General features: G+C 53.3%; 3 protein-coding genes across 3 annotated transcripts; 1 reads left to right on the top strand and 2 right to left on the bottom strand.

Moving 5' to 3' along the window:
• Positions 1–2,780: 2,780 nt before the first annotated feature.
• MIND_01008300 (HATPase-c domain-containing protein) lies at positions 2,781–5,897 on the bottom strand (the record flags this gene model as incomplete). Its single annotated transcript, XM_037366679.1, has 9 exons — positions 2,781–2,892; positions 2,947–3,127; positions 3,166–3,588; positions 3,636–4,032; positions 4,078–4,321; positions 4,376–4,653; positions 4,688–4,883; positions 4,945–5,201; positions 5,571–5,897. The coding sequence occupies 9 exons, from the start codon at positions 5,895–5,897 to the stop codon at positions 2,781–2,783; spliced, it is 2,415 nt and encodes an 804-aa protein (XP_037216073.1).
• A 14,929-nt stretch (positions 5,898–20,826) lies between these two features.
• Positions 20,827–23,320, bottom strand: MIND_01008200 (uncharacterized protein; the record flags this gene model as incomplete). Its single annotated transcript, XM_037366678.1, has 9 exons — positions 20,827–21,160; positions 21,207–21,790; positions 21,836–21,871; positions 21,917–22,264; positions 22,303–22,830; positions 22,877–22,983; positions 23,033–23,048; positions 23,089–23,196; positions 23,243–23,320. The coding sequence occupies 9 exons, from the start codon at positions 23,318–23,320 to the stop codon at positions 20,827–20,829; spliced, it is 2,139 nt and encodes a 712-aa protein (XP_037216072.1).
• An 8,008-nt stretch (positions 23,321–31,328) lies between these two features.
• MIND_01008000 (HATPase-c domain-containing protein) lies at positions 31,329–35,594 on the top strand (the record flags this gene model as incomplete). Its single annotated transcript, XM_037366677.1, has 15 exons — positions 31,329–31,581; positions 31,645–31,693; positions 31,738–31,892; positions 32,222–32,284; positions 32,337–32,438; positions 32,484–32,707; positions 32,742–33,328; positions 33,367–33,764; positions 33,812–33,927; positions 33,980–34,235; positions 34,274–34,454; positions 34,509–34,596; positions 34,805–34,950; positions 34,995–35,235; positions 35,289–35,594. 15 exons carry the CDS (start codon positions 31,329–31,331, stop codon positions 35,592–35,594), a joined length of 3,165 nt encoding a protein of 1,054 aa, XP_037216071.1.
• Positions 35,595–57,062: the final 21,468 nt, after the last annotated feature.

Below are 57,062 nucleotides of genomic sequence, written 5' to 3'. Positions count from 1 at the left end.
TACTTGATGTTCTTGACTAATCCCAGCGAACGGCTCAAAAGTTGTGGACCTTGAACGGTATCCTTCATCATCTTCTTGACGTCGCCGAGGATGCGATGATACACTGGACGAGCGTTGGAAACAGTCCATCGGCTCTTCTGGCGCCAATGACAAATCACATAATCCATCTATGAAATGTGAGGACGGAAGCGAGGAAAAAAGACACCAGACATACGAGGGTTCCCACATATGCATAGACAGCAAACGGAATCTGATATTCGAATAGAGTGGGCTGAAGAAATGCGCCATAGCTTTCATGATTGAGAAACCACATGATAATCTCAGTCGTCGCAGGGTGGGCCAAAAAGGACTCGTCCGCAGTCAATCGCTGCGATGAGATCAGAGGTCAGATAACAAAGCGAGAAAGAGCGCACAGTCCGATAATCCTCAAGAAAGGCGAACCGTTCGCTCCACTGTTCGACCTGATCATCGATGTATTGCTCGCATTCAGCTTGTGTCCACGGTGCCTTGGTGGTAGGATTCGCTGTCCCGACGGTAGGTACGTTCATGTTTCGCAGGATGATAGCCTTGATGGCCTTGCACTGGTGACCACGCTCTCTCGACGCTTGGTCAGAAATCTGAAAAGCGTCGTCAAATGATATCGTTGAGCGATACGAGAGATGCTCACGTAAGAGGTCAGTTTGGCATCGTAAAGCTCCAGGAAATCTGTCGATAGTGAGGTTGGTTGTGGTGTGGATGGATGTTAAAAACCTTCAGATAAATGGATGGACGACGTTGCGTTGATATTATTTCTTGCTTCTTCCAGAGCATCGGAAAAACGATTGAAGCTTCTTCGGGGATGACTGAAGCCAGAAGAAGTCCAAACATCGAACTCGGTGGTGAAGCGAGCTATCTGCACGCAGGGGACCCATTGAGGATGTTCTCGCCGGAACTGATCATAGAATTGCGCCTTCACGAGATCACTCTTGGCAAGATGCTCCGACCATTCGTGAGCTTCGTCGTCCAACTGATCCTCGTCGACGAATGGCTCGGAGTATAGCTGTAAGGGGGGTAAGAATAGGTATTGACGTTGCGCAAAACCCCTTACACTATTTGCACTAGATGGAAGCGACAGTCCCGAAAGAGAAACACTTGGTGGTGGGCTGTTCGGCGTCCCCCACGGTTGACTATGAGTCAAGATTCAGTGTGATTTATGCGCAATACAAGCATTGATTACCATGATGTCGTGTTCAATGCCGTTCACCGTTGACTGGGAGGGAAGCATTTTTCGGGGATCGTACAATGAATTGAGGACGTTAGGATCATATTGGAAGACAAGCGGTGGGCGTGGTGGCGGGGGGAAAGTAGGACAACGCCCCAGCTGGAAGTGTCGCTGCCTTCTCATTAGTGTTTGACTTGTTACCGTTGTTGGAGAATTGAGTGAGAAGAAGTTTCGTGAAGTTCGCGTGACATTGGATGACCTAGACAAATAGACAACATCAGTCAGTCGCAAGGAGAAACGGTGTATAAAGTTACCATCTGCAGTGTATTTGGATTGTTGAGAGTATTCTGGGACTGGGGCATAGTAGATGCATATTCTAGGCATAGATTGAGACAGATTAGTTGTAGGGAGAAAAACCGACCAGCAAGATCGGGCGCGGGGCCTGAAATTGGAGAGAAAGGTCGATTCTCCTCCATGAGGGAGGCAAGTTGGTCGTTGCCGATTGCGTTTGAAGACATGTGAGATCACAGTGGGTGGTGGAATGAGTCAAAGAGAGAGCCAGTGCGAGTCACACATTGATGGTTGATATATATGATTGCGTGACCGAATTGTCACAGGAACTGTCACGTTTTCACCTTAGCCTGAGATCCTTCAAGTTGCGAAGTCTCCTCCAACTCATTACGGTGAGCCTGTCGGCCACGGTATCGCCAGCAGCTGAAGGGGAATCATAGCAGTCCGGTCGACACAGTCGAACTAATTATCTATGGACTCAGTGTCCCATCCATCCGCCTCACCAGTGCCAGGCAACCCTGCAGACGCGTCAACTCCTCTTCTTCACTCTGTGTTATCGGAAGGAAGAAGCGTTATTGTAAGTGTTTGAATCTACTTCTATCTCAAAACCCAAGACATGCAGAAATTAAACTTGCGAAATACAACGTTATCTTTCCCCCACACCGAAGAAGGGGCCGACCGTATTCTTCATCTCCTCCAAGCCAAGAAACAACGGTGCATATCGGAGGAGAAAATGGTTGAAATACGAATTCACGAAGTCCTGCAATACCTCGACATTTTGCAGAGAGAATTGAAGGAAGTCAAGAGCGACCTTGTAACTGCCAAAGATGACATCGCTCGCGCTCGCCTGGCCATTCGCTCTTTGGGCCTTCCGGTTGGCGTAGCCGACGGGATATCTGAAACCTGCACGAACTGTATTTCGGAGGATTAACCTTCGCAAACACAGAGCACCCTCTGTAATTAGAGTTGTTTGTTCTCTCCCTCGTCTCTCTCATCTGTTTATTTCTCCCTCCTCCGAATCTTGTTGACTGCCAGTGTACCAGTATTTCATCTGTCGTAGTGTAACCGGCGATAACTCATATTTCATCCTTGTATCTCCCCTACGCTCGTGCCTACTGTAAGAGGTGTCGACACTAATTTGTTTGTTTTATCTTCCGAGACGCATTTCGGCGCGCCAGTGCGCGGTTCGTTGATACATTTCAGTTTGTGTGCAGAGGAATCAAAAACAAATGCAGCAGATGTAGTAGTAGTAGACGTAAGCTAAGCAAAGCACCCCCAAAGACCCTGTTTAGTCGATCTCCTCCACAGCAGACGTGGTTTCCGTGGCGGCAGCCGTTGGTTGGGCGGTCGAGGTTTCTGTTGTCTCTTCCTCCTCTTCCTCATCAACATCGAGACCAAGTCTGTTTGTAGCATGTTAGACCAGTAAAAACGAAAAAAAAAATAGGAAAACTAACGCAATCATTCGGTGGATACGCTTAGCGAAAGATGTCGGTTCATCGAGAGCAAAGCCAGAAGTGAGCAGCGCTGTCTCGAAGAGCAGATAGGTCAAGTCGCGAACAGACTTGTCGCCCTTGTCCTCCGCAACCTTACGCTTGAGCTCCTTGACGATGGGGTTGCTCGGGTTCAGTTCGAGGTCTTTTTCGAGGCCATATACGACGACATGGATGAGTCACGAAGTGCCTGCGCCTTCATGATACGCTCCATGTTGGATGACCAACCGAATTGGCCAGTGACAAGAACGCAAGGAGAGTCGGTGATGCGGTTGGAGATGACGACCTTCTCGACCTTGTCGCCAAGAGCATCCTTGACAGTGGTGCAAAGGTCGCTGAAGGCAGCAACCTCAGCCTCACGTGCCGCCTTCTCCTCTTCCGTCTCCTCAAGCTCCAGACCCTCTTTCGACACACAGATGAGCTTCTTGCCATCGAACTCCTTCAGTTGTGTGATGGCGTACTCGTCAATGGGGTCAACGAGCAGCAGAACTTCGAAGCCCTTCTTCTTGAGGACCTCAAGGAATGGTGAGTCGCGGGTGGCCGCCAAAGATTCGCCGGTGAGGTAGTAGATGGATTTTTGGATTTCGGGCATGCGGGTAATATAGTCTGCAAAGATTATTAGATGAGTTCATAAGCAAGAAAGGAAAATATACCTTTGAGCGAGGTCTGCTCCTCAGACGACTTGGTCGAGAAGAAACGCAGGAACTCGGCGAGTTTGCTTCGGTTTTGGGCATCTTCGTGGATACCAAGCTTGAGGTTCTTGCCGAAAGCCTCGTAGAATTTGGTGAAGTTGTCCTTGTCCTCCGCAATTTCAGCCAGAACCTCCATGCACTTCTTCACAATGTTCTTGCGAATGACCTTGAGGATCTTGTTCTGCTGCAACGTCTCACGGGAGATGTTGAGGGGCAGATCCTCTGAGTCGCAGATACCCTTGACGAAGTTGAGGTATTCGGGAATAAGCTCCTCCAGTCGTCCATGATGAAGACACGGCGGACGTAGAGCTTGATGTTGTTGCGCTTCTTCTTGGACTCGAAGAGATCGAAGGGTGCCCTGAACATGGTCAACAGGGAAGCAACAGATTGAATAACGACTTACCGCTTGGGAATGAAGAGGATGGCCTTGAATTGAGTTGACCTTCAACGAGAAGTGCTTGACAGCAAGATGATCCTCCCAATCGTTGGTTAAGCTCTTGTAGAACGACCCGTACTCTTCAGTCGTGATTTCTGACGGGTTGCGAGTCCAGATGGGCTTGGTTTTGTTGAGCTCCTCGGTAGTGATCTTTTGCTCCTTAACCTTCTTCTTCTTATTGTCTTTCGGCATCATCTTCATCCTCGACCGCCTCGATCGGCATCAGCCTCCTCCTCCTCGTCATCCTCAACTTCCTATAGATCACGTTAGAACAGATGTAGGAGAGGGGAAAAGACTACTAACCTTCTCGACCTCCTTCGTGACAGCGAGTTTGATTGAGTAAAAAATGAACTCGGACTTTTTCGCGACAATCTCCTTGATCTTCTTCTCCTCGAGGTACTGGAGTTGGTCCTCCTTCGGGTACAAACGGATTTCAGAACCACGTCCGATTGGGGGGTTGACGGTGTCGAGGGTAATAGTGAAGGTCCCACCAGCGGCAGACTCCCAAATGTATGGCTCGTCATCGTTGTGTTTGGAAACAACCTGAACAGACGAGGTAGGCAGAGTAGAAACCGACACCGAATTGACCAATCATGGAGATGTCGGCGCTAGAAGAGAGGGCCTTGATGAAGCCTCTTGTGCCAGAGTTGGCGATGGTACCGAGATTGTTCACCACATCAGCCTTGGTCTGGCCAATACCCGTGTCGTGAATGACCAGCAGCGTTTCTCCTTCCCACTCACTCTCCATCGCGTTGTTGAGCTTGCGCCAGACTCTGTTTAGTAGCCGAAACAGCTTTATTACTGCTTGCGATCTTGGTCCCTTGGTCCCTGAACCGCTTGAGCAGGGTAGCATGTTCGCCCTCAAGCACCTTGCTGCGATCCCGAATCACCCGAACCTCCTTCAACTCCTCGTTGTCCGCTTGCCCAACAAAATGAGACTTGTGAGCATTCTGATCTGGGCAGACGTATGTGGAGATCATCCCAATGCCTGCTGAGACGCAAGCTGGTCGTGTTGTTTTTGCAGCGACACAACCGATTGTAATGCAGTTTCCTTGTCCCGTGCCGCAAATTTGAAGCTCCAACGCATCAACCTGTATGAATAAAGTCAACCTAGCGAAACAATGCGAAGGAAAAACCCACCTTGGCTTTCAAAGTCGCTCTCTCGCTTGAAACCTCCCTCGCCCCTTTCTCCAGTTCTTGGATTCTCTCTTGGTTGGCTTGATGTGTCGCGTCGCAGGGCTTGCAGCCTTGCCAATGCTTTTGCCAGCGCATCTTCCAATTCCACGTTTCGTGCCGACCACACTCAACGTTGCAGCCTTCTCGCGGCCTCCACTTGAGCCCCATTGAGTTTCGCCCGCATCCGGTCTCGTCCCCCTTCCACAATCGACAGCTTCTCCACGAGCACCTCCTTCTCCACACGCACTTGTCCATGGGCACCCCCTCGCTTTGGCCATCTGTACCTGGAACTCGGTGTTGTTCCGCCTCAGCTCGTCCATCTCCGAGTCGCGCTTGTTCGCATCTCTCGTCAACGCAAATTCCGCATGGGCTCCGTGTAAGATGTTGGGAGCAGCGGCAAATGTTTCGGGTAACGCAGCGACCTGTTCAAGGACTTCATTTCGCAAGGCGAGAACCTCGCGAGCATTCGAGCCAAGGGACTTCTGTCCGCCAGCAAGGTTATTAACGGCTGTCTTGATAGCGAGGACATGCTCGTTGGAAGGTCTGGGTGTGAGGGCACGTGACCATTGGCAGGTGGCTGCTGTGGCTCTGCTGGTGATCAACAGGGGCATTGTCTTCTTCCGAATCAGAAGCGATACTGAGACGTTGTCGCTTTTCTCGGCCTTGTGTTTTGAACGGTGTTGATTCCGCTGTTGGCTGCTCTTGGATGAGAGGTTGGGGCTCGGGGAAGTCAATAGTGGCACTCCTGCTGGTGGCTTGAATGTGAATGCGCCAGGTTTGAACTCGGGGCCACTGTCAGGGGAACCTCCCTTTCGGCCCGTAATCGACCCGATTCCGACTCCGGTGATCGCATCACCGCCATCAATCGCATCACCGCCCCCGCCTGGCGATCCCCCTGGGACCTGGCCTGCGACATGGCGCAGGCATACTGCACGGAGCAACGATCAACCTTGGCGCGTCAAGAGCGCAGTATATAGTTCAGCTACCTAGCAGGCGGACCCTTAGAGTTTCTTCTCTTTGGATCCTCCCCTGCTAGGTCAGCTTCCTTTGTATTTGCTTACTGTTATTCACTCTTTGGATCCTCCCCTGCTAGGACCTTGATCTCAGGCCTCCAGGGTTGCCCTTACAGCAGAAGAAACTCTCTACGGGATCAACCGGACAAGATTGCTAGGTTCGGCGCTGACTCAGGCTCGGAATACGAGTCCGTTCCGCCCTCGTCACCGCCCCTACCACTTGTCCCCTCCTCCTCTGTCACTCCTGTCGTCCCCCGACCTGTCATGCCTTCCGGAGCTACTCCTGACGCTGACACTCGGCTGGATGCACTCGAGGCGAAAATCGACCGCCTAACTGAGGCCCTTACTCTTCTCACCACCCAGGCTTCCGCTGCCGCTGCCGCCGCTAACACTGCTGGCGGACCCCAAACAACACCACCCCCGGAGACGTCGATTCCGACTCCGACTCCGGTTCAGGGCGATTCCGAGGCCCTCTTTGGCGACATCAACCTCGCCTCAAAATTGGTCTTACGACCAAACCCTCCGTTCACCTTCAACGGCGATCGGAAACGCGGCCGCGTTCCTCTATGCGGTCCGCACCTCGCCCGCCTTGCCCCTGAGGCCTTTGTGGTCAACGGAGAGGCGAGTGAGGAAAAGGCCGTCCGCTATGCCATGTCGTTTATGGCAGAAGGACCCGCTCAGCAATGGGCGGAGCGCCACGGAAGCAAAGCCCCGTTTCCGTTTCCGTCCTGGGGCTCGTTCGTTTCCGAGTTTCGACTCCGGTTCGTCGAGGAGAACGAGCAAGATCATGCTCTCTCCAAACTGGAGACTTCCGCCTATCACATGGGCACAAAGGATGTCTACCAGTACACCGACGACTTCGAGGACCTGATGGACCTCGCCGGATTCGAAGACGCGTTGGTCAAGGTGACCAAGTTCCGCCACGGACTTGACCCCCTGATCAACAACGGAATCACGTCCTCGAACGACCCCCCGGACCTCCGGGACTACCTTAGCTGGCGCACCCGGGCCTTCCGTCAATACGAGGCCCTGGTCCGGGCCAAGCTGATCAAGTCAGCCGCCCCCAAGACGCCTGGCGGTTTGATTCGGACTCCGTTTCCGGTCAACCGCATCCCGGCTCCGGCCCCTTTCCGCCCGGTGGCTCCGGTCGTGCCACCCGCGGCCCGCGCCCCCGCTCCGGTGCCTCCAGCTCCCGTCCCCATGGAGTTGGATCGCACTAGGGCTCGGGGTGCCCCTCGTCGCGCCTGCTTCAGGTGCGGCGACCCAAACCATCTCGCCCGGGATTGCCCCCTCCCCGCGGACGTCCGCTCAATGGACATCCTCGATGAGGTGATCCAACAACTCGGTGACGAGATGTTAGCGGAGTTGATCGCCCGCTACTCCGACACAGCTGCCCTGCCGGAATCAACAGCGGAGTTGATGGCTGGGGAGGATTTTGTCCCCCGCGACGAGTGACCGGTGTGCCCTCGTTCGCGTCCATAAATCGTTTCGCCCCCTTGTATGATGAATGCACTCATTTGCCCTACAACGAGCCAGAAACGAAAGACATACCCTCCCCATCAATTTCCGATAAGGCCCCATCAATTTCCGATAAGGCTGCATCAATTTCCGATAAAGCCCATCAATTTCCGATAAGGCCTGTCACCCACCTCCGTCGCCTCACTGCCTGGGAAAAGAAATTACCCAAGCAGTACACTGTTGCTGCTGCCCCTGGAGTGAACTCCCTCCACCTCCCGTTGGAGCTAGAGTCCACTACCAGCGCACTCAAGCTCTCGCTTTCCGGTCTGGTTGACTGTGGTGCCACCTCTGATTTCATCGACACAAACTATGTCACTAGGAATGGCATTCCAGTCCGCACTCTGGCGCAACCGATTCCGGTCTTCAACGTCGATGGCACTCCAAATGATGCCGGCTCTATCAACCAGATCGCGGACTTGGTCCTACGCTACAAAGGCCATTCCGAGCGTGTTCAACTCGCCGTCACTCATCTTGGTAAACAAGACCTCATCCTGGGGTACTCCTGGCTGCGGAAGCACAACCCAGAGATCGATTGGGAAACCAAGGAGGTCAAGATGACACGGTGCCCCCGTGGTTGCTCCACCTGCCGCGAGGAAGAACGCGTTGAACGGACCGAGTTGCGGCGACTCCGGTCGCTTCAGAAGCGTCTCCGCTCCGGCCCGTTCCCCTCGGTCTGCGCCATGGACCTTTCTGGGTCTGATGACGGAGACGATTCCGTCTCCGGTGACGACTCCGGCCTGCCTGATCTGACGCCGGACTCCGGCGACGACGATGACGATGGTCAGCTTGAAGATGGTGACCGCATCTTCTACACCTCGTTCCGCCCCTCGGAGGAGATACGCGCTGGCAGTACTGTCTCGCAACGCCTGGCCGAAGCCTTCGCCAGGAACTCCGCCCCTCCGCCCTCCGAGATCCCGGACTGGGCTAAGGAGTTCCAGGACGTCTTCAACAAGGAGTCCTTCGACACGCTACCGGGCGGAGAGCCTGGGACCACGCCATTGAACTCGTCCCCGACGCTAAGCCCACCAACTGCAAGGTGTACCCCATCTCGCCCCTCGAGCAACGCGAGCTCGACGCGTTCATCGAGGAAGGGCTTTCGACGGGCCGGATTCGCCCCTCCAAGTCTCCGATGGCGTCTCCGGTCTTCTTCGTCAAGAAGAAGGACGGAGGACTCCGCTTCGTCCAGGACTACCGTGCTCTCAACGCGATGACTGTCAAAAACCGGTACCCCCTTCCGCTGATCAACGACCTCATCAACCGGCTCAAAGGCGCTCGTTACTTCACCAAACTCGGCGTCCGTTGGGGCTTCAACAACGTCCGGATCAAGGAAGGTGACGAGTGGAAAGCGGCTTTCCGGACTAACCGAGGCCTGTTCGAGCCCTTGGTGATGTATTTCGGCCTGACAAACTCTCCCGCGACGTTCCAAACGATGATGAAATGACATTTTCCAGGATCTCATCCTCTCCGGAGACGTCATGATCTACCTTGACGACATCCTGATCGCCCATTCCGACCTCCGGAAACACCGGCAGATTGTCCAGGAGGTCTTACGGCGACTCCGGGAGCACAAGTTGTACCTTCGAGCGGAGAAGTGCGACTTTGAAAAATCGTCGATCGAGTACCTCGGAGTCATCATCTCCCACAACCACGTCGAAATGGACCCCGTCAAGGTCGCAGGCGTCTCCGCTTGGCCGACTCCGGAAAACAAGAAGGACATTCAGCAGTTCCTTGGGTTCGCTAACTTCTACCGCAGGTTCATTCGGGACTTCTCGACCCTTGCGCGCCCTCTTTTCGTGCTCACCAAGAAGGACCAGCAATGGACTTGGGGCGACGCGGAGGCCTCCGCGTTCCAAGCGATCAAGGACGCGGTCACCTCGGACCGGTCCTGGCGATTCCGGACGACGCACGGCCTTTCCGACTCGAGGCGGACAGCTCTGATTATGCGACGGGGGGTGCTTCTTTCACAATCCGCCCCGGACGGGAAGTGGCACCCTGTAGCATTCTATTCCAAAAGCTTAAATGATGTCCAGCGCAACTACGAAATCCACGACAAGGAGATGCTCGCGATCATCCGTGCACTCGAGGAGTATAGACACTTCCTCGAGGGCGCCGCGCACCCTGTCGAGATTTGGACTGACCATAAGAATTTGGAGTACTTCAGGAAGACGCAGCACCTCAACCGGAGACAGGCCCGGTGGTCTCTGTACCTCTCCCGGTTCGACTTCACGCTGCACCACAAGCCTGGCCGCGATATGGGTCGGCCTGACGCCCTCTCCCGGAGACCCGACCACGGAGTCGATTCCGACAACTCCGATGTCGTCCTTCTGCGGCCTGAACTCTTCCACGTCCGCGCACTCGAGGCGTTTCCGTTTCCGGTCCCGGCTCTGAACTCCTCCGCGACATCCGTGATGCCCTCTCCGGTGAGCCTGACCTGGAGGAGCCCGTCGCACTAGCGGCCCGGCAACTTCTTAAGGTTCAAGGTCAAGCTCGAGGCCCCCGCTCCTCACGTTCTGACGAGTGGGCCGTCTCCGGCGGTCTTCTCCATTTCCGAGGAAAGATCGTCGTACCAAAGGACAAGGACCTCCGGAGACGCATCATCGAGCTCTGCCATGACACTCGAGTCGCCGGACACGCAGGTCGCTTCAAGACCTTGGAGTTGGTCTCCCGGAACTACTGGTGGCCCCAGATGTCTCGCCATATCGGCCGGTATGTCGCGACCTGTGACTTGTGCTGTCGCACCAAGGCACTCCGGAGACTTCCCCACGGAGAGCTGCACCCGACGGAAACACCCCCAGAGCGTTGGCACACCGTCTCCGTCGACTTCATCGTCGAGCTTCCGGAGGCCCATGGGTACGACGCGATCATGGTCGTCGTCGACACCCTCGGAAAGCGAGCCCACTTCTCGGAGTGCCACACCACGGTCGACGCAGTAGGAGCAGCTCGCCTCTACTACCGGACGTCTGGCGGCACCATGGGACTCCGGGAAATATGCGTCTCCGACCGCGGCTCGCAGTTCATCGCGGACTTCACCCGAGAACTATGGCGTCTAATCGGCATCAAGCCTGCCACATCCACTGCGTACCACCCGCAGACGGATGGCCAGACGGAGCGCGCGTCAACCAGGAATTGGAACAGTACCTGCGGATCTTCACCAACTATCAGCAGGACGACTGGGATGAGCTGATTCCGGCCGCGGAGTTCGCTTACAACAACCACGTTCACTCCTCCACCCAACAAGTTCCTTTCATGACGGACACGGGACGACTCCCGCATGGGCTTTGAACCCGGAGTCCGTTCCGCCATAGAGTCAGTGAACGAGTTCCGCGACCGAATCGCCACTGGGGTTGCCGAAGCCAAGGCCGCGCTTACTAAGGCCAAGGAGGAGTACAAACGCGAGCCGTAGTGGTAGTATTTAGCCTAAATCCAGTAGGTGTACCTAGGAAATGCATTGCCTAGAATACTAGGTACAGCCAGAGACTATGTACACCTAGAGCTTTAGCCTAGTAATCCTCCCTAGGCCAAAGCATTATTTTAATAGGAATACATATTATTACTCTTTATCTGGTATTCTATTACCTAAGCTAGTGCACCCATTTATATAATGTTTTTAATGTGGAACCATTTTTGATTGCCATCAGTACTTTTGATGGCTATATTACAATACATCATTTTTGTCCAAATTAGGATTGTTATTGACATAGGCCTTCCCAACTATATACCGGGTCATCGGCCTGAAGAAAAGGAGTTTAAAGTATTATATATGTATTAATATTAATATTATAGGTATTATATAACCATTTATTCCATCATTGATGCTATATTGATCCAGACACCTTGAGATGATTCTAGCCTAGATCACTGGGTACACCTAGGCTAGGTACATTTAGTATCCTAGGCAATGCATTTCCTAGGTGCACCTAAGCCAGGAGGCTAATTCTTACAGCTATGGGTGCAAACGCTACTACGACCGGAGACGCACTCCGTCTCCGGAGTTTAAGGTTGGCGACCGTGTCTGGCTGGATGCTTCTGACATCAGGACGACTCGCCCCTCGGAGAAGTTCTCCCACCGCCGTCTGGGACCATTCAAGATAGTCGCGGAGATCAGCAAAGGTGCCTACAAACTCGACCTCCCTCCACGCTACTCGAAGCTCCACCCGGTCTTCCCCGTCGTCAAGCTCGAGCTCGCTCAAGACGACCCCTTTGATGGACGCCCTGGCTACGACCAGCCCCCTCCGGACCTCGAGGACGGAGTCCCGGAGTGGGAAGTAGACGAAATCTTGGACGCTAGAATCAGGTATAGGCGGCTGAACTACTTCGTCAGGTGGAAAGGCTACGACGCGTCGCACCGACCAGTGGGTCCGCTTTGACCGCGTCTTCGCCCCAGACAAAATCGCGGAGTTCTATCGTAGGTACCCCGGCAAACCACGGCACATCGCCTCCGCGACCTTCGACACAATTCCTTTCCGATCTATGCGTCGGGGCGCCGCATTCAAAGGGGGGGGTGATGTCAGGGGAACCTCCCTTTCGGCCCGTAATCGACCCGATTCCGACTCCGGTGATCGCATCACCGCCATCAATCGCATCACCGCCCCCGCCTGGCGATCCCCCTGGGACCTGGCCTGCGACATGGCGCAGGCATACTGCACGGAGCAACGATCAACCTTGGCGCGTCAAGAGCGCAGTATATAGTTCAGCTACCTAGCAGGCGGACCCTTAGAGTTTCTTCTCTTTGGATCCTCCCCTGCTAGGTCAGCTTCCTTTGTATTTGCTTACTGTTATTCACTCTTTGGATCCTCCCCTGCTAGGACCTTGATCTCAGGCCTCCAGGGTTGCCCTTACAGCCACGGTATTCAAGCCAAATGAAGGCTTGGACTCCATCGCAGCAGGATTTAGCGGAGTCCCCAATGAAGGCAGGCGAGAGTGTGTGATCAACGGCGCTTTCGGAGGAGGGGGCGCGCCAAAGACAAATGGCGGAACAGGATCAGCGAAGACAAACGGCTTTGCATGCAGGTTTGAGGCGTAGGACTGCAGGTTGTCGGAAGGAAAGACAAGAATGCGCTTGAGCGGGATTATGTGTTGTGAAGTTGCCCGAAGTCGCTCGAGAATGTGGCGGGAGAGAAAGACCTTGAGGGTGAGCTGGTGTAGTATTGATGCATCGCCTCTTCCTCGCTTGGATTGGAAATCATGTCGTCGTCGAGACGTGATTGTATTGTCGGGCGGACGAGGGAAGTGAGGAACCCGTCTCGGTTGGTCAGCCAACCTCATGTCCATCGTTGTAAACGTCGTTCAGCCCGCTCTTGCCGAGCCCGCTCCTAATCTGAGGGGTTCGAAAAGTCGCACAAACTCTAGAAGAATGGTCAGAAAAAGATTCAGGTTCAATCGGGCACTGACCTCGTCCTCAGAAGACTCTGCAACCCGATACTGATGACCACCGTCGTCAGAACCCGTCCATTCGTCCCACGTCAACCTGGTCTAATTCCATATCCTGTGACTCATCTCCAGATGCAATTGGCTCTGCATCAATCCGCTCATGTATCCGTCCACCATTTGTCACGGATAAGACCCGGCCCGTCCGCTCCGGCGCTGGTGTCGGGCCATTGCGGGCCCGCAACACGCAGCACGTGACGACGGGGAACATGCGCCCCAGTAGGAGGAACGCACACGTGGGAAGCACGTGACCGAGAACGACGCGTCGAGCCGTCGCCGAGCCCAACTCGACACCAGGGGAATGGGGAGGAGTGCTAGGAGGTCAGGAGTAGCGCCTGGCCCGCAAGGGATGTGCGATCGTCCCCTCTGCGGCCAGGAACGGGAGCGAGGGAGGAGGAGGAAAGGCCAGGGTGTCCGATCACCCCCTTTGCGGGCCAGCGTATATAATGCGCGATAGTGTACCCTGTACTCTATCGCTTAGATCGTCTGAAGAACTACCTTACTCCGTGCGAGGAGACGCTATCGACTCATCGGGCCCGACACGACCCGATTCGAACCTTCGACCACCGACTACGGCAAGGGACCGAGTTCACGGGCCCTTTCGGTTTCGATCTACCCCGCCCGCCATACTTGCGGGCCCGACTATTCGTCTGTTCTGTTCCCGGGCGCGTTCTTAGGAGAAGTCCTTGCACGGCCCGACCCGCAGTCTGACAGAATCTAAGCGATCCCCCTACACCCGCAACAGAATGGGACGCTACCACCGTTATCGCACTCCCGGCGTGGGCTACGATCGTGGCTATCGTCATCGCCTCCCTTGCCTACCTATACGGGCGCACTCTCGAAGCCCAACCCGTGGTCTTTAACTGCGTCCTCTACGGGAGAAAGGAGCCCGCCCTGAAGTGGGGTACCCCTAGGCGGGTCTCCCTGGACGAGCACCATCGGCACATGGAACACGCTTGCCCGGCCCATGGCGCCGGGCCCGCCGCAAAGCGCCGACGCCTCAACAACTCACCGCCCCTCCCCGCGTACGGCCGAACCCCGGTCCGAATCGTCTCGGACCGCCCCGCCCCGGCACACTCTGCCTGATGAAATGGGGCACACCTCCCTCCTCCACACGAGCCCTGGGGGCCGCTCTTATCTCTTTCGTAATCTGCTCTACTTAATCTGTGGCGGGGCCTCTGTCCCCAGTAATAAATCTCTTTCTTCCTCCATCACAACAACGAACGAGCGCAAGATGAATCGATCGATTGCAAGACAGCGAAAAGGAATACAAAAAAGTCAAATACATAGACAAAAAAAAAAAAAAAACACGATACGGTCCGAACCACCACGGGGGCGCCCTACGAGAGAAGGCCGATTTGACAGGGCGCGCGAACGACGACAGCAGACGAGAGGATGAGGATACCCGAACGCCGAGACCCGAGTAGACGGGGAACTCCGGCCGAGGTCGCCGAAAGACGACCAACGACCCGCCGAAGCCTAATCCAGATCCATCATGTCGAAGCTCAGGCCGTCCTGACGGCACACATTCGCATATACCTCTCGTTCAGCGGCCCGACGCTCTAAACCCTCCGGCGTTTCCCAGAATCCCGACCTCTCTCCTTCGGACCGGTGGATAGCCAGAAGAATGGCGCCCAGATAGCGGCACACGTCGGCGACGTCCTGCGAGGCAGTCAGGGACTCCAGCGAGTTTACCAACCGGAGGTCTGCGTCCAGGGAACGCATCGACGACAACTCCGCGAGTGCGCGGGTCCGAGCATCCGGGAAGCCCCCGTCGGCCGAATGAACCGCCGACTGTTGCAGCAACAGCACGCCCAACGGAGACAAGCGCTGATCGGCGGGTACCGACGGGTCCCCATGCAACCGGCGAGACTCGGCAATGGCCCGATCCAAGTCCCATCCCCTCCCGAACCACAGGGAGACTCGAGGGAACGAAGGCACCTGGAAACCCATGGTGGGATAAGAAAGAGGGTGGGTCTCACCGGCAGGAACGGATGACCGGGACGATGCCTCTCCTAATGAGCGATCCGCGACAGGGGAGGCCGGCCGGCGGAAAGTGGGGCGGGGCCTCGGCGGGGGCCGACTTGACGATGGTGGGGAGACGGCGGCGGGTGCGAACTCGTTTCGCACGGGGACGGGGAGGAGTCCCGAGAAGACGCTGACGAAAGGACGACCGGGCGGCGACGACGGCCCGAAGAAGGCCCGACCGTCGGGGTCGGGCTCCGCCCGAACCGATCCTCGTTTGATCGGGGCAAATAGGAGAACAAGAAGGACCGGATGCGGGACCGAAGCGGACAGCCCGACTAGATCAGCGAGCGGGGATCGGAACGTAGCAGCGCAAACTCGCCATCCTCGACTTGACGCTCCCAAAACTCGAAGGAAAAATCGTGCAGAGCCGCGGAGCGAGCCTTGTACGCATCTGCAAAAGACCGCCAACGCAGACAAGCACGATGGAGCGGGCTGCACGCGTCACAAGCCCGACGCACGGGACCAGGGAGTTTCTGGGGAGAACTATCTGGGACGCCCCACACGGTGCACAAACGATCGTGGGCGATGCAATACTCACAGCGAGGGGAAAGGGATCGGATCACTGTTCCCGGTTGACGAGGGGCTCCCCTCGAAAAAGCGCCAGCTGTCCAGTGGATTCAAGACGAGGGGCCAAGGGGGTGCCGAAATCCCGTTGCAACGGGGCAGGCGACACGGCCGGGAGAAGGAAGAAGGTCGAGGGCATCCGTAGCCGACTCGTGTTCAGAGGCGTCGATCCCCACCGAAGACAAACGACGAGGGCCGGCGATCACCTCCACATCCGAATCCGAACCCGAGTCGGAAGGTAGGAAAAGTAGGGTCGAAACCGGCGGGGCACCATCCCGTTCCACGTCGACCTCCATCGAAGACGAAGACCGCGCCCGAACCACCGGAGTAGGGGGAACGCGTTTCATAACCGGGGCCGTCGACTGGAATCCTCCGGATCACTCTCGGTGCTCGGGAATTGATCATCCAACCAGGCCGCCAACGGGAGAAAGCTGAACGAAACACCCGCTTCCGCCTCATCCAACGAGGGGCCGTCCGAGAAGGCAAACTCCTCCCGAGGATCGGGCAAAGAAACCACCCGGATGAAGGACGACCACCGGTCGGCATGAAGGAACGGCGGCACGAGAGATGGAGGGAGAGGACCCAGTAGTCGGGCCAGCGTATCGGGCCGAGCTACGTTCTCTTCGGGAAACACGCGAAAAGCGGCCACGTGGGCTAGGACGAGGAATCGATCTGAGACGAAGGAAGGGAGACCGACAGAAGCGGCGCAAGACAAGGCGTGAAGGATGAGGCGCTGAACGGAGCCAGTCAGCACGCGGCCGAAAGCGCACAGAGAGGGAGACATACCACCCAACGCCACAGACGGGGAAAAAACGAATCACTGGGCGAAGCAGCGTCGGCAGCGAGGAGGTGCGCAAGGAGGCCACGGCCCAGCTGTCCAAACAAAGGGCGAACATCCTGAAGAGAGCCGTCCTCGCGACGCCAGACGAAGGAGGAGGGGAACGATCGAACAGAACACCGAAATAGAGGTGATGGGGCCCGAAGACCAGCGGCTGCCACAAACCGGCCTTCATTAGGCGGTCGACCTGCACTGCCACAGGATTCGGCGGGAAAGACGACGGCCGCGGGGGGCGCTGCGGGGGGAACTGGGAGAGCGGGAGCTCGATGTGAACGGACTACGGGGGCCAGCAGAGGGAGTAGCTTGGAGGAATAGTCGACGGCTTGAGACGGGGGCAAGTCCTCCAACAGGCGCAGGGGCTCGAACAACTCCCGGTACGACGGGTCTCGCCCTTGCGCGATGGGCCAGGAAGCAGGAAACTCGACGAGGGACATAGAGGCGAAACGGACGAACAGACGACCCGGCTCTGAGGATGGGGGAACCATCTGAGAACTGAGAGGGGGCAATAACCCGGAGCGGTACAAGTTGGGGGACGACATAAAGAGGATTAGAAGGGGAAGCCCCGGCTTATATGGGGAAACGAACGCGTTCTATATCGAACTCGACCGAGGCGCGCAGCACAGCCTACTCGCAAGCAATACGAACAAAGGACGCGCAACTGAATTGAAAAGGACCTACGCTATACCGCACGTGACCGCGGTGAAACACTTGATGGACAGGAAGAATCGATCTGCGGACGCCACGAGGCGTCAGAAGCCGCGGGAGATTAAAATGCGCAGCCGAAGCTTAGCTTAAGCTTATGGGCTGGATGGAATTTGCGATTGGAAGGACGAGCTAGAGTCAAAATTAAAACCCGAGAAACCGGGGCGACCGAGCCACGCCGACTCGAGACGAGTCGTTCCTAGGGAGGGGGTGATGTCACGGATAAGACCCGGCCCGTCCGCTCCGGCGCTGGTGTCGGGCCATTGCGGGCCCGTAACACGCAGCACGTGACGACGGGGAACATGCGCCCCAGTAGGAGGAACGCACACGTGGGAAGCACGTGACCGAGAACGACGCGTCGAGCCGTCGCCGAGCCCAACTCGACACCAGGGGAATGGGGAGGAGTGCTAGGAGGTCAGGAGTAGCGCCTGGCCCGCAAGGGATGTGCGATCGTCCCCTGCGGCCAGGAACGGGAGCGAGGAGGAGGAGGAGAGGCCAGGGTGTCCAATCACCCCCTTTGCGGGCCCGCGTATATAATGCGCGATAGTGTACCCTGTACTCTATCGCTTAGATCGTCTGAAGAACTACCTTACTCCGTGCGAGGAGACGCTATCGACTCATCGGGCCCGACACGACCCGATTCGAACCTTCGACCACCGACTACGGCAAGGGACCGAGTTCACGGGCCCTTTCGGTTTCGATCTACCCCGCCCGCCATACTTGCGGGCCCGACTATTCGTCTGTTCTGTTCCCGGGCGCGCGTTCTTAGGAGAAGTCCTTGCACGGCCCGACCCGCAGTCTGACACCATTAATATTATTGCCCACAATGCCGCCAACGGACTGCAGCGATAACGCCGCCGAAAGCCTTGAAACATGGCGCGAATGACGAGCGGTTTGTACACCATCATCCGTCCTCGTCGCAGTTTGTTCTGCCTGATCGTTGGTGACAAAGCTGTCCTCTTCCGTTTCGTCCTCCTTTCGTAGCACCCAACCCCAACCCGCGCATGAAATCAGGTCTGCTCTCCCTGCTTTCTGGTCGAGAAGTGGCTCGAGGTGCAGTAAGTGACGGCATGGACATCGGGACTCGTCCTTGTGGTGCGTGAATTTTAAGTTGCGCGCAAGAGGCGCATCGTTATTAGAGTCGCTTAATGGGTGTTGGTCCGCCAGCAATAATGCATCTGGCCCGATTACTCGTCGATATATTGGTAGACGTTGGCGGTTGCGCAAGAGATATGCTGTAGCCATGACGATTCGTCGTGAATCTTGGAGGTTGAAAGCGGGGGCCCGGGGAGGGCGGAAGACCAGTAAATGGCGGCTGTGGTCGAGGAGGAATTGATGGTGCGAAGGTGCGAGAGAGCCTGTGGCTTGAGCTTGCTACAGCTTGTTCAGTTTGAAGAAGAGAAAAGCAGAATCGGCTAGAGAGGAGATCTGCCTTTGTGTGAAATCTAGACACGTAGACAAAATGGAGTGGAGACTGACCGTGTTTGCTGACGGCTACACCTAGAACTGCTTTCGGGGGCGCCTATACTGGGTCGTCGTGTATTCCTTCCAGAGAAGGGAGTGCCCTGGACAAGTAAAGGAGGCGGGACGAACTGCTGGCCACCCAGCAGCGAAGGTATTGAAAAGTGACCATGCTGCATTGCGGAGGGAGTGAATGCGGCAATGCTGGCGCTGCCTCGGTGTGTGGGTTGGGCAAATTGGGTTCGGAGGGGAAACATCCCTCCCTGCAAAGCAGTTGGGAGCGCCATGGATGGGCGGCTTGTTGTTGTGGGGGTAGATTCGGCCAACTTGAAGCCAAAACGGCGCACGAGAAAGTAGGTATTGCAAATCGCTGGAGAGGAATATAACTGAAAGGGTGTTAGTTGACGGCGCAATGAACTCAGAACGGAGGACGAGCCTGAGCGAGAGCAAACGAGAGTGAGGTCACCAGCCAAGATGACAAGATCACATCACGAAGTGCATGTGAGCGATTTTGGTGAATGCAGAAGCCAAATTCTACTTCCAGTTCGAATAGGACAACTTGAAGGTTAACTCAAGCAACAACTATTAGTTTTGGCGGAGAATAGACTTCGAGGCGTGTTTACTACAATGGTTCTCTGTCTACTAGTAGTTATGCCTCGAGACTGCGTTCGCGTTGTTCCTCCGAGTCGGAATGGTCCGAGGATACCTCTACAATCTCCATCGAAATGTCGTCAACTTGAACCGCTCCGATAGCTCTGTCGAGAGCACGAACGGCAACCCGCAAAGAGACCAGGAGGCCACGAGCTTGGGATCGCGCAGTGGTGAGGGCACCTTCCGCTGCGAGAAGTAGTTGACGGTCTGTGGCGTGCTGGCGGGTCAGAACGCCCACTTGGGTTTCGAGCTGGACAACTTGGTTGAGCGTGGACTCGCGGCTACGGATAACTTCGGTGATAGTGGCCCTGAGCGACGTAATCTTCTTGCGTTTTGCGAGAATATCGTTGTCGAGGTAGTGGATGTGCTTTTGACGAGCGGCAGCATCGATTTCCAGGAGTTTTGTCCGTCGCTTCTCCTGATCCAACTCTGTCTCCAACACCACAACCTTCAGCTTCTCTGCTTCGATCTCCTTTGTAAGACGAATGCGAATGTCTTTAGTCTCGTGTTCGGCCGCTTGTCGTGCGTCACGAAGGGAGTTTTCGGTTTGACTGAGAGTTTTCGAGAGGGCGGCGTGAGAGGTGAGTAGGGCAGTGTGATCGGCTAAGATAGCTTTGTGAACCTTCTCCAACTTCTCGTAGCCCTTGACTGGAACATTGTCAGTCATTGCGTAGAACGAGCTGAATGATATTACCTTTTCCCTCGGCTGACTCCTGAGTTGTAGAGCTTCTTCCACCACTGGCGGCTATGCTGCGGCTTGTGTCAGTAGAAGAATAGTGGGCGGAGAACAGGGATGAACATACAGACGAGGAAGCAACGAGGGGATAGGCGCTGCTTCGTTGACGTTCGTCTGAGCCGTGACAACACCAGTGTCGTTGGGAGTGAAGAGGCTCTGACCCTGGCTTTGACCGTCGTTCGAAGACTCGGAACCTGGTGTCGTTGACTTGCCAGTGGCTGCACTGGCAGGGGTCTTGTTGGGAGAAGGACGGTAACGGAAAGCCGCATACTCAGACACGTTGTCAGAGCTTCGATCGTAGTAATTCATGGTAGTCACGGTTGGGTGCGGAAGGGATTCTGGAGGATTTCGGCTCCAGAGTAAGGCATTTAAAAGGAATCGGCTCTATTGAAGGATGAGCGGTTCCATCAACCCTCAATGTAGCCATCAATAATGCCAGACCAACCGTAAATTCGCCAACAGATCGATGTATTAACATTCTAAAGCACTTGGAATTGACCGGCATATTATTGACGACATCGCATCCAGGGAGGCATACACAGTTCAAGTAAGTTATTAGCACGAACGGAGAACTTCAAAAAACTTGAACAACAACAACGAAGTCAACTACTATTGTCAAAGCCAAGGCTAACGCGTATAGCTTCATCGCCATGTAAAGAAGCGTCATCATCACTACCTTGAGTTGAATCCGACTCGGAGTCTGAACCGCTTTGCCCATCCACGTACTCAAGATCAGCACCCTCCTCTCCCTCCGTATCATCATCCTCCATTGAGGGCGCTTCAAGTTGCCTTTCTTCATTGATGTCCTCCATCTCGACATCCTCAGCTGCAGCGGTCGCTTCGAGATCGTCACTTTCGTCTCGGAACCTAGCAGCAACCTTCCGATGGCCGATGGCGTTGGTATGGTATCGCATTAGCATATCTCGATCAACGACCCTAGAAAGAAATAAGTGAGCTGATCATAGTCGCAGAACGAACTCACATATTAGAATAATAGTATTTCCAATCTTCGTCATGCTCTGTCCTTCGGAGAATCGCAGATTTTGGAAGATAGTCGCGTGTCCGTCCATGGTGAAACGCGGGTATGAGATGAGCACCTCGAACGACATCGCGCGGATCGAGAAAGCCGAAAGCATCAGGACTTTGGAAAGGCATGTAGGAGAGACGTGGCAAACGTTTTTCCCGGAAGCCACATGGATAGCTAATGTCTCTTTGCAACCATCGGACCCATAGGAATTCCATACGTTCAGCCTTTCTTGGCTGGTCGGCCAGAACGGCATAACAATGGAATATGCCCAGTAACTCGCCATACCAGTATCGGTGATGGTCCTCGGGGTCTTGTGCGTGAACGATAAGAAATTTGCGTGTCCGGGGATTGAGAACATCTTGATCACGTTGAACATCGTACGTGGTGTAGTTGACACGCAGAGTTGCGTGGGTGTAGATGAGGTCCCCTTGGATTACAATGCTGATAAGTTCCTCGTCGTTGAATTGTGTGTCGATGTCATTGTCCTCAAGGTTCAGAAGGCGCTGGCGGAGATGCGACTTGAGATGGCGGACAAAATCCTACCATTCATTAGAGGGAGGACGAGAATGAGAAAGATGGCAGACCTTGAGAACAGGGTCCTGTTCTGGGGGATCAATTTCCTGTAGACAGTCAGTATCCAAAAGAGTTCGCGTGGTTTAACAGACCATGCGATTAATGGGCGGGCCATCGCCTTCATCTTCGCTCTCGGTGGAATCACCCATAATGTCTGCTAGGTGCCAAAACGTTCGCGTTGAATTGGAGATGTAATGATGCTGCTCTGGGGGAATGTAAGCAGAATACCGGGGGTTAGCCTCTGGATGCAATGCCACTTGGAGCCTTCGTTGACGCTTGGAACGTGCCCGCGAAATGTGTTTGACGGTTGTTGCCGCTGGCGCGACTGGTTTGCTTCCTGCTGATTTGAAGCGTTTTCTGTTCTCCCACATCGTTCGCATCAGTCTCCTCCGTCGTTCATGAGCAGCAATTTGACCGACATGGTTGCGTTTGTTGGTGCGCTTGTAGAAATGCTTCACCAGCCGATGAGCCAGCTCACCCTAGGTAAACTGTCAAATCTTCCCATGAGAATGTGGCAACTATTCACGTTCTGTGTCGAGGTAGAGTCGGTGGTTCCGAAGCGCAGAATGGCATCAGGATAGTCGGGAAGGGCGTGTAGTTTATAGGTAATCAGATTGAAGGGCTTTTCGAGCTTTTTAGTTCTCTGCTTCCCCGGGCCTCTCTTGGTTGCTGGAGGACGGGTTGATGAAGGCACTGTTGATGACTGCGTCGACACCCCAGCGGCTGACCCGTCAACCACATGTGTTGGGCTGGTGGATGGGGCTTTCTTTTTTGTTCTCCGGCGTTCTTCTCGGGGTAGCTCAAAAGTTTTGATGTCGGCTGTTTCCCGAGCAAAGCGTCGAATAGTCGAACAGAGAGTCGTAGTAGCAGCGCGAAAAGATTCGATTGACGAGGTCGTGTGCATGCGGAGCTTGGCGTAACCATGCCAGAGTGCAAGCTCGAAGCACAACTGATCGACCAGGCTTTGATGCGACGGGAAAAGTCCTTCAAGAACCGGCAGAATACACTGAAACAGTCAATACTGCATAGCAGAAGTGATTCCAACAACTGACTTGAAGGATGTCTTCGTAGTCACGGGCGGCAGCGTATTTGAGTTCTGACACATTATGGCTGAACGAGCGAATGGTAGCAACGACCGAAGGTAGGAATTTGGCGAAACCTATTCAACATGAGAAAGATGGAGCCGATAGATTTGAATTGAAACAAACCGCTGATCAAATTCGTCTGTCTTTTTAAAAGAGTGGAGCATGCGAATAAAATGCACAATAATACTTTTAGCAACACCTAGTTCAATTTCATGTAAAAGGTCTGGAACGAACATGCTGAAGAGGTTGAAGGGAGTTTTCGGCGTGTCTAGTTTCGAGAAAGCGTTCTAGTAAGAAATGAGAGATGCATTGGGGGTGCATGGAGAAACGAACACGAGTAGGGACCCAAGAGTCTTTCTTCAAGATAGCATTGAGGCTGGAGCCAATAAGAGAGTTGCCGTTGCTGAACATAGCTTTTCTTGCGTCCTCGATGGTGGCACGTCTCGGATGATTATCGATACGGACATGCTTCCTGCGCTTCATGTCATTGACTGTTCCAGTTTCGGATATTTTCTTCTTTTCTACGAAACAGCGAGGGCAAGGCTTTCCACCAAGACTCCTAATAGTCGCAAGAAGAACCCTGTTTTCTGGTAAGTGAGAGATATTTGAACAGGGAAAATTTTACTTCTCAGGGTAGTCGGCGCCATAGATGAAAAGCGGAAAACAAGTCGAATGATACCATCCCAACACTTGATTTTGATACCATTGTCGTACGCGTCCATGAAGTTGTCGGAGAGGAGGAGGTTCCAGATTTCATGGATCAGCTCCCGCTTGAGGTGGGTGTATACCTCATCAGGCATGTCACATCCATATTGCTGTCTGTAAGAATCACGGACAGAGTCAGGAAGCTACGAATCGTGGATAAGGCTGTATAAAGGAGAAGTCAGAGCATCTTACTGATGCGAAGTACGCTTGATGAAAGCCCGCTTTGGATGTCGGCTTGCCACGAAAGTCTTTAGGATGATTACCGAAGAAAGTGTAAGCAGGCCACAGCGAGGCCGTGCCAAATTGAGCCAAATGAGTTGCGTCTGACCATTCCATGAGAGCCAGAACGATGCTCTCAACAGGATCATCAGCAGTTTGCGGCGGTGGAGGTTGAGGGATTGCATGATATGCCTCGAGCATTGCGGCCGACGTATAGATTTCGCCGAAAACCTCCTCGTGGTTTTTAGGAAGGGGGGGCAGTCCATGTTCATCGACGATAGTAGGCAGCTCCTCTGTGACAAAGTTGGGCATCGTTTCAGGCATCGTTCCATTCTGCGGGCCCGGGGCTGCTCTCAGGGAGAAAGGTGTCGTGTGCAACTGCTGGAAGAGAGGGCCTTGAAGTACTTCTTGGATAGGATCCAGAAGTGGGCGATAATAGATATTGTCGACGATGAAGACTGGCGCGTTACTTTCTGCCTGGTGGACGCCGCCGACGCATGGTAGTTTGAGCATAACTGCTCCGCGACTCCATTTGTCGTTGATGCCCAGTGGTTCGACGCCGTGCTTATCGAGCTTATCCAGAAACTTCTGGGTTGAAAACGGTGTAGGGAGCTCGCTTAATGAGACCCCATCGGATTGAGCTTCTGCGTTTGGAAGGAGGATGTTTTGAATAAAGCGGTCAAAACCCGCAATAGATTGGGGGTTTTCCTCTTCGACATGATATTTGATAAGGTGGGCGACAGACGGGTTGGGAAAAGGATAAAACCAAGGCTCCGTTGGGAGTGGTATGCTTTCGGAAGATCGTTGGTCGTGCTGGGCGACCCGATACAAATCCTTGGGTTGAACGAAAGCGTCAGGATCATGCGTGGGTCGGCGGGGATATACTTTATAGAGTCCAAACTCGTTTGGCTCCGTCTGTAGCCACTGTTGAGACGGTGCTCCTGGTGGTGCTGCATCGATTTCTGGTTGAGATTGAGACGGAGGGAGAGAAACCGGCCCAACGCCGGGATTTGTGAGAGCTGAACGCAAACGTCGTAACCTCGGAGCTGGCGGAGGCGCTGCATCGTTGAATTTCGCGGGAACACGCGTCCGTCGGCGCAGGTAAGCCACTCTTGCGTTTTACGGGAGGAGCGTCATCGATGGGAATCTATTGCATGTGTGAGAGGGACAAAGACTCCGCGAGAGACACCTACAACTTGAGCTGGCCCAGGAGGCGCGGGAGGAGGGGAGGCTGAGACATCATGATGTGTTTTTGCTCTTGCAGCAAAATCTTCTTGGACCCGAGAAACGTGCATCAAATGCAGCCTTTTGAACCCAGAACACGCTCTGTCATGGTTGGTTTTGGCTTCACCGAGGTTTCGGAGCGGACGCTGACAGAGTTCGCATGCGTATCGTTGTTTGGGCATGGTTTGAACTTGAAAGCCTGAGCTGACAAAGCCGTCGCCCGGCCGGCACCGCGTGACCTGAATTTTCGGATCGGCCTTCGGTACCGTCTGCAGCGAACTATAATTAGTTAATGTAATCCATCAGTAGAAGAAGGTCGTTATTGCCTTCCGTGTCGAACTCAATGTTATTCACCCCCAAACACCGCTGCAAGACTTTACTATAAGAGCGACAACGAAAACTATTGCCACCATCTATAATCCCCTAATGTCCTATACGCCTGCCGGTCACCACTCTTCCAATGGCCCGCCGCCAGCGGCCCCGGGCCAGCCACGGTGCGTGACCGTCGTCGATGCCTCATTACTATGCTAATACCACAGTAGCAACTTGCCAGTGACTCTTGTGCATGTCCACCAAAGACTTCTCGGCGACTACCATGCCCTCCACGAACAACATATGCTGCTCTCATCCGACTTCCACTTCCTCCAACTCGTCTACAATGAGCTCCTCACCTACTCCATCGATCTGCACGAGGATCATTGTCGCCTGACCGACATCGCCAACGGCCAATTCATCAACATCTTCGACCTTCACAACGAGTTGGGGGCGTACTCGAGCGTATATCAACGAGCTGGAGGACAAAATACGCCGCCTCACCCGCCAGTTAGATGAAGAAATAGCGCGGTCCAATGACGAGATACAATCTCGGAAGGCGGAGGTGCTGCGTCTCAATCGTCTGTTGGCTCAACAAGACGCGGACATGCTGGGAGGTGGCGAGATGGACTCGGAGAGCGTCAACCCTGAGGAACTGATGCAGATGTATGTTGGGGAGAGCCTTGGCCGCCAACTCGACTAAGAACACCATCCTTTTGGACTTTTTCACTACATTCATTCACTTAGCTAGTTAGCTGTACTCAAGCTGTACCGCTATTATCGACTCGGACAAATGTTTTTCAAGTTGTGACTCGGATGTGCCAATCAAACAAATCTTCCTCTTCCTTCCACTCTGACTCCTCCAACAGCAAGCCGCGTCTGGTTCGACCTCCCCGGGGAATGGGCGAATGACTCTGCGATCGACATGGTTGAATTTTGCACTGGCAGAACTTGAAGACACTCAGACTGTTACGTCTATCTGTCAGACTGCGGGTCGGGCCGTGCAAGGACCTCTCCTAAGAACGCGCGCCCGGAACAGAACAGACGAATAGTCGGGCCCGCAAGTATGGCGGGCGGGGTAGATCGAAACCGAAAGGGCCCAGGTGAACTCGGTCCCTTGCCGTAGTCGGTGGTCGAAGGTTCGAATCGGGTCGTGTCGGGCCCGATGAGTCGATAGTGTCTCCTCGCACGGAGTAAGGTAGTTCTTCAGACGATCTAAGCGATAGAGTACAGGGTACACTATCGCGCATTATATACGCTGGCCCCGCAAAGGGGGTGATCGGACACCCTGGCCCCTCCTCCTCCTCCTCACTCCCGTTCCTGGCCGCAGAGGGGACGATCGCACATCCCTTGCGGGCCAGGCGCTACTCCTGACCTCCTAGCACTCCTCCCCATTCCCCTGGTGTCGAAGTTGGGCTCGGCGACGGCTCGACGCGTCGTTCTCGGTCACGTGCTTCCCACGTGTGCGTTCCTCCTACTGGGGCGCATGTTCCCCGTCGTCACGTGCTGCGTGTTACGGGCCCGCAATGGCCCGACACCAGCGCCGGAGCGGACGGGCCGGGTCTTATCCGTGACATCACCCCCTCCCTAGGAACGACTCGTCTCGAGTCGGCGTGGCTCGGTCGCCCCGGTTTCTCGGGTTTTAATTTTGACTCTAGCTCGTCCTTCCAATCGCAAATTCCATCCAGCCCATAAGCTTAAGCTAAGCTTCGGCTGCGCATTTTAATCTCCCTGGCTGCTGACGCCTCGTGGCGTCCGCAGATCGATTCTTCCTGTCCATCAAGTGTTTCACCGCGGTCACGTGCGGCGTAGCGTTTCGTGTTGCCAATTCAGTTGCGGCGTCCTTTGTTCATATTGCTTGCGAGTGGGCTGTGCTGCGCGCCTCGGTCGAAGTTCGATATAGAACGCGTTCGTTCCCCCATATAAGCCAGGGCTTTTCCCTTCTGATCCTCTTCATGTCGTCCCCCAACTTGTACCGCTCCGGGTTGTTGCCCCCCTTGGCTCTCAGATGGTTCCCCCGTCGTCGGAGCCTGGTCGCCTGTTTGTTCGTTTTGCCTCCATGTCGCTCGTCGAGTTCCCTGCTTCCTGGCCCCTCTTGCAAGGGCGAGACCCGTCGTGCCGGGAGTCATTCGAGCCCCTCCGCCTGTTGGAGGACTTGCCTCCGTCTCAAGCCGCCGACTATTCTTCCAAGCTGTTCCCTCGGTTAGCCCCCGTAGTCCGTTCCCATCGAGCTTCTACTCTCCCAGTCCCCCTGCCGCGCCCTTACTGCCGTCGTCCTCCCTTCGAATCTTGTGGCAGGGCGAGTTCGACCGCCTGATGAAAGCCGGTCTGTGGCAGCCGGTTGTCTTCGGCCCCCACCACCTTTACTTTGGCGTTTTGTTTGATGCGTTCCCCTCCTCCTTCGTCTGGCGTCGCGAGGACGGCTCCCTTCAGGATATCCGCCCCTTGTTCGGACAACTGGGCCGTGGCCTCCTTGCCCATCTCCTTTCTGCCGACACTTCCTCCCCGATGCTTTGTTCTTTCCCCTTGTGGCGTTGGGTGGTACGTTCCCTTCCTTGCCCGCTTCCGATCGTGTGGTGACGGTCTCCGCCCAGCGCCTCATCCTTCACGCCTTGTCTTGCGCTGCCTCCGTTGGCCTCCCCTCCTTCGTCTCAGACCGATTCCTCGTCTTGGCCCACGTGGCCGCTTCGCGTGTTTCCCGGAGAGAATATAACTCGGCCCGATACGCTGGCCCGTCTGCTGGGCCCTCTCCCTCCGTCTCTCGTGCCGCCGTTCCTTCCACGCCGACCGGTGGTCGTCATTCATTCGGGTAGTCTTCTTGCCGGATCCTCGGGACGAGGTCGCGTTCTCGGGTGGCCCTTCGTGGATGAGGCGGAGGCGGGCGTCTCTTTTAGCTTCCTCCCTTTGGCAACTTGGTTAGACGATCAATTCCCGAGCCCTGGAAGTGATCCGGAAGGTGCCGGGGTGACGGCCCTGATGGGAAAGCGGTGCCCCCTACGCCCGTGGCTCGGGCGCGATCCTCCCCCCTATGGAGATCGACGTGGAGCATGACGGTGCCCCGCCTGTTTCGACCCTCCTGTTCCTCCCCTCTGATCCGGACTCGAGTTCGGATGTGGAAGTCATTGCCGGCCCCCGTCGCTTGTCCTCGCTGGGGATCGACCCTTCGGAACACGATTCGGTAGAGGATGAGCTTGACCCTCCTTTTTCCCCGGCCTCGTCGCCTACCCCGTTGCACCGGGATTTCGGCACCCCCTTGGCCCCTCGTCTCGAGTCCACTGGACAGCTGGCGCTTTTTCGGGGAGAGCCCCCCCGTCGCCCGGGGACCGTGATCCGATCCCTCTCCCTCGCTGCGAGTATTGCATCGCTCATGATCGTTTGTGCACCGTGTGGGCGCCCCCAGACAGTTCTCCCCAGAAACTCCCTGGTCCCGTGCGTCGGGCTTGTGACGCGTGTAGCCCGCTCCATCGTGCTTGTCTGCGCTGGCGGTCTTTTGCAGATGCGTACAAGGCTCGCTCCGCGGCTCTGCACGATTTTTCCTTCGAGTTTTGGGAGCGTCAAGTCGAGGATGGCGAGTTTGCGCTGCTACGTCCCGATCCCCGCTTCGCTGATCTAGTCGGGCTGTCCGCATCGGTCCCGTACCGGTCCTTCTTGTTCTCCTATTTGCCCCGATCAAACGAGGATCGGTTCGGGCGGAGCCCAACCCCGACGGTCGGGCCTTCTTCGGGCCGTCGTCGCCGCCCGGTCGTTCTTTCGTCAGCGTCTTCTCGGGACTCCTCCCCGTCCCCCGTGCGAAAACGAGTTCGCACCCGCTCGCCGTCTCCCCCACCATCGTCAAGTCGGCCCCCCGCCGAGGCCCCGCCCCACTTTCCGCCGGACGGCCTCCCCTGTCGCGACCGCTCGTTAGGAGAGGCCTCGTCCCGGCCATCCGTCCCCTGCGGGTGAGACCCACCCTCTTTCTTATCCCACCATGGGTTTCCAGGTGCCTTCGTTCCCTCGAGTCTCCCTGTGGTTCGGGAGGGGATGGGACTTGGATCGGGCCATTGCCGAGTCTCGCCGGTTGCATGGGGGGACCCGTCGGTACCCGCCGATCAGCGCTTGTCTCCGTTGGGCGTGCTGTTGCTGCAACAGTCGGCGGTTCATTCGGCCGACGGGGGGCTTCCCGGATGCTCGGACCCGCGCACTCGCGGAGTTGTCGTCGATGCGTTCCCTGGATGCAGACCTCCGGTTGGTGAACTCGCTGGAGTCCCTGACCGCCTCGGGGACGTCGCCGCCGGCGTGTGCCGCTATCTGGGCGCCATTCTTCTGGCTATCCACCGGTCCGAAGGAGAGAGAGGTCGGGATTCTGGGAAACGCCGGAGGGTTTAGAGCGTCGGGCCGCTGAACGAGAGGTATATGCGAATGTGTGCCGTCAGGACGGCCTGAGCTTCGGCATGATGGACCTGGATTAGGCTTCGGCGGGTCGTTCGTCGTCTTTCGGCGACCTCGGCCGGAGTTCCCCGTCTACTCGGTCGCGGCGTTCGGGTATCCTCCTCCTTTTGTTTTGCTGTCATTGTTCGCGCTCTGTCCAGTCGGCCCCCTCCCGTAGGGCGCCCCCGTGATGATTCGGACCGTATCGTGTTTGTTTTTGGTCTGCGTGTTTTTTTCCCCTTTTTTTGTATTTTGGCTGTTTTGTAATCGATCGATTCGTCTTGCGCTCGTCCGTTGTGTGATGGGTGAAGAAAGAGTTTTATTATTAGGGGCAGAGGCCCCGCCACAGATTAAGTAGAGCAGATTACGAGAGAGATAAGAACGGGCCCCCAGGGCCTTCGTGCGGAGGGAGGTGTGTCCCATTTCGTCAGGCAGAGTGTGCCGGTGGCCCGGGGCGGTCCGAGACGATCGGATCGGGGGTTCGGCCGTCTGGGGGAGGGGCGGGGAGTTGTTGAGGCGTCGGGCGCTTTGCGGCGGGCCCGGCGCCCTGGGCCGGGCAAGTGTGTTCCATGTGCCGATGGTGTTCGTCCAAGGAGACCCGCCTAGGGGTGCCCCACTTCAGGGCGGGCTCCTTTCTCCCGTAGAGGACGCGGTTGAAGACCACGGGCTGGGCTTCGAGGGTGCGTCCGTATAGGTAGGCAAGGGAGGCGATGACGATAGCCACTATCGTGGCCCACGCCGGGAGTGCGATGACGGTGGTAGTGTCCATTCTGTTGCGGGTGTAGGGGGATCGCTTAGATTCTGTCAGACTGCGGGTTGGGCCGTGCAAGGACCTCTCCTAAGAACGCGCGCCCGGAACAGAACAGACGAATAGTCGGGCCCGCAAGTATGGCGGGCGGGGTAGATCGAAACCGAAAGGGCCCGTGAACTCGGTCCCTTGCCGTAGTCGGTGGTCGAAGGTTCGAATCGGGTCGTGTCGGGCCCGATGAGTCGATAGTGTCTCCTCGCACGGAGTAAGGTAGTTCTTCAGACGATCTAAGCGATAGAGTACAGGGTACACTATCGCGCATTATATACGCGGGCCCGCAAAGGGGGTGATCGGACACCCTGGCCCCTCCTCCTCCTCCTCACTCCCGTTCCTGGCCGCAGAGGGGACGATCGCACATCCCTTGCGGGCCAGGCGCTACTCCTGACCTCCTAGCACTCCTCCCCATTCCCCTGGTGTCGAGTTGGGCTCGGCGACGGCTCGACGCGTCGTTCTCGGTCACGTGCTTCCCACGTGTGCGTTCCTCCTACTGGGGCGCATGTTCCCCGTCGTCACGTGCTGCGTGTTACGGGCCCGCAATGGCCCGACACCAGCGCCGGAGCGGACGGGCCGGGTCTTATCCGTGACACTATCCGAGTCCAAGTGAGTCAATTGACGAGCCTTCAAGTTTGAACTCAATCGACGACAACTGCTGTGGTTAGCTTTAGACGTTCATCGTCTTACGGCTCTCGCCCCTCGACCGTCAACACCCCTGTTTCCGATACATCTGCAGGCTCTTCGAAGGACATGTCGAGTATTGCGCAAGTCGCTGCAATCAAGTGCTCAGCTCTACCGTTCGCTGACAAGGAGAAGAAGAAGAAGAGTGTGCGATGGAGGGACGAGGCCGGACTGAATGCCATTTCGTTCATTCCGGCAGATATATCCTCATCGTGGTTCATGGTCGACAGCTCTTTGCCGCAACGCAGCACGTCTTTAGACGCACTCCGAGTCGCTCCCCGGGTACGCCATTCGATTGGCCACCGCTTATCTGGCGTTGTTTGTCTTGGCAGGAGGAGGAACATGACCCACAAATTCGAGCCTGTGATCAAACTCACAGAATAAGTCGGCGATAGCAAAACCCACGAAGAGGATGAGGGTGTGCTTTTCAAGATGTCGGTCTACTTTCACGCGATCTTGGCCCCTCTGACTTTTGTAGGCGCGCCAAATTGTTTCGATTCGACAGTAATGTAGGCTACGAATGGAAAGAGCATGGCACTAGAGATGTCCGTCTCCTCGAGCACAAGGAGACCCACAAGGTCAGGCTGGTGATGCGGCTGGATAAGACTCTCAAAGTCTGTGACAACTATGTTAGTGAGCATAAACCCCATTTTACGTCTTCAGAAAATGGCTTATAGCCCCGCTCAGGCTGCTTTTGTTGTCGACATTCTTACTCAATGACGCTGCATCTCACTGTGCTAGAGCGCAAAAATTTCCCTTGTATGGTCTTGGCTGTCGCAGCGCGTGGTAACTGCCACAACCAGTTCAAGGATACAACTCAGTCATCGAAAGCTCCCTGATCTCCATACTCGAGCAATAATCCGCCACCCTACTTTCTTCTCTCCCTCACTCATCTCATTTCACTGCATCGTGCGCGAGAGCCGTCCAAAGTCGATGCGTGATTAGTGCCGTCCTTGCTCCAGCACCACCTCCACCGAAAGCTTTGGATTCCAAGCTGAAATCAGCCAGTTGCAACCTCATTATCGGTACGTGCATCCACAAAGGAAAACGTGGTGCGATTCTGACGTGACTATCTAGACACTATCGACTCAACTAAGCTTTGGACCACCGCGTCGCCTGTACCGCACTCGGCCTTTCGCCAGCACAGTTTCGCCACCACGGACAACGAGATTTTCCTTCGTGAATCTACTTTCAACGCCTCGGATGCCCGATAAAATTTGCTAGGCCTCTCTCACCGACCCTTCCGTTCTCGACACCGAGATGGATCTCTCCATCTTCATCCCCAACAAAGAGAAGAGCTGCTGATCATTCACGACACGGGTATTGGCCAGACCAAGGCTGACCTGGTCAATGATCTAGGTACCATCGCCAACTTGAAGTCTGGCACAAAAGGCTTCATTGAGGCCCTCTCTTCTGGCGCCGACATCTCCATGATTGGTCAATTCGGTGTCGGTTTCTACTCTGCCTACCTCGTCTGTTCAGGTTGTTTCCAAACACAACGATGACGAGCCATACATTTGGGAGTCTGCCGCTGGTGGGACCTTCACTATTACCCTCGACACCGTCAACCCCCCAATCGGACGTGGTTCTGAAATCCGTTTGTACCCGAAGGAGGACCAACTCGAGTACCTCGAGGAGAAGAAGATCAAGGAGATTGTCGCGAAAAAGTCCGAGTTCATTTTTTACTCAATCAAACTCGCTGTCACGAAGGAGGTCGAGAAGGTTAGTAGTCTTTTTCCCCTCTCCTACATCTGTTCTAACGTGATCTATAGGAAGTTGAGGATGACGAGGAGGAGGAGGCTGATGCCGATCGAGGCGGTCGAGGATGAAGATGATGCGCCGAAAGACAATAAGAAGAAGAAGGTTAAGGAGCAAAAGATCACTACCGAGGAGCTCAACAAAACCAAGCCCATCTGGACTCGCAACCCGTCAGAAATCACGACTGAAGAGTACGGGTCGTTCTACAAGAGCTTAACCAACGATTGGGAGGATCATCTTGCTGTCAAGCACTTCTCGTTGAAGGTCAACTCGAATTCAAGGCCATCCTCTTCATTCCCAAGCGGTAAGTCGTTATTCAATCTGTTGCTTCCCTGTTGACCATGTTCAGGGCACCCTTCGATCTCTTCGAGTCCAAGAAGAAGCGCAACAACATCAAGCTCTACGTCCGCCGTGTCTTCATCATGGACGACTGCGAGGAGCTTATTCCCGAATACCTCAACTTCGTCAAGGGTATCGTCGACTCAGAGGATCTGCCCCTCAACATCTCCCGTGAGACGTTGCAGCAGAACAAGATCCTCAAGGTCATTCGCAAGAACATTGTGAAGAAGTGCATGGAGGTTCTGGCTGAAATTGCGGAGGACAAGGACAACTTCACCAAATTCTACGAGGCTTTCGGCAAGAACCTCAAGCTTGGTATCCACGAAGATGCCCAAAACCGAAGCAAACTCGCCGAGTTCCTGCGTTTCTTCTCGACCAAGTCGTCTGAGGAGCAGACCTCGCTCAAAGGTATATTTTCCTTTCTTGCTTATGAACTCATCTAATAATCTTTGCAGACTATATTACCCGCATGCCCGAAATCCAAAAATCCATCTACTACCTCACCGGCGAATCTTTGGCGGCCACCCGCGACTCACCATTCCTTGAGGTCCTCAAGAAGAAGGGCTTCGAAGTTCTGCTGCTCGTTGACCCCATTGACGAGTACGCCCATCACACAACTGAAGGAGTTCGATGGCAAGAAGCTCATCTGTGTGTCGAAAGAGGGTCTGGAGCTTGAGGAGACGGAAGAGGAGAAGGCGGCACGTGAGGCTGAGGTTGCTGCCTTCAGCGACCTTTGCACCACTGTCAAGGATGCTCTTGGCGACAAGGTCGAGAAGGTCGTCATCTCCAACCGCATCACCGACTCTCCTTGCGTTCTTGTCACTGGCCAATTCGGTTGGTCATCCAACATGGAGCGTATCATGAAGGCGCAGGCACTTCGTGACTCATCCATGTCGTCGTATATGGCCTCGAAAAAGACCTCGAACTGAACCCGAGCAACCCCATCGTCAAGGAGCTCAAGCGTAAGGTTGCGGAGGACAAGGGCGACAAGTCTGTTCGCGACTTGACCTATCTGCTCTTCGAGACAGTGCTGCTCACTTCTGGCTTTGCTCTCGATGAACCGACATCTTTCGCTAAGCGTATCCACCGAATGATTGCGTTAGTTTTCCTATTTTTTTTTCGTTTTTTACTGGTCTAACATGCTACAAACAGACTTGGTCTCGATGTTGATGAGGAAGAGGAGGAAGAGACAACAGAAACCTCGACCGCCCAAACCAACGGCTGCCGCCACGGAAACCACGTCTGCTGTGGAGGAGATCGACTAAACAGGGTCTTTGGGGGTGCTTTGCTTAGCTTACGTCTACTACTACTACATCTGCTGCATTTGTTTTTGATTCCTCTGCACACAAACTGAAATGTATCAACGAACCGCGCACTGGCGCGCCGAAATGCGTCTCGGAATTGTACCAAGTAGTGATGACTGCTCATTAGAGTCTCCGAAGCGATAGTCGTCAGCGTCCACGAAGCAGCAGCGGCGTGACTTCCCAGGAGACAGTCCTCCTCCCGCGCTTCCACGTTCACCAACTTCTCCCTCCCCCAACCAGATGAATTTTGCGCCGGTTCAGACTCACTGCTCTCCACTCAACTTGAACTTGTAAGCTGTGCCAAGGCATTGACTCAGGCTCAATTAACCTTCAGCTTCACGTGCGGCAGTGAAGCAATACAATTGAAGTTTTGCTGCACAACCTTCTTCCTTCCATCCCCCACTCGAAAACCTTCTGGGCCTCTTGAATCTTTCGCTGAGCCTTGGGGCGATTACACTCTGGTGCCGCCAGCCCCGCACCATCAACAACAACTCGAAGGAAACCTCGGACTCAATGCCACCGAAACGGCCGAAAAACTTGGCTCGGAGACCTGCAGTCAAGTCCACTCGCCCTTGGTCAGTGACCATCTTTTACCATTTGTTTCCCTTACCAACTTTTCTATAGCAAGAGACGCAAAAAAGCCCGAGTTCATGAAGATGATTTCGAATTAGCTGGCCTCAACCGAAGAGACCGAGCCATCAGCCGCTATCTCCAGCAACATGGCCGCACCCTACTTTCTATCGCGCAGTACCTTGGCTACGACTCTTCCAAAACGGCCACCATCTTTCGATGTCGCCAGAACAAAAATTCCACAATCGACACTGTCGCAGCAGACGCCGCTTGGTTAGCAGACTGGGACTCTCAAGCTGCTCTGGATATCACTGAGCAGTATATGAATCAAGCCGAATCGGTATGTTCTATTTGTTCATCTTGACCTATCTGACTTCGTGTAGAGAGGCGAAGCATCGAACGAGGTCGAAACTGAGAGCGAGAGCGAGAGCGAGAGCGAGAGCGAGAGCGAGAGCGAGAGCGAGAGAGCAAGGGATCAAACGATGATGAGTGCGGAGTGGGGACAAAACAAATGAGCCTCTAACTAACCAAACTAACAAAAACAACCAAAACTCCACTTGAGATAGAGAGAAAGTTGTATAATGTCAAGTAGGGAAAGTCACAAAACCCAAAATATCGTCGACTCCTTGTGCGAGAACAGACCCCTGTGAACAGAGCCTTGGCACAAATGTGTAAGGTTGTAGGGTTGATACGAGTTTCTTGCGAAAAACGTTGATTTGTTGTGCCCCTAAAGCGTATTATCGACGAAACTCAGCAATAGAGAAGCGCCAATACGATGCCCGGAGAGTTTATACTCGTTGGATCAGGACTAACTGCCTTAAACCCTCTGAGTTGTCTCGAGTCAGGAACTAACTGCCTTAAACTCTCGACCAGCAACCGAAACCCAATAAACAGCAACCGGAACTCTCTTTTAAACGGCAACCGAAACCCTCAACCAATAATCCTTCGACGCGATGATACTATTTCGAAAGAGCTAGCAAGATAAATTGACGAGCTAGATCCCCAGATGCACCTAGTAGAGCGGGGCAATCCGTGAACCTGCCAAATACAAAACAGAGGTATAAATACTAAACAGAAATTGATAGAATCAGGGAAAATCTCGAGTAAGAAAAGTCGTCCATGTGCATAATTGTATAGGTATCGTTTCGCCATACGACCCGGAGTCGAAAATCCAGGTCCAGATGACTGGTATCGCGTGTGTTGGAGTCAATGACCTGTGTAAATCTTCCGTGTTCGCGACCATCTAGTTTTGCTTGTGAAGAATCCCTCGATCTTGAGTAGGATAAGTGGATAGCTCTGCTTCCCAGCTTTCGATTGACACCCATAACTCGTATCTTGTGCGTATGGCCTCAGCGGTAGTTGTCCCAACTCTCCTGGCGCATTTCCAATGTTCAGATGATCAGTTCCTCGACAGTGTTTTAGAGTCGCCGTTGATCACAGGTCCAGGCCCCAATCAATTGAGTAGGTTTTTCACCGTTTAACCGTCCCTTGGCACTCCCGATCCTCCAGCATGATCCGAAACCACGTTCCAATGATGTCAGTCGTCGATACCAACAGAGATAGGGGTGGCCCTAGTCTAGGAGTTGTCGATTTCGAGTCTCCACTGAGCGCCAAACCGAATATGCCTTTTAGAATACACCCCCTTTGGGTATTTTGCATAGAATTGGATGGATTCTAGCGAGAAGCGGGCTCTGCGAACCTTTTCCTAGTCAAGACTTTGGAATCACTATGAGCGATTTGATAGGATTTGACTGGATTTTGATATGTTCTTGTGCAGGTAACTCCCTAGTTGACCATTCGGGACTCATGTCAACTCTGAGACGTGCGCTGAGCAACAAAATCGACAAAAATAGTCGTTTCCTGGTCTGTCCCAGACTGCGGCTTATCATCTCCCCATTTTTAAATCTCGACTGTCCCCAGTCGTCTTTGGCAATACTCGAATTCAACAACATCAATGAATTCTCTCCATCTTTCACTTTTTGCCGTCAGCGAAGATCAAGGATCGACACTCTGGACTCAAATTTTTGACATTCTCTGTCGGATCTTTGGTTCTGCCAAGCAAAGGCGTTGCCGTGATCACTGATTTGCCCTCGGACAAAGGAATGCTTCCGTTCAGGCGCCCGGTCGGCCCTTTCCGTCTCGCAAGCTTCCCTTAATTCTACCGGGGTTTCCAGATTCACCCAATACACTTAAGCTGCTAACCAAATAGAGCGGTTCCGCGACTGCGCGCAAGAGAAAGTTAATTCCCCGGAGCCGGTGCATGTGGTTTAAGCTTCAGAAGCGTCCCTTGCTGTCACGTTTTGTTCTTCACTCTTCTTCACAGCCCTACGCTCGGCGTATAAAAGCTTGTCCGCCCCCTTTTTTCGTCCCATTCTTTCTTTCTTTCTTCCACCATGTCCACCAAAAAGACCTCCCCGTTGAAGAAACAGGCTCGGGGAGTCGCCCTCTCTGTCAGACGACTCTCTAACTCCTATCATCCCCTTGACCTCCAACCCCTGCTGGTCTTGCTTCGTTAACAAGGCCGGCCAATCCTTCTTCAACACCCTCCGTCGTCACCGCCGAAGACCCGTCTACTCCTGCCCTCAAGCCACACTGGAAAACTCCTCCTCTCGTGTCGCACCTCAACGGAGTACTCCCGTATTTCGTGAGTCTTCTCGTTTTCTTCTCGCACTTCCCCTTTCTGATCACCCCTTTCCAGCGCTATATCTTCCAATACACCGAATCCCTCTCGCGAGCCTCCACCGAATATGCATCCCTCGATATCGTGCTCCTCGTCGACTTGACCATCAAATTGCGGGACCTGCTCCCTTCCAAAGAGTTGGACAAGGACTGGGCGTTCCTGACTTGTAAATTTGCGCTCTTCACCGTGCGTATCTCCTTTTATTTCCTCCTTTCGATTGTCTGACTCGGTTTTTCAGGACCTTGGTTCATATTACTTGGACATTTCCGACGAAGCCTTCCCTAGCAATATGCCGGCGACGCTGAAGCTCAAGGAGCTCGAACTGCCCAGCCTCCACGCCGTTGGCCAAACACCAAGCCGACGACAAGAAGCCAAAACCTCGGCCCAAACCCAAGGCCAAGGCAACCCTCCCCGGTTGTCATTCCAGTCGAGTCCGAGGAAGAGAACGGTGAAGATGACGACAATGGTACGTCTTATTCATCTCCCTTTCCCCCAAACCGGATTGTACTGACACTCTTTTTCTTCAGAGTCCGTTGTTGCTGTCAAGAAAGAGAAGGGCAAGGCTCCCGTCCATGGCGTGTTCGTGAAGATTCTTCTGGAGAAGAGACTGTCTCTCCAGAGAAAGTCTCCAAGTCCACCCGACGTTCTCAAGCCTTCCTTCACTTCTTGCTTCCACTAACTCTTCTGTTCTTCAGGCAAGCCACCCGCCAAAAAGTCGAAATATGCCAAGGAGAAGGGCACGGTGCTGGAGTTTGACGATGCTGAGGAGCTAAACGATGAGTTGGTGCCAGGCGCTGATGGGTATTTCCGCTATCGTCCGGCAGACGAGAACGCCCCCTTCGACGCGTCTGACCCCGCACACACCCATAAGCTCAACCAGCTTTTGGTTCGTCTCTTCCAACCGCGGGCTTCATGCGCGACATCCTTTCCTTCACCCCCAACAATCGCGTCCGGCTGGTCTTGTCCCGCATTACCCAAGCGTTGCCTCTCTCTTGACGGCCCTCGTGAAGACCTTCGACTCGCCCGTCTCAACTAACCCCGGCAAATCGACGATCCAGTCGAAGGGTTTCGAGCCCTACTACGTCGAGTCCGCACCCGTCCCAATTGCTTTCCTCAAGAGAGCGTTCCCGGACCAGCCCCCTCTTCCCGCTTGGCCATGCCTGATGTGCATGATGTTCCGCCGAGACTGCACCCCTTTGGGATACGGTGTTCCTTGGACAACTGCAACCACGACAGCAAAAGGGTCACCTCTGCGACCACCAACGCTCCTCAGACGAGATGCTCAAAGTCATCGAGCATCTCACGCCTCTCATCGCGTCTTCTAACCGCGAGACTCATCTGGAGTTGATCCACCTCAAGGAGGTCTTCGAGCTGGCAGCGCAGACTCGTGAAGCCCATCGCCTGGCGATGTCCTCGGTCAAACGGGCACTCGAATCCTTCCAGTGGCACCTGGAGTCGGTTGTCGAGATCCATTCTTCCGAAGGCCTCGAGCGACGCTTCCTTCTCGAGACTGGCGACGAGTCCGCGACCATGGTCCTCAACCAGCTGCTCCTTGCCAATGCTCGCAAAGGTACTTCCACATCTCTCTCCTCAGCTTCCCATCGCTAACACTCTTTTCCTCTGTAGGATCCAACTATCCCAACGGTCCCAAGGACGAGAAGGACAAGAAGGACGAGGAGACGGAGGAGAACGACGAGTTGCTGGGCGACACGGAGATGCCCATCGCTCCACCCGATTCCAACGAGGCGGGTCCATCCACATCTGGGTGAGATCCCCTTGGTCTGGTTTCCGGTTGCATCTCGATGGTTGGGAGCTCGTCGGCGGGTCGAAAGTCTACGGACTATAAAATTTTTGTATATTTCACAGTGCGCGGCCGGCGTAAAGTACTTTGCTTGTACTTTACGACCGGCAAAATAATCAGTATTTTCACATTGCCTTCCTTTCTCGTCCGAACTTAAGTAAAATTCATCTGAGAAAAGTCCCCAATGCAAAGTCCTGAGTATTTTGACTCGATCTTGGACTTGGGTTCCCTCCCAATTCATCAACTCGACAATCTTTGTTCGAGATCTGCGGATTTCCCATCAATCCACAACTCCCTACATGTCTTCTTCTCAGCAATCCACCAGTAGCAACTCCGATCGGTCGCCTAGATAACGTCCTTGATGTTGTGTGGTCGAATTTGTAATGGTTTCGTCGAATAAAAGCTTTTCCATCTCTAAGAAAAGTCTGTCTTGACCCTCTACCATAACCGACAACGGTATTCCCAAGTACGTCAACGAGCCCATGATCCCTATCCTCTATAGCGGCATCTTCGTGGGACGAAGTCTATCGATCCATCTTCAAAATGTGTGCGAGTCTTGAAGTATGTCACTTTTCCCACTCGAAATCTTGCAATTTCTTGACGGGAAACAGCTCATCGGCCCATGTAACTGTTGCAAAGTCCTCAATCGCGACTGTGTCCACCTCATGGCTGGTCTTCCTTGCATCCCCTGTGGTCTGAATCGCGACGACACCTGCGATTTCTCCACTCTCGAAGGTTTCCATGTCATTTATAGTCTCAATCGTGACTCTCATTTGGCATTTCTTGGTGCGTTTGGTATTTTCCTGACAGGAAAAAGGCATTTCTGACTTTCTCTTGTCAACAAAGATCATAAGAAGACGACCAACGAGCAGGAAGAGATGGCCAAGACCCTCGTCCTACTTCGCAAGTGGGAGGAACTCCGCACCAACGGCCATCTCAAAACGTTCCTCGACGCTATGCGGAAAACCCAAAAACTCCTCGAATGTGGCGTCCAAAGCTTGTTCTCCACACTCGGCCACGACGAACTCCATCAGGCCGAAGCCATTTTCGACGGGAACCCCAGTACCATGGTCTCTCGAAGCTCGCTCATTACTCCCGCATCCAACTCGAAGACAAGGCCGAGATTCGTCGCGAGCAAATTCGTAAAAAGGTCGAATCCCTCAAGAACGAGTACAAATACGCTTCAGAGCTACTCGCTCGACTCGAATCTGCTCACTCCAAGGTCATTTCCCTCTGCGAATCGTCCATTCTTGTCGATCTGACCTATTTCCCTCAGGCATCGCTCTTTGGTTATACCCAAGATAACGATTTCATGAACGAATATGGCCACACCATGATCATGAACGTCCCAATCGACTCTCCCGCGTCCTCTGCATCCTCTCTCACTGATATGCCCGCACTGGAAACGATCCCTGAACATGGAGAACATTCCCCGGTGATCCATTCCGTCCCAATGGGCATTCCTGACGCTCCTGCTTGCTCCACCTGCCCATCCGCACAGGCTCACTCCTTCCACCCTTGCCCTGCTGATCATGTCGTTTGACAATCTCAACGGCGCAAACCCTTAATCCAACTTCTTATCTGTCGTTACCGTCGTTTACAATCATTCCTGTCGTTACAGTAGCGTTTTGAATCACAAAGGGCGTGTTGTTCCTTGATTTCCTCTGTTTCGGCACTTTTCCTACTCGAAGATTTGGTTGATACCGAAGATCTCGTTTCCAGAAACTGCGATCAGGCTGCCTTGGCAGTCCTGCATAAGATCCAGGTCCGGGTATATCCTTCTCCATGCTTGCATTTCATAAGAAAGTGGCAATCTCGACGGTAATAGCATATCTTTGAGGGTGGAAACATGATCCAGATCGCCAAAGTGTTTCGCTCTTTCGAGAGAACCATGCTTTGCGGTCCACAACCATGCTGCGCTCCATGTTCTCCATGTTATGCCAAAACGTGCACCACGTTGAGCCCATCTCCCCCATTTTTAAGATCTTGCTGTCCCAGCAATAAGCCATCGCCTATAAAAAAGATGTCCTGGTTCGATAACCCATTCCAGTTTCTCTCGCATCTCTATCCAAAGACATTCGCTCCCTTCCAATCTCGACCAGTACGAGCACTTCCTCCACAGTCTCCTCCAAGCCTGAGTACTGACGATATGAACCCTCAGACGTCTCCAGTTGAACACAAAATGGCAGACTCGATGTATGCCCCTCGCGAACCCGAGGAAGGAGTTCCAGAAGAACTCGAAGCCGACGTTCACGAGTTCATAACCACCGTTTCCGACTTGCGCATTCGTACCAACGACAAGAATGTCCGTAAAATTCACTTGTTGTATCGGTATTTGGTGCGTCGTCACTTTTCCTAGTCGGAATAATGGTACTCATCATCGTTCTTAGCTTCCTCAGCTCAAGGAGGAAGAGGTCCGCGACCGTTTGGCTGCAAGCCAGTTGATCTATCAAGACCTTCCCCATGCGCTTCAAAAACTCCATGCGATTCAGAACAATATTCGCAACGACGGCAAGTGGACCGCCAAAGTCGATCAACATCTTCGCGACACCAACACTTGTATCGCCCATATGCAGCATATCGACGTCTGCACGCACATTCGCGGCTCATCGCAACAAAGCGGATGAATCCAAGAAAAAGCCCTGAGAGCCAAAAAGGTAATATCATTTCCCAAAACGGAAGCGACACTATCTTATCAGTGACAGACGTCTTCGTCCAAGAACACTCCGGTTTCACTTTTCTCCGTCGAAGATTTCCTCCGCAACTCATCATCATCGCCAGAATACTCGTTCTTTGACCGTTAACCAGTCGCACAAGGTATTTTCCCTGTTGAATATTCATTCGAACGTTGATTTACTCCAGCGACAGCGTTCCCTGAACCCGAAGATGAAGAAGAAGAGGTTCGTTCTCTCTTCTTCGACTCTGAGTCGAACGTTTTCATCGTCAATCTCCCTGACTCGGTGCGTTCTTATCTAGGAAGGCTCTGGCGATACCGACAAGAGTCCTTCTAAGAAGAAGCGCAACAAAGCCAGTTCTCCCGAGCTCATAGACGAGTCTGGCAAAACCCCTGCGCCGATCTCTTCTTTATCCTTCAAGAAGAAAGACCCCAAGGACCTCCCAACTGTCTGTAGACTCTATCCGATGTCCCTTCTATCGCTGATTCGCATATTCGCAGATCCCCTGGCTGCCGTGAGCCGGAATTGTAACTTTTCCTTGACCAGATTTCGAAGTTTCTGACTTGAATTTCCCAGATTTTGACCAATCCTTATCCGGTTGACGATTCCGCTCCTGCTGATCTCGAGTACAAGACCATTCAAGAACTTCTCGATCAATTCGCACAAGGAACCGAAGTCCGAATCACCAATAAGCAGCTGACCGCCTGCCTCGAACTCGCTCAGCAGCAAGTGCTCATCGCTGTCCAGCGTATGGCATATGCCCGTGACTCGTGATGTAGTAGTCGCTCGTCGCTACCAAACACTCTTCGACCTCGCGAAGGACCGCAACATGAAAGTTGATAGTAAACTCCCGTCCGTCCCTCTCAGTCTCGTCATAGTGCTCGATTTCTGACTTCTCCTCGTCAGCGATCCGTCCCAGTACTTGGCTATCATCCGCGGAAATGCTCGTCTCGCAACTCCCAACGGTCCTTCCCATGGCCGCAAGTAAATCCCTTACTGCTCCATCGAAATCCCTTCTCCCATAGTACTATATACCCCCACACTCGTTTCCAAGGCTTTCCAGATCAGCCGTTCGGTCGTTACTTGAACTGTACTATGTCTTCACACCTCGAACGAATGTATTCTTGCGTTGTGACACTTTTTCTCTTCGATTTTGAAGCAGTCTTCCTCCTTAAGCGTCGTCATCTGACTTTTCGCTCTCGGAATCTGACTCTTCCTCGTCAAGATCTATGTCTCCAAACTGCAAATCCGTTCCTTCCACATCCTCTCGGCCTTCTGCGAGCTCATCCAGTTCCTCTTTTGTCATGTCGATCATCTTTTCGATGTCCTTTGAGAAAGAAATCTTCTCCCTGGCTTCATAGGGTATTACTCGGAATGCGCCAATCTTTCCTGGTACCATGGCTCCATTTAGCTCACATACTAGATAAGATCCACCCATTGTCCGTCTCACAACCACCATTGGTCCCAGGTAACGAAGTTTTGCCTTCTTGTCCAGACTCTTCTCGATGCGAGTGTTACGAATCAAGACGATATCTCCAGGTTTGAAGTCATAATCCTTGATAGTAGCAGCGTGGATGCGCTCATATCGACGAACAGCTTCTAACTTCTCCTTTGAGACTCGATCTCTCATCTCCTGAATATGATTTCGATGTTTCACCAATGCTCTCGCTCGATATCCGACCAACTCAGCGGTACTGATGATTTTCCCTGGATATTCGACCAACCACGTCGATTCCACGATGTCGAATGGCAAAATCGGATGACAACCAGTCGCAGCGTAATAGGGTGAGCAGCCTAATCCTCTCCGAATGGTAATTCTATCCGCCCAAGTAACTTGAGGCAAGAAATAAAACCATTTGTTAGGGTTACCAGCGCACGCTTTTACAATCGACTGTCGAACATCTCGATGTCCACTCTCCACAGGTCCATTTGCCTTCGAATTATAGGGTGAAATCTTGATTCCAGTAATGCCATACTTGTTTCCGAGCCACTCAAGAGCCGCGAGAAACTGGGGCGCATTATCCGTCACCAATTCAGCAGGACAACCCCAACGACAGATAATATTTTCGAGTAAGAACATCCCACCGCCGACGCCTGTGTCTGATCTCAAGCCCTTAGCTTCCAGCCATCTACTCAATGAATCCTCGCCGCAATGACCAACTTGTGTCCGTTTGAAGTCGCTCCCATGACCATCACATCGGTATGGATTTTCTGGAACAAGCTCGGAGTCTTCGTAGGTATAGGCGGTATTCGAATCATCGTACTCTGACGAACTTGACACATATGGCACGTTTTCACATACCAAGATACGTCTCGATCCATCTGAGGCCACCATAATCTGACTTCAATCAAGGATTTCGTTGCATACGCTCCGATGACCCAAACTATCGTGCGCAGAACGATCGCATACATCCTATGCTCCTTCTTAACAACGATCTTGTGCATTCCATCCTTATCTCGACGGAAAAGCCTTCCTTTCTCACTCAGAAAGAACTTCCGAGCGTATTTTATCAACGCCTGAAGGCCCTATCTGTGAATCCAGTCGGTCTCTTCTTGGTATTTCAAGCCACTTCTCAACCAACTCGAGCTTTTCATCCGCGTATTCTCCTTCTGTCGTCCGATGCTCTTCAGGATATGGTTCCCTCTTCTTAGCATCCCATTTGAACGCTGAATTCGGTAGGAGTTTCTCAGGCTCTCGCACGAACGATGAAATGTACTGTGGCATCTCAATTCCTTCTCTGCGATAAGTATCCCTGATAATTTCTGCCTCATCCATTGATTCCACATAGGTATCCAAGCAAAGTTGACCATGCTCCCTCCAGGCTTCGTTCTCCATTGTGTCGTGTGCTCATCGAGATCCAACGCTCCGGGTAGAATCCACCTCTCGTGTCAATTTCCGACTTGAAATCATCATACTCCTTCGGTTGAGGAATCGAATAATCCCAATCTTTATGCACTCCTGGCTTCACCAACTCGGGTCCATCATCGGTATTCTCATACTCTTCATCTCCCGGTACTTTGTCTCGTCTCGAGAGTCCATCTGGCGTAAAGGTCTTGCCGATTACATGTTTCAACTCGAAATGGAACATGAGAATCTGTTCAATCCACCGATTTATCGTTGCATTCGGGCCCATGCCAGGATTATCCAGCATTCCCTTAATATACGACGCATCTGTTTCAAGTACCAGATTTCTACAGCCCAAAATCCAATATTGCATGTGCTCCAAGCCTCGCTTTATGCCAAACAACTCTCGTTTCGCCTGAGAAAAGTTCGCCTGTCTCTCGTCGAGCGGTATTGATGAAAATCTTGAGTAGTATCGTTTCTTTGGGTTGTTCTCATGATACTGGTAGATCACGATTCCGATTCCCTTGTACGAACTATTGATCTGAATCACTGTCGTCCATCCTTCTGAGTAGTTCAACGGTCGAATCGCCGGACACTCTGCCACTGCCTTCTTGATCAACGCCATAGAAGCCTCTTGAAGCTCTCCCCACTCGAATTCCACTCCTTTCTTCAGCATATCCGTCATCGGCTTGCTCATAATATGGAAATCTTGAATGAAGTGCTTGATATACGTCAAGACTCCTAAGAATTGTCTTATCTCAGAGACATTCTTCAAAGGAGGCCATCGTGTAATGACTCCTACTCGATCCGTCGACGGCCTTCTTCCTTCGTCATGCGAGCACGTATGGCCTACGACCACAAATTCATCCGCACACAACACCGCTTTCATGCCAGAAACCGTCAAACCTGAGTATTTCAGCCTTTGAACTACTCGATTCACGTTCTGCATATGCTCCCAGAAGAATCTACGAATCCCTTATTCTCAGGTATCGTTTCCTCTTCTCCGTTCTCATCCTCGTACCGCGTTGCTGGTCCTCGAATAGGTACATCATCGATATATGGCATCGAAACGTGGGGAACCTCTTCTCGCAAGACGAAATTGACATCGTCATGGAAAATTGGTACGGAATTCGTCCATCCTTGAGGAAGTTTCACTAATCTCAACGCTCCGAAGGGCGACTGAAACGTTGTGTAGTCCCGCGAGGTCTCCGCAAGGTCCCTATGATCATATCCCGAGTACAAATCCAAAACTCCTCCACACGCTCGACCCGAAAAGTGGTCTGCCAACTCTTCTGTCGCAGGTGGGATTCCTGAATGCGCAATTGTAACCGCGTTTAACGGCTCCAAAGCATGAACGAGTCGAATACTCTTGCCATCCTTCTTGAGAACACCAAAGAACTTCGAGCGATATGAAGCATTCGACGGTTCGTACACGCCCGCGTCGATTTTCTTCTTAATCACTTTACAAAACTCCTCTAGTTGTCCTCTCGGGATCGGAATACTCTTCTCTATCCACACTTTGTGCTCGACCGTCGGTATTTCGACAGGCGGAAAGAAATCATGTCGCAAAGTTCCTCGCTCCTCGTCATTCCAAGCGAACGCAGGCCAATGAAGCATCATGAAATTATGAATAACCTTCATTTCCTCGCTCCTCAAGAACCCAGTGTTGTGAACTTTATCGATAATTTCCATCCTCTCTTGTGTATATCTCTCGGTAGGTACGAATTCACTCGGATTTGGTGATAACTTAGGCATTTCAGCCAAAGGATCCCCGATGATTTCCCTCTTTATGCGATATTTCTCTGAAGCTCACCATAAACTGGCCTCGTTTTCAACGCAACCGGTTTATACTTCTTTCCAGCGAATGTATCCATAATCTCGACTCCAGCCTCCACAGGTGAACCATTTCTCTCTCGATCGAACCCAAGGTCGGCACATTTCAGACACGGAATCGATGATTCATGCTGATGTACGTTCCCCAGATAAGATGCTTCTACCGCCGCTCTAACTTCCTCGTCTGGTCCTTGACGGACACCCAATTCAGACTCGAATTTTACCACTAGCCCACTTTTCCTACTCTGTGAAGAGTGGTCGACTCGCTGTTGGACAAACTCCTCGAGCAATTCTTTTGCCTTTCGGTCCTTGGACATGGTTTTCGACTCTTTACTGGCTGTTAGGTACGCCAATTGCAGTTCTTCATCCTCAAATCGACACCCGTCCTCAGGTTCGATGTATCCCTCCACTCGCAACTCGCCCTTTTCATCAATTCCCATACACACACACAGCTCTTCGCCTCCCCAGTCTCCCACTAGTTCCTCGACGAGTTCTGAAAATCCGATTCCACCTCGACTTTGGCCCTATGCTCTCGATTCTCCTTCTGAACAGGCGGATCTTTCCCAGGTTCTTCGACCCGTTTCGAGTTCGACACCACAGAATAAGTTCCCCTTGCCTGAGTCGGTATCACACACCTTCGCTCTCGGTTAGGATCGCGAATCGTGAGCATTTGGTTCCCATTCCCGAAGTTTTCTAACTTGGATTCCGTTACTAGATCGAAAGGTCGTCCGAGCAAAACTTCATAAGCCACTTGGTCGATGATATGCACTTGCAGATAGACGGGTATGTCTCCAAACAAGAAGCATACATTTCTTGCTAACCCAGCAGACTTCTTCAGTTGCCCATTCGCACTTTGCATGTAGATTTGCAAGTCAGGATCCCAAGGAATTCCCAATCTTTCCGCTACCGACAATGCCATCGACACAATTTGCGATCCACTGTCAATAACACACTCCACACGCTCTCGCAGCGATTAACGGCCACACAACCCTCAACGACGCCGAATCTTTCCCTGAGAAGACTTGCTTGGGCGGTTCTCCCGGTGGGAGAGAAGCCACATACTGGAGATATGGGTCGGTACTCACGTATGAGCCTTCCCTTATTCCGTATTGCTTATCCTCTTCAGTAGAAATGTAGAACGAGTCCACCATTGGCAATTCGTCGATGTCTACCGCGTCATTTTGGAGTCGAACTTCAACGTTCTCATCTTCCATGAACGGGTATTCCGATCCTTCATCCAATTTCCCATGTAACAAGACTGGCTTTATAGGTTGTCGAGTCCGATTCGTCGATTTCCGATCGCTTTCGCGTACTCTGGAGAAAGAGAGATCAAATCGCCCACAGTAACATCGTCGCGACTGTATTTTCTGTCTTTTCCACAATTCGCTTAATTATATGCGGGTCGTCGAACTTTGTCGCCAACTTATACGCCCTCTCTTCTACATCTCGCTTCTTATTCGTCTCGCGCTTGGGCGATTCCGAACTGGGTACCATCCTGGCAGCATATTCCAACTTTTCGTCCTCAGAATCTTCTCCTCTGAATCGAGCTTTGCGTTTCTTCTTCGGCACATCCTCTTTCTCCAGCACCTCCGGCTCAGATTCTTCCTCCTCACTTGAAGACTCGACAGGATCATCCTTTTTCCTTCGATCTTCCTTCTTTTCGACGATTCCTTTTCCTTATTCGCAACTTTCGATCGGTTCTCAGGAGATTTCGTTGCCTCAGGAGCTTTCTTTCGCCAGCTCCCTGTCTCCTTCCTCGAACTATCTAAAAATTTCGTCCCTCCCCAGCGTTAGAGTCTTTTCCCGAACGCGTATTCGCAAATTGGGACTCCATCGACTGATTCGCGGACTGCGAACTGGATCCAGATTGGTTCTGCATGGCCTGAACCATATTGTACATCGTCATGAACTGTTGAAAGTTCGGATCGACCGGGGCAAGCCTGGTTGAACAGGCCCTTGAAGGTACACAGGGTACGCTTCACTCTTTTGCCCCGTCTCCCCATTCTCTGCTGTTGTCTACCTCCTATCCCTTGCTGCGACGCTGAATCTCGTTGTAGGATTTGTGGAAACGATTGGATCGCCCCGGCTGGTTCGAGAATCTTGCTGGTTCATGAGCTGAGACATTATTCGATTGATATTGCCTAGTCATAGCAGCCATTTGCGCCCTCAATGAACGGATTTCGTCCTCATTCGTGTCATACAGCAAATTATACTGCTCGCTGGGAGTATATTCGTTGTAGAACGACGACTGAAGGTTCGTCTGCGCATTTCCTGACACAATATTCCCTCCGCCTTTGCCATACCAGTCGAGAATTTGTTGATACCTCGAGACATTCTCAGGATACTTAGGAATATATTGACCTCCTGGTAGGCGCAAGCCTCCATTCTCCATAACGATCTTCCCTTGGTCCAACAACATCCTCTTCTTTGGGCAATCTCGCACCATGTGTCCAGTTTCTTCACAGAAATGACACTGGTCCCCTCCACTCTGTTGTCCTCCATACCCACGACTTCCTCCTTGTTGATAATCGCGTTGCGGCGGTCCCGATTGAGGGTGCGCATGCTCCTTGGACTTATTTTCTGTAGCCTGATGGAACTGCTTCATCGTCTCGATGAGTTGCTTATCCCTAACGGCCATAACGTCCTTCAACGGTTTATCTCTAAGGCGAAAACTCTCCATTTGATCACGAAACTCGTTTTTCACTCTAATATCGTTCGTAGAGTTTCCGCTTTCGAGCTCGAGAGCAAATTCGAGGGTTTCGAGTCGTTTCTCATCATCGCATCTGCCTCCCGTCCAGACCAATTGTTCGCCAACCATTCCACCACCTTCAAGACGTCCTTGTAGTTCCACTTATCGCCTCTTCGAGTATTTCCCGCGTTTTGGTTTCCCGCATTCGCGTTCGGACCCAAGATATTTGCCACATTCGGTTGGTTCAACACAACTTCGACTGCCGAAGCAAAATCATCGCTGAGCGTACCAAGAATCGACGATACCAACTCTTTGTTGGTGATTTGCGATGGTGGTCTGAGGAGTTTTTCGGATTCTGCCAAAAAGAATGCACAAAATCGAATCACTAGACCCAGATCTTCACGACTAGCACCCTGTGCCTCGGCGCAAATTTCCTTCAAGCGTCTCCTCGATCCTTCGTTGACCTCCTCCAACTCTGGATACATCTTCAGTATCTCCGCCTTCCACCCATCGAAGTCTCCTCCAGCAAACGCTGTCAGATTCCGCCACGCTTCCTTCACATGCTTAGTGTCGAGATACCTCAGCACCGTCTCCTTCTTTTCCGCGTCGTTGTCGATGCCTCCCTGCACGATGATTCGCTCGCACTCCTCTAGGAACTTCTCCAACTTGGCAGGAGTCTTTCCATCGAAGCTAGGACGACCAGAATCCCATGTTTCAGGCACCTTGAACCGCACCGCTGCTCCTCCTTGAGCGTTTCTTCCTCCACCACCTCCGTTTCCACCTGCGCCACCCGCGCCACCTCCGTTCCCGCCATTTCCACCATTTCCATCGTCCATGTTTTTCGTTGTTTTGTTGAATCGGAGGTTCGTTAAGCCGATTCGTGTTGATTTCGCTCTCTGATAAGTCGGTTAGAGGCGAAGATGGTGTCGGAGATTGTTGTTCTTCTTCGACAGTCGCTGAGTTTGTGTTGGTTTTGCGCTTTGTTGTAGATTTCGATTGAACGCGCTTTTGTGTTGATGCTTGAGTCGGTCTTTTCGACGAAGATGCTTGAGATTTTGTCGATTTTGTCGGGATTGTCCGATTTCGATCGCCTTGCGAGTTACGGGTAGTCCTCGGTTTCGCGTTCGCAGATAGTTTTGGTACGAATAACGGTGTCGGTCTCAGTTCTCCAACTCCGCGTAGTAGATTCGGAAAATCGTTCGGTTGGGAATCAGTTAGATCTCGCTGTTTCCCTTTTGGTGGTATTTTGACGTTCGATCCAAGCGTGTGGGCGCTTGCTTTTCTTCTTGCTTGTCACAAATTGCACGAAACCAAGTTTCAGCAATACTCGATCACCCCTCGGGTGGGCTCCAGATGATGAGTGCGGAGTGGGGACAAAACAAATGAGCCTCTAACTAACCAAACTAACAAAAACAACCAAAACTCCACTTGAGATAGAGAGAAAGTTGTATAATGTCGAGTAGGGAAAGTCACAAAACCCAAAATATCGTCGACTCCTTGTGCGAGAACAGACCCCTGTGAACAGAGCCTTGGCACAAATGTGTAAGGTTGTAGGGTTGATACGAGTTTCTTGCGAAAAACGTTGATTTGTTGTGCCCCAAAGCGTACTATCGACGAAACTCAGCAATAGAGAAGCGCCAATACGATGCCCGGAGAGTTTATACTCGTTGGATCAGGACTAACTGCCTTAAACCCTCTGAGTTGTCTCGAGTCAGGAACTAACTGCCTTAAACTCTCGACCAGCAACCGAAACCCAATAAACAGCAACCGGAACTCTCTTTTAAACGGCAACCCAAACCCTCAACCAATAATCCTTCGACGCTGATGATACTATTTCAAAGAGCTAGCAAGATAAATTGACAGCTAGATCCCCAGATGCACCTAGTAGAGCGGGGCAATCCGTGAACCTGCCAAATACAAAACAGAGGTATAAATACTAAACAGAAATTGATAGAATCAGGGAAAATCTCGAGTAAGAAAAGTCGTCCATGTGCATAATTGTATAGGTATCGTTTCGCCATACGACCCGGAGTCGAAAATCCAGGTCCAGATGACTGGTATCGCGTGTGTTGGAGTCAATGACCTGTGTAAATCTTCCGTGTTCGCGACCATCTAGTTTTGCTTGTGAAGAATCCCTCGATCTTGAGTAGGATAAGTGGATAGCTCTGCTTCCCAGCTTTCGATTGACACCCATAACTCGTATCTTGTGCGTATGGCCTCAGCGGTAGTTGTCCCAACTCTCCTGGCGCATTTCCAATGTTCAGATGATCAGTTCCTCGACAGTGTTTTAGAGTCGCCGTTGATCACAGGTCCAGGCCCCAATCAATTGAGTAGGTTTTTCACCGTTTAACCGTCCCTTGGCACTCCCGATCCTCCAGCATGATCCGAAACCACGTTCCAATGATGTCAGTCGTCGATACCAACAGAGATAGGGGTGGCCCTAGTCTAGGAGTTGTCGATTTCGAGTCTCCACTGAGCGCCAAACCGAATATGCCTTTTAGAATACACCCCCTTTGGGTATTTTGCATAGAATTGGATGGATTCTAGCGAGAAGCGGGCTCTGCGAACTTTTCCTAGTCAAGACTTTGGAATCACTATGAGCGATTTGATAGGATTTGACTGGATTTTGATATGTTCTTGTGCAGGTAACTCCCTAGTTGACCATTCGGGACTCATGTCAACTCTGAGACGTGCGCTGAGCAACAAAATCGACAAAAATAGTCGTTTCCTGGTCTGTCCCAGACTGCGGCTTATCAACGAGAATGAAGACAAAATCGAGAGTGTGAAGATGAATCGAATGAGCAAATTGACAGCAACAATGAAGTCCAGCGCGACCCTGGCACAACGGTGCAGATCGCGCTTCCTGCCAACCAAGAGAACAACTCGCAATCGACAAATGGGCAGCCGAAGTGCGAGGAAACGCGCTGCTGCAAGAAGGAGGAGGCTGTTGACGTGGTTCTCATTGACGTGGGGGTGGATAGAGCCTCGGATACAGTCGCGACTCGGACGGCGATCACCTCTTCAACGGGGCAGCTAGCTCCCACACACTACAACAACGACAACCATCTTCGTCCAACTTCGGGAGTCCGCTATTATGCCGCATGTTGCAACAACCACTCAATTCAGCCACATCCTCAACGACATTCCTACACCGACCTATGCGCCAACTTCTTCTAGTCCTGCACTAAGCAGTGGCCCTGCGCCAACCAACAAAGCTCAGGATGCACCAACCTATGATCTGGGTGTGCTGACCCGCGACCATGCAACAGCCCATAGCCCGACGCCTGCCAAAAGCTCGATGTCTGCTAAAAACGTGATGCCTGTCAACAACGCTGCGCTGACCAACAACCCTGCGCCACATGGCCCCCGCCCTTCGCAAACCCATGACTCTGCGCCGGCCCACGACACTGTCACGGTGCTGCCAATAATACTGCTACAACTAGTCTAGCACCCCTCAGCGACTCCGAGTCAGGTCCTCCAACATTGTCAGCATTCCTGACCAATATCCAACCCGATCTCTCCTCGTACCTCGATCTTCTCAATAACTGCGAAATTCATCAAGTGGTTGATCTTGTTTCTCTGAGGGGTCGGGATTTGATGGAGACTCGCATTTACGTGGAGCGTTTGTTGCGCCTTCCGTTCCAAGCAGGGCTGGAAAAACTGGCGAGAGAATTTGTCGGCACAGTCACGTTCATGACCAGTGTAGAATGTCTGGCCCTTGCGCAGGCAATTCTTGCCTCGTCTTTCACAAAAGCCACGCAAGAAATACAACCGTCATCGGGAAAGTCGGCTCTTTCGAAGGCTTTGCATCAAATCCATCCCAAATTGGCACGTTATGTTCCACTGCTCCACCACTGCGGCATAAACCAACCATCCGACATGTATATGTTGGTCGCAAGGGACTTCGCCAGTACGTACACTCGCATCGAAGGTGTCTTCAACCTGCCCGTGGTGAACTCTGTGGAAGAACTCATCGCCGAATATGATGGTCCTCCTATGTCGAAGGTCGAATGTCTTGTGCTTACTCACTTTGTTGTAAAACTTTTCCGACACCATTCTACGAGAGAAGCATGGAGAGAATATTTTGGGTTGTAGTACCTACTTAGCTATCTTTTCTTGACCTTCACTGTGTAACACATCCGAGTCATTATAATCCAGTTGACGTTGAAGACATAGCTGTGAATTTCGCTAAGTAACAATGAGGTTATAAGGGAGTTGCAAAGTGTGGTAATGTTGACTGTTCTAACAAACTTTATGACAAGCTCACAGGCCACTTACGATCACCTTATCCACAGTGCTCAACATTTTAGGAGGTTTATAAGACACTTGCAAGGGTTTGTACATATCAAAAGTTGTTACAAGCAACCGACTAATTCTGTGATGAGGGGCGAGATGGGGTACACCTTGCAGTTGGTGGGCTTAGCGTCGGGGATGAGTTCAATGGCGTGGTCCCAGGCTCTCCGCTCCGGTAGCGTGTCGAAGGACTCCTTGTTGAAGACGTCCTGGAACTCCTTAGCCCAGTCCGGGATCTCGGAGGGCGGAGGGGCGGAGTTCCTGGCGAAGGCTTCGGCCAGGCGTTGCGAGACAGTACTGCCAGCGCGTATCTCCTCCGAGGGGCGGAACGAGGTGTAGAAGATGCGGTCACCATGGTCATCTTCGTCATCCGAGTACGAGTCCGGCGTCAGATCAGGCAGGTCAGGATCGAGACCGTCCTCAGGGCCAGAGAGGTCCATAGTGCAAACCGAGGGGAACGGGCCGGAGCGGAGACGCTTCTGAAGCGACTGGAGTCGCCGCAGCTCGGTCCGTTCGACGCGCTCTTCCTCACGGCAGGTCGAGCAATTGCGGGGGCACCGTGTCATCTTGACCTCCTTGGTTTCCCAATTGATCTCTGGGTTATGTTTCCGCAACCAGGAATACCCCAGGATGAGGTCTTGCTTGCCAAGATGGGTGACAGCCAGTTGAACTCGTTTGGCATGGCCCTTGTAGCGCAGGACCAAGTCCGCGATCTGTCTGATGGAGCCAGCGTCATTGGGGGTGCCATCGACATTGAAAACCGGAATCGGCTGATCGAGGGTGCGGACCGGAATGCCATTCCGAGCAACATAGTTCGTGTCAATGAAGTCGGAGGTGGCACCACAGTCGACAAGCCCAGAGAGTGAGAGCTTCAGCGCACTGGTGGTGGACTCGAGCTCCAACGGAAGGTGGAGGGAGTTCGCCCTAGGGGCAGCGGCAACGGTGTACTGCTTGGGTAGTTTCTTTTCCCAGGCAGTGAGGCGGCGAAGGACGATGACCGGAGTCGCGGGCGGAGTCGGAGACGGAGTCGAGGCGGGGCAGGAGAGGGTGTGTCTTTCGTTTCGGGCTCATTGTAGGGCAAGGAAACTGCATTCATCATACAAGGAGGCAAAACGATTTATAGACGCAAAACGAGGGCACACCAGTCACTCGTCGGGGGGACAAAATCCTCTCCGGCCATCGACTCCGCTATCGTCTCCGGCAGGGCAGCTGTGTCCGTGTAGCGGGCGATCAACTCCGCTAACATCTCGTCACCGAAGTTGTTGGATCACCTCGTCGAGGATGTCCATTGAGCAGACATCGGCGGGGGGGGGGCAATCCCGGGCGAGATGGTTTGGGTCGCCGCACCTGAAGCAGGCGCGACGAGGGGCACCCCGAGCCCTGGTGCGGTCCAACTCCATAGGGACGGGAGCTGAAGGCGCCGGAGGGGGGGGTGGGGCCGGGGTGGCACGACCGGAGCCACCGGGCGGAAGGGGGCCGGAGCCGGGATGCGGTTGACCGGAAACGGAGTCCGAATCAAACCGCCAGGCGTCTTGGGGGCGGCTGACTTGATCAGCTTGGCCCGGACCAGGGCCTCGTATTGACGGAAGGCCCGGGTGCGCCAGCTAAGGTAATCCCGGAGGTCCGGGGGGTCGTTCGAGGACGTGATTCCGTTGTTGATCAAGGGGTCAAGTCCGTGGTGGAACTTGGTCACCTTGACCAGCGCGTCTTCGAATCCGGCGAGGTCCATCAGGTCCTCGAAGTCATCAGTGTACTGGTAGACATCCTTTGTGCCCATGTGATAGGCGGAAGTCTCCAGCTTGGAGAGAGCGTGATCTTGCTCGTTCTCCTCGACGAACCGGAGTCGAAACTCGAAACGAACGAGCCCCAGGACGGAAACGGAAACGGGGCTTTGCTTCCGTGGCACTCCGCCCATTGCTGAGCGGGTCCTTCTGCCATAAACGACATGGCATAGCGGACAGCCTTTTTCCTCGCTCGCCTCTCCGTTGACCACGAAGGCCTCAGGGGCAAGGCGGGCGTAGGTGCGGACCGCGAGAGAACGCGGCCCGCGTTTCCGGTCGCCGTTGAAGGTGAACGGGGGGTTTGGTCGCAAGACCAATTTTGAGGCGAGGTTGATGTCGCCAAAAGGGGCTTCGGAGTCGCCCTGGACCGGAGTCGGAGTCGGAATCGATGTCTCCGGCGAAGGTGTTTGGGGTCCGCCAGCATTATTAGCGGCGGCAGCGGCAGCGGAAGCCTGGTTGGTGAGTAAAGCAAGGGCCTCAGTTAGGCTATCGATTTTCGCCTCGAGTGAGTCCAGCCGGTCGTCTGCGGTGGGAGTGACTCCGGACGGCATGACGGGTGCGGGGACTACAGGAGTGGAGGAGGAGGGGACAAGTGGCAGAGGCGGTGACGAGGGCGGAACGGACTCGTACTCCGAGCCTGAGTCAGCGCCGAACCTGGCAATCTTGTCCGGTTGATCCCGTAGAGAGTTTCTTCTGCTGTAAGGGCAACCCCGGAGGCCTGAGATCAAGGTCCTAGCAGGGGAGGATCCAAAGCGTGAACATTGGTAAGCAAATACAAATGAAGCTGACCTAGCAGGGGAGGATCCAAAGAGAAGAAACTCTAAGGGTCCGCCTGCTAGGTAGCTGACTATATACTGCTTGTCCGTAGCTGCCGCTGTCGGGCACAGAAGCTTGGGCGGTGTCGCAGGCGAGGTCCCAGGGCGACCGTCGGGAGGGCGTTGACGGATCGGTGATTGTGCGGGCGAGATGGAGGGCCGGACCGGAGTCGGACCGGAATCGGGCGCGTCTCCGGGCCGAAAGGGAGGTTCCCCTGACACATGCTGCTTACAATGCACTAGATTGGTCTCAAGTGGGGCTAATAGCTCTCAGGCTGGAATAGTCTCTGTTTTCTTCCACACTATCTCTTCTTCCTCCCTTAGTCTTTTCCTTTCCCTCTCTGGCTCAGAGTCAGAGACGTAAGTTATTGAGCGGAAGCACTGTCGTGGTAAAGGTTATTTCATAAGTGGTGGAGTAAA

This window comes from Mycena indigotica (assembly GCF_014461135.1).
Source record: "Mycena indigotica strain 171206Taipei chromosome Unknown Mind.scaff0009, whole genome shotgun sequence".
NCBI classification, from domain to species: domain Eukaryota; kingdom Fungi; phylum Basidiomycota; class Agaricomycetes; order Agaricales; family Mycenaceae; genus Mycena; species Mycena indigotica.
The sequence above is the reverse complement of the archived record's forward strand: the minus strand, read 5'-3'. Positions and strand labels throughout refer to the sequence as shown.